The sequence below is a fragment of the Nelumbo lutea genome, chromosome 2 (genome assembly GCF_056320005.1).
Source record: "Nelumbo lutea isolate HS-2025 chromosome 2, American lotus-T2T, whole genome shotgun sequence".
Taxonomy (NCBI): domain Eukaryota; kingdom Viridiplantae; phylum Streptophyta; class Magnoliopsida; order Proteales; family Nelumbonaceae; genus Nelumbo; species Nelumbo lutea.
This window is the reverse complement of record NC_142685.1, coordinates 26055304-26108203: the sequence shown is the minus strand read 5'-3', so window position 1 is coordinate 26108203 and position 52900 is coordinate 26055304. Positions and strand designations below refer to the sequence as shown.

At 38.0% G+C, this 52900-nt stretch overlaps 4 protein-coding genes and 1 long non-coding RNA gene across 5 annotated transcripts; all 5 read right to left on the bottom strand.

The window, feature by feature from the left end:
* Positions 1 to 289: 289 nt before the first annotated feature.
* LOC148869347 (uncharacterized) lies at positions 290 to 1335 on the bottom strand. The gene is made up of 2 exons (XR_016108362.1): positions 990 to 1335; positions 290 to 876 (listed from the first exon to the last, which is right to left on the bottom strand). It is a non-coding gene; the product is annotated as an uncharacterized LOC148869347 (long non-coding RNA).
* A 913-nt stretch (positions 1336 to 2248) lies between these two features.
* LOC148869346 (early nodulin-93-like) lies at positions 2249 to 3388 on the bottom strand. Its single transcript, XM_088971395.1, has 4 exons — positions 2929 to 3388; positions 2744 to 2805; positions 2592 to 2667; positions 2249 to 2489 (listed from the first exon to the last, which is right to left on the bottom strand). The coding sequence occupies exons 1-4, from the start codon at positions 3017 to 3019 to the stop codon at positions 2407 to 2409; spliced, it is 312 nt and encodes a 103-aa protein (XP_088827521.1). The 5' UTR covers positions 3020 to 3388; the 3' UTR covers positions 2249 to 2406.
* A 10774-nt stretch (positions 3389 to 14162) lies between these two features.
* On the bottom strand, positions 14163 to 15229 carry LOC148869345 (early nodulin-93-like). The gene is made up of 4 exons (XM_088973262.1): positions 14984 to 15229; positions 14667 to 14728; positions 14507 to 14582; positions 14163 to 14421 (listed from the first exon to the last, which is right to left on the bottom strand). Exons 1-4 carry the CDS (start codon positions 15072 to 15074, stop codon positions 14327 to 14329), a joined length of 324 nt encoding a protein of 107 aa, XP_088829388.1. The 5' UTR covers positions 15075 to 15229; the 3' UTR covers positions 14163 to 14326.
* Positions 15230 to 20311: 5082 nt separating this feature from the next.
* Positions 20312 to 21722, bottom strand: LOC148869344 (early nodulin-93-like). The gene is made up of 4 exons (XM_088970191.1): positions 21251 to 21722; positions 20814 to 20875; positions 20651 to 20726; positions 20312 to 20571 (listed from the first exon to the last, which is right to left on the bottom strand). The coding sequence occupies exons 1-4, from the start codon at positions 21339 to 21341 to the stop codon at positions 20471 to 20473; spliced, it is 330 nt and encodes a 109-aa protein (XP_088826317.1). The 5' UTR covers positions 21342 to 21722; the 3' UTR covers positions 20312 to 20470.
* A 7087-nt stretch (positions 21723 to 28809) lies between these two features.
* LOC148869343 (protein kinase PINOID 2-like) lies at positions 28810 to 30590 on the bottom strand. The gene is made up of 2 exons (XM_088967856.1): positions 30002 to 30590; positions 28810 to 29872 (listed from the first exon to the last, which is right to left on the bottom strand). The coding sequence occupies exons 1-2, from the start codon at positions 30565 to 30567 to the stop codon at positions 29008 to 29010; spliced, it is 1431 nt and encodes a 476-aa protein (XP_088823982.1). The 5' UTR covers positions 30568 to 30590; the 3' UTR covers positions 28810 to 29007.
* Positions 30591 to 52900: the final 22310 nt, after the last annotated feature.

The following is a 52900-nucleotide window of genomic DNA, read 5'->3' as shown; positions in this document are numbered from 1 at the left end:
GGAATCCAGAAAACCCATTTAAAAGGTCGCCCATTTTGAAACAAATAAATTCGGATCAGCTGGACTTTGCCTGTTGGTTGTTAGTATCTCCTACCAACAAAATACATTCCAACAACCTATCAATTTGATCTGGCACTGCACATCTCACTATGAAACTGGGGCCATCATAAATATGAGATTTGTCATGTATGAATGTCTTATGATGTTGGAATGTGTTTTGTTGGTGGGTGATTTGGATTTGATCAGCAGGGCAGACTGGAACCTATGATATAAGACACTCTACACTAATGATAAAATTTAGAATTTGGATATGCTCCTCACAGATCATACCTCACACTGAAATTACAGCCACATTCCATCGTGTACAAGAAATATCTCCCCATGAATAATAAATACAAATATGAAAGATGTTTCCAATGTACAACAAAGACATACTATGTGGGATCTGCTCCTCGCACCAACCTCATAACCACATCCTAATGTGTATTAGAAATATCTCCTATGAATAATAAATATAAGGGGATTTTATAGTTCAGTCCACTGAATCCTGCCTGTCGATTAATGCCAAATTCATGAACAGGATGCGGTTTATATTAAATAAGGTAGATATTTCTTGCTGTGAGATTGGTGTGAGGCGATCGTGCGCAATTTAAGGAGGAGGAGATCCGTTCTCCACATTGAGAGGTTGAATAATTGTGGGCCCAATGTATTTTAAGTCTGGCGTACGTGGAATCTTTATCACTGGTTCCACAGCCTACCAAACCGTTAAATGTTCGAAAGACCCAACCTATAGTCTACAGAGCCGATTGACGAGAGCTTGAGCGGGGGGATTGAGGTGTTATCGCTAGCCCAAGGCAACATCCTCACGCTAGCAAGCTGCATGTCACCCAGAACAGAGTTGGTGATGTCTATAATCACCTTTCTAATATCAAACTCTCAACACATCTTCCAAATAACAAACTGATGATGATGGGGAGAGCAAGACTTACAGTAAGAACTGCAGAAGACGATAGCCGCTTTCGGCCCGGCGCCGACACCCCTCTGTTGTTACAGAATAAGAAACCAAATTGCTGATCAAAAAGGAACTGAAAAGCGAAGAAAAGAGAGCATATGCCATGGCCAAATCGCTTTGCCACGGCGAGTTTCTGGTTCAGTGAAGGCGATCCATTTCTCTCTCGAGGACTGAACGGATTTGTTGTTGGCGTTAGAGTTTGATGTTTTTCAATCAAAGGTCGGAGTCCGTTGTTTTACTTCCGTTACTGTTGCCGGAAATGTGTACTTGTGCCCGGTTCATCGTCGACGGCACCTGCCCCCATTTGGCTGAGACTGTAATGCTGCATAGAATAGCTTTTTTGAAACTACGGGCGGTGGGCCTTAGAAAACCAACGGCGGTTGTGTTATGACATACGATACCTCAGAGCATTGGTAGGGCCGTCACGTTAGTAAGCATAATCAAAGGCAAGGCACATTAATTAACTGGGACATGTGTCCCACTGCATCGAATTCGTTTTTAAGTTTTTGCCTTGAAACCTTGTGATATTTTCATTGGATTTCAAATACCATTTATCAATACAAGTTGATTGGGGCCCAGTCTACCAAGTTCACAAGATCAATTGCCATATTTTTATTTGTTAAATTCATTTATTAGTTTTAAACTAGGAAATATGTATATCAACAAACATAAATTAAAATTTAATGTTATAAAAATAATATTAAACATTAAATCGTCAAAGGGTTCAATGAGAAACTGGAGCATTTCAACGTGTTTAATTTTAATTTGCATATTTTGGATTTGAATTTGATGATCAGAAGAAACAGCACAAATACCCAGTTCAATTCAGCTTCTCAATAGTGCTTTTGAGGTTCTCCTGTTTCCCCTACAAATACGATCAGACCAATTTCATACCAAAATGATCATGGATAAATGGGCCAAGATCGTTAGTTTATAAGCTTTAATTTTCATAATAGTTTGTCCTGAGTTAAACCCAAGTTGGTTCAGGGTTGAACAATGATCACTGCAGCTCCAAGATTTCCATTAACCGATTTCATGAACATGTTCTATAAGTATTTAGTAACCATGTAAATTATTAACGTATTATTACCTTCTTAATTATTAGACCTTATTTTACTGAATCGATCATCATCATTAAAAACAATTAAAATAAAATTTGGGAACGGTTCTGGAGTTCTTGTAGACTGTAAGACCAATTACCTTGTCCATTGGAAATTGAGACAAAGTAGAGTAACATTTCTGTCATATATTTCCATTTGTTATATTGCATTAATTTTGGATATACTCATTTACACACTGCAAACCAAATTACAAGCAAAAATTAAGTGGGTAAGGAAGAAGAAGCAGAAGAACATCAGTCATCAGAGACTGGATTCTGCACCGGTGGTTAGAAGCTATTGCAATTCCTTGAAAGAATTCTTTCTCGCCGTTTTCAGAACAGTCTTATCTGCTACCACAAAGTATGCAGAACCAGCCACTGCCAACCAAGCAACAGATCAATTCATTAGCAAACACAGAAGCAAATATTGACAGAGATGAAGAAGAAGCCGCTGAGAACAAGATGATCATAAGGCCATACCCGTTGAGATGATGAGAGCCTGAGCAGTTGGGTTGAGGTTTGCTTTAGCCCATGGCAGCATCCTCACACTAGCAAGCTGCATGTCAAGCCGAATATCAAATTCTCTGTCATCTTATGTAATTAATGGAAAGTGATGGGAAAGCTAGACTTACGGTAGGAACTGCAGAAGCAACGGCAGCGACGACAGCCGCTTTGGCCCCAGCGACGACTCCCTCTGTTGTTTACAGAACAAGAAACCAAATCACGCGCTGATCTATATTTATATATACCCATAACAAGATGAGCATATAGCTTCGGGTAGAGCTGAAGAGCAAACAAAGGAGAAGAGAATAAATACCATGACCACATCGCTTTGCTAAGGCGAGTTTCTGGTCCAGTGAAGCCAATCCATTTCTGTCAATGGTGGACTGAACTACATTCCTTGCCATTCTTGACAACTGAGATGATGAAGGAAAAGAATTGATGAGGGAGAGAAGACTTATTGAAAGTTATACTTCAAGGCTCAAGACACTGAATGAAGTTGGGAGTTGAGGCTCGTTACTTATAGTGTGAGATCAGAGAAGGGGAGAGAATGGTGGGTCTAGCAGGGTTGGGTGGTTTTTGATGTATGGTTCCAAACCAAGATCGGATTCTCCTGTTTTTCCTTCGTTTACTTTTGTGGGTGTGGGGCAGACGTCCTCGGAGCTGATCCCAACGATGTCCCCCATTAATGGTCGCTTGGTTTTCTCAGACTAGGGGAGGGGGCCCTGTAAAACCAAGGGCGGTTCTGGAATGATATTACCATATTTATCCTCCCATTTCCTCGATATCTGTAGCATAAACTATAAAGTAATGTCGAGAGACAAAAGATGTCAATTGGTGACAATGATGGGAGGATCAATCAGAGATTAATTTTCTGAAATTAGTGGATAATGCAGCGTTAATCCAATCCCACTATCCATGTATCCCAACTTGTTGAAGTTGAATTAAATAATCCAATCAGTGAACAAGTTAGTACTGTGTATTAATAGTGGGAAGCTTTTCAAAAAGTCCGTCTGGTCCCACTTTTGGATTGCTTTAAAATTGGTTTGCCCGATTACTAAGTTTTGGATTTTTTTTTTTGTCTGACAAGCAAAATATAATAGAGTTAATTCAGTAATTTTGTTTAATCAGTAGGGATATAAAGAGCAAGTTTTTACGGCCAAACTACTAAGAATCATGGTTTTTAAAACCGGACCGGATTGGAAAAACCAGGAATCTGACCGATTCCGTTTTCTTCCAAAACTGTTAATTTTGATCAGTAAATCACTGAATCGACCGGTTAATCAGTCAAACTGTTCGAACGATTTTGACTATTTTTTATTTTTTATTTTTTTGTCAAAACAGATTGGCTGTTCGGATCAAACGATCAGACCATTCAAACCGTTAACGGATCCTGACCAATTCAATCACCAGTTCGTTTTTAAAAACCATGCTGAGAATAGGCTTTAGATAAAGGTTTGATCATCTTTTCTTTTCTTTTCTTTTTTCTTTTTGATAAATGCAACAGGTTCGTCATGAGTTATTGGGTTTTAATTATTTTCCATTTTGATTAGGTTTTCAATTCTCTGAATCACCGGATTTTGCCAAAGCAGAGGATAGCCATTTTGTTACTACAAAATCAAATTAAGGTGAAACAGAATTTAAATCCAGAACTTTGCTCTCCCTGGAGAAGGAGCACTAAAGACAAAACCGACCGATTGTATTGGTGGATGGTGAAACCGTTTGGTCCAGAAATTGGCCAGGGTATTGGTTCAATTTCAATCCTGAATCATTATTTTTCCTAAACCCGTTGAATTAGTTAGTAAACAGCTGATTCAGGTGATTGAACTGTTAATCTGTCCAATTTGGATATCAGTTTTTTTTTTTTGTCAATTTTATTTTAATTTGTTAAAGCATCATACACTGATCCATTAATTTGGACCAAGAGATCAAACCACTGACCAAAAAACTGATGATCAAAGCAGTTTTATTTTGGATCGATTTTCAAAACACTAATCAATCTATTACTGATAATGATAATGATGTTATGCTTAGGGGGTGCAACCTGATTAACTTGGATTGGACATTTGTTAAAACTTAAAAGGCCTGATTCAATGCGAGATGCGACATAAATTCATCAAATTGGATACCCAACTTGCATCTCTGATAGGAATCATTTACAGTTGATAGATTCACAGTGGTAAATTGACGAACTGCAACAAATTGTGATTCCAGTTTTGTCATGTAAATAGATCCCTCTTGACCATGTTGTTCAAGGATAACGCAGGAAGTAAAATGTTTCATAAAAGATTCAGGCTTGTTTGATGAACCTCCCATAATGGAGAGTAGTTTGTTTCCGTAGCAAAAACATAAAAACAATATACAAGTGGTGCCATTCAAATCCTTTCATATATTCATTTTTGTTGTTATTGAATAAGAATGATTTAAGGAATTGGAGTCACGCACACTCTCTTTCTCTCTCCTAGTTGCTGCTCTGCTCATGGTTTTGGTAGATCCATAGATCAATTTTGTAATAGATTGAATAAACTGTTTGCGGCCCCAGACTCGGAGGTTGGAGCAACCACACTAAAGAAATCAGTCATATCAGTGAAAACAGATGAAATGAATTATTTGGGTGATGGGGACAATCCTCCTAATCATGGAGATTTGAATAATGTTTAGAATAAATAAAAAAAGTATACAAGAGTTGAATAATGTCGATTTTGAGTCTACATCCATCCCAAGATCGCTTCAGGATCCTTTGAACTCATAAAGCACTACAGGGGCTTCAAGATAATGGAAATCCAAATCAAGTTTGCTGATTTTGATGAACTTTTGACTCTGGGCCGATTTCTTAATTCAAAATTTTTTGACTGAAGATTGTTTGTAGACACGATTAAACTCTTCTGTCCACGGTATGACTTCAGAGAATCATTCGATGAAGGTGATAGTCCAAGACCAGCAGCATGTCCTATATGGTATTTACCCATTCAAAGTCCCATCGGTGATCTTTTCAAAATTTCAATTGTGATTATTAGGGCTAATATTCTAGTCTATCTAAGGTTTAAAATACCAATATATATAGTTTTCGAATCGCCATTGATCCAGATGATTGGACTGTTTGGCCTAGGAAAAAACTATCTAAATAACCGGTTTCATTTTACTCCAAACTTAATCCTTGATCAAAACTGTTGAATCCGTCAATGATTCATTGGCCTGGGTAATCAAACCATTAATTTATTTAATGATTTTTGGTCTTTTTATTTTTAATTATTTTATTTTTAATTTTTATTATCAAAACAAATCATCCATTCGAACCAAACAATCAAGTCATTAACCCAAAAATCAATGGCCAGAATGACTCTCTTTACAGGTCGTTTTCTTGAACCATGTCAATATATGTAATATGCAAGAAATTGTTTCTTCCACAATTCAAAAGGGTGATACTTTTATATTATTTTAATTTTAATAATTGAAGCAAGATATCTGTAGTATATGGAACCGGATGAACTAGAGGCATTATCTCAACTGTTGGTATATGGAACCGGATGTTTCGAGTGAACACACCGGTGTTCTGTACACATGGGGCCCATCCTGAATCCATACCTTATATGTGATGTGTTCACTAGTGATAGGTTCCCAGTTCGGTGCCCACGTCAGGGTGACATGCGAGCCATGTCAGGCATGGCACGATTGTACAGGCTATGCTGGGCTAAGGGTTTTAAGTTAATGGGTTGCTTGCATGTTGGTACGATTTGTGAGCCCACAACACCCCCTCAAGGCTAGTCGTTGGAGCTTTGGAAGACCCCTCAAACAGCTAGTTTTAATTTTTTAGGGGTTTTTACAAAAACGCCCCCTCAATTTAATAGTTATAAGCCTATAAATAACTATATAGGGGGAGAAGAAAAAACAATAATACCCCTCCAAGAGCTATATCCTATATAAAGTTAGCTTAGGACATTGGGAGCATTTGAACAATATAATAAATGGTTTTACAATTACCAAAATATCCCTTATAACAATTAAAAATAATTGATTTTTAAAGTATTTTGGATAATTGAATTATTTTCAATTAATTCTCATAAACATCAATATTCTTCATCATTCTCATATCACCAATTTAACAATTTTTTTTAATGTACCCTATGTCAATATTAATACCTTAATCCTTGCTTACTCCTAGATAAACCTGTTCACTGAGCGAGGTTTAGGCTCGAATTTACACTTCCAAACATATATAGGCTTTCGGCTAGGCCTCGTTCAAATTTGGAACAAATCCCGACCTATAAACAGGTCTACTCGTAGATAGATAAGCCTCATCCTACTTACCTGACTGTCCCAACTCTATCTCATTTAAAGTGGAGGTCAATTCATCGGTGTTAAATATAAAAACAAATTATCAAATGCAATTAAACAAAAATTTATACTCAACCTTACCCATTTTCATGTATTTATACTTAGTACAAATGAAACTTGCACCAAGTATTTTGTTATTTGTATTTTTAGGAGCAAACAGCGGGAAAGACGTAGAAGAACCGAAAACCAGGTCAGAACGGTCGGTACAGTTAAAGTTAAAGCCCAGCATTTTACGAACTGGCCAGATGAAGAAGGTTGTAATTGAGTGGGGCCAAGACAAATCCGAAAATGGGTGGTTCTCCCTCCTCCGCATGAAGCATCTACTAGTTGATTACATGGTGTGTCAGATGGGCCTTGAATATGCAGCATGGGTTCAAGAAAAAATTCTCCAGCTTGGGTTCAAGGAAAAGTTCTCCAGCTTGGGTAGATGCTTCATGATCACCCCCCAAATCCCAACAATCCAACTCTCTCTTTCTTAAAAGGGGACCCGCTTATAGAAGACTCCTGTAACTGTACGGTTCTTTGGACTCCAGCTTGGGGAGTGGAGTTTGATGGTTTTAGTTCTGATTTAGAGGCAAGTGAAATGTATTTGTAGTTTTCGGTAGGCTTGGGGCATGGTTTTTAAAAACGAACCGATGATTGAGCCGGTCAGGGGTTTGATTATCGGTTCAAATGGTCTGATCATTCGATTCAAATGGTTGGTCCATTCTGACAAAAAAATTAAAATTTTAAAAAATGGTCAAAATTATTCGAATGATTTGAACGATTAATTGGCCGGTTCAACGGTTTACTGACCAAAATCAACGGTTTTAGAGGAAAAAGCGATTTTAGAGGAAAACAAAATCAATTAGGTAACCAGTTCCCAGTTTTTCTGGTCTGACCGTTCAGTCTGATCCGGTTTTGAAAATAGTGATTTGGGGAATCCTTCAACAATGGTAACATTGAACCTATCAAAGTATCAATGTTTTAAAAGACTCAGCCCGGATCGAACCATCGGACTGTAAAAACCAAAAACAGGCCAGGTGGCTTTCTTAGGTCACAGTTAAATGACGGTTTCGGTGGGTTGGACAGCAAACCGCCCAGTTAACCCGTAAACCGGGACCCAAAGAGCATCCCCGTTTTTGCTCCAATCGGAGTAAAACACTGAATACCACCATATTTAAGTTGTTGTCCACCAGTTGAGGTATTCTTATCTGAGAAAAAAATGATTCCCTAAAAATTAAAAGATGGAGTTGATTCCTTCATACCATATTTTGTTAGGACAAAGTCAAAAATCTATGATACAGAAAAAACCGTGATCAATGATACCCTACCGTTTGTTTCACAAATTAGTAATAAATGTTAAAGTATAGTGAAAATTCTCCATTGGTACTCTGTATTTTTGGCACTGTTATTTTGGTTTCTGAATTTTAAAATGCAATAATTCAGTATTCAAACTTTTAAAATGTGTCAATCCAGCGGTACCTGCCATTAATTAGTCCTTTAACTAACGGTTAAATGGCATTTGAAAAAACACAAATGTCCTTCAGGTGTTATCTAACTCTCTTTATCAACCATCCAAAAGTTGATAAAAAATAAACAGTCCCAAATCATTGGTTCTTCTATTCAAGAAAGTTGGGTTCGCCATAAAATGTTGAATAGAAAATGCAAGAATTTGGAATTGTTCATTTTTTGTCAATGTTTGGACAATTGATAAAGAGAATTAAATGACATTCGAAGGGTATTTGTGTATTTTCAAATGCCACTTAATGGCTGGTTAGTGGCAGGTACTGAATTGACATATTTTGAAAGTTCGGGTATTGAATTGTTGCATCTTAAAGTTTGAAGACCAAATGGCACTAAGCCCAAAATATAGGGTACTAATTGAGAATTTTTCCTAAAGTATATAAATGTGAAAGTACATTTTGTTATACCTGAATGGATAAAAAATAAGTTGTCATTGATTAAGATATAGATTTAAAATTTCAGCCAATATCATTAAATGTATCCTGGTGGAACTTCTTTTAATTTTAAGTAAATTAATGTGAGATGGTTCAGATCTATCTATTTATCTATCTATCTATATATATTAAAACAAACGGTCAAGATTTTTTCTCTTTTTTCTTGAATTTTTATTTTTTTATTCCATGTCATTTTCAAAACAACAAATGAGATGCACTTTCCTAATAATCTTAATAATCTCTACTCCTAAAATTTCTCCGAAACTATCTCTCCCACTATCCCCCACTTTCTTCAAAATCATCTCTAATTCCTTTTTATCTCCAAAATTATCTCTAATTTAATAGAGAGTTTCTCTCCTAAATTATCTATAATTCCTATTTATCTTTTTCCCTACTTTTTATCTATATCTATCTAAAGAAAATTTGGATTAAAAAATTTAAGAATTATTTAAATATTCTAACAAAATTATATAATAACTTTAAAATATTTATTAAATACACAAAAAATAATTTTATATTTTTGTAAAATATATCATAAAATTATGTACTAACAATTTAAATTATGTTTTTCCAGATTACCAATTTAAATGTTTTTCAAATATTTAATAATATGTAATAGTTTTAAATAAATAAAATTCCAATAATAAAAATGTTACTATTTTATAGATTATTTAAATATTTAAATAACTAAATAATTATCATAACTAGATTTTAAATAGTTAAAATAACAAAATTATGTAATAAATTTTAAACATTTCTTCAAAGTAGAACAGCAATTATAATATAATATTGAAACTAATAATAATTTAATATATTACAGAATTAATAATGAAATTATGTAATAATAGTATAAATTATGATTTTATGAATAGTTATATTCAATAAATAATTAATGTTTTAAAATTAAACATTTTACATATTATTTAAGTATTTAAATAACTAAATATATTAAATAACAATACATTTAACATAACTAGGTTTTAAATAGTTAAAATAAAGAAATTATGTAATAGATTTTAAAAAATCTAAAAAGTAGAAAAATAGTTATAACATAATATTGAAAGTAATAATAATTTAGTATTTCTAAATAATATTGTAAATAATTAATTTCATTATATCAAGTAATAATTCGTGAAAATAACTTTCAAAAAATTAATATTTATTAATATTAATTTTAAACTCTTAATCTGTATTTATTATACAATTATATATACTAAAATTAATATTTATTGTATTTAAGTATTTATTTATTATTTTTTTGTGATGAATGTATTTTCAATGATTATGTATAAATTTATTTTGTTTTTTTATTTAACAAAAAACTTTCAATAACTATTGGAGATTAAATTACTGTTATTGAATTTTTTAAATTTAAATTATTGTACTTATTGTATTCATTGTATTTTTGTTATAAGTTATTGATTAATATTTATTAGGGATTATACTATTTATTGACTAAGTTAATATATTTTTAGTACTTATTGTATTTTTGTAATTTATGTAATTATTGTATATTTCTTTATCAATATATTTTCAATAATTGTGTATTTTTGTTATAAATTATCAATAATTGTTGGAAATTAAACTATTGTTATTTATTAGAAATGAGACTATTAATTTAGCTGAAATTATGAGCGTTCATGAGTTGATTCGGTTCAGTCATCGGCTATTGGGCCAACTAAATAGGCTTGGTTAGGTTAGGGAGTTGGTCACCTGAAACCAACTAACCCTTTGTGAAAACTGACCCACTCAAGTTGTATCGGTTTGGGTTGGTTTTTCTGTTTGGTCAGTCGATTCAAAAGATTTAAACTTAAAAATTTAATTTAATTTTAAAAATTAAAAGTGCAAATATTAAAAATAAATTTAAAAATTAGATTTTTGATATAAGACATTTTAGACTAGGAAATATGGAAAATTTCCCACTTTTCCATATTAAAAATTATATTTAAAATATAATCATTCGATTTTGGTCAGTTTTCAAATGGCTAAAGTGAACTGATCCAACTTGGCCAATTTGGGAACTTTTTTAACCAAATCCAACCTAATAAACTAGAAAACCGACCAACTCGGGTCAAGTTAATTAGGTTGATCGGTTTCATCAATTTGATGAATAAACCTAACTGAATTTAATTATTGTTATTTTTGTATTATAAAAATTTTATTAAAAGTAGTATATCAAAGATGAATAATTATTAATTATTTAAAAGTTGAAAATATAAAACGATTGTATACTCTTATGTGTTTCTATTAGGGTCATTTATTAGAGCACACCTTAGGGATGACAATTTTCCTCATCCTCGACGGGGACCTGACTTCCCCAACCCAATGGGGCCAAGGATGGGGATTGAGGTCCCCGCCTTGCCCTTATATATATATATATATATATATATATATATATATATATATATATATATATATATATATATATATTAAATATACTATTATATTATTTATATTATATGTATCAAAATATATTTAAAACATTATTTATAATTAAAACTTTTTATTTATTTTAAAAAATACTATTATTTGAAAAAATTTTGGGGATTCAGGTCCCCACGGGGAACCCATCCCCTTTGGGGATGAGGATGGGGGTTAATTTTAAAATCGGGGTCAAGGACAAGGAATATGATCCTAGCCCTGAACCTACCCCGTTGCCATTCCTACACACCTTATAATTTTACATATTTACTTAAACCTACCTTATAATTTTCATTTTACTAAAACATCCCATATATTTTATAACTTATTTACTTAATCAACCTTTCAATAAGGAGTGTTTGTTTGGCCATTAGGCCCATGATTTTTCATTCCAAAAATACACTTAAAACCTTTTTTGTATAGAAAGTAAAATTGACCAAATATAGCCAATATAGTAATTGTCTGTGCCTTATTTAGGGCAAAAATGGTATTTGTATTTTTTTTATTAAATTTATTTAAATGAACATTAGGGTCAAGACTGTCATTTCCATTGTCATCTAATGGAAGATTGATTAAATCCATTGCAAATTATAAGTGGTGTTTTAGTAAAATGCTAACTATAGGATAGATTTTAATAAATCCATGAAACTATAAGGGGTATTTTAGTAATAACCATTTCTATCATTTAGCTTTGGATTAATAAATCCTATACATCGCACGGGTCCCCGCTAGTAAATAATTATAAGAAAGAAAAGAAAACAAAATTTTGGATCTAGTAATATAATTGCAAAGTGATTAAAAGATAATCCATTAAAATTTTACATGAAATAATTGAAATTAATCTAAATCCACTAAAAACTTTAGGGAAGTGCTAAAAAATCTCGAAAAATACATGGAGTAATTGAAAACAAAAAGAAAGAAAATAGTACAAACATAAATGATTATAACGATGATAAGAAATTCCAATGAAAATCTAAAGAATTGTAAATTTGGAATTTCTATCATCGAACAAATTAAAAATATCTTAAACACATCTGGTGCTGTAAGAAATGAGCTGGAGCTGAGGCAAACATGCTACTTTGGGGGAGATGCCTTTAAATAGCTAGGTGGCATGGTTCACTTGGACATGTCCCTCGCGGGGCTTAAGAGAGATGATCACTCGCCAAGGTCTTTGGTTAGCTTTGCTTTCACTTGTAGGGATGCTTATCGGTGAGATAAAAATCATGCTTCCTCCGAGGCTCTTGCTTGTTCTGCTGACCCTTGTGTGTGGTGTGTAGGGGTGTAAACGGATCAAATTTGAATTAGATCAGCCAATATCTAAATTCGAATCCAATTAAAAAAATCCGATATCCGAATTTGATTCAATATCCAACAGGTATCGAAAATTAATATCCAATTCGATTATTTAATTATATTTGATAAATAATAAATATATAAAATAAATATTTTATTGATATAAAGTATATAAATATATAAATTATTTATATAACTTAATTATTATATATAAATTATATAAAATATTTTATATATTATATATAAGAATTAAATAATCGGTTGAATTGGGATATTTATTGAATCGAATCAAGTCATATCCGAATTCAATTGATTAAATATTTGATTATCCGAATTCAATTCGATTATGTTGAATATCGACTTCGAAATCGGATTTTTAAATACCGGTGACACCTAGTGGTGTGCCGATCACTAACATGTCCCAAAGAGGTCGTCTAAGCACTGGATACAACAACATCCACGTGGTGGCTTCGATGCACAACCTTAACAACTTCAGAAATCATTAATTAAATTTAATAAAAATTTACAAAAATCATGGATTTCCCCTAAAACATTGAGAAATTTTCCAAAAAAAAAATGCTGAGGTTCTAATAACATTTTCATATGTTTAACATCTTAAAAATTTGCTTTTTAGAGGTGATGAGCATTTGAGATTACATCTATTTCTAACACCTAAAAAGAGAAAAAAAAAGTCTAAAATGGTAAGACCTAGTTTCATGTCATATTAGAATTAGATGCATTTCAAATGCAATGACGAAATGTCATTAATGCCTTCAATATTATCATTTATTTAATAATAATAATAATAATAATAATAATAATAATAATAATAATAATAATAATAGTAATTGATGCCATGAATTATTATTATTTCTATTATTATTATTATTATTTCAAATATTAAAAAATATTATTTTCATTTATTATTAATTGATAATAATAAATAAATTGTATTATAAATTAAATAATAAATAATTATTTATTTTAGCAAATCATAATATTTGTTTATTAATAGAATAATATTTTTAAATATTGTTTTTGTTATTTATAATATTATCAAACAATCTATTTCTAAAGTAAACTAGTAATTAGAGAGTTGCTCCAACTAAAACGAGAGCCTCTTAAAACTAAAAAATCATTTCTACTTCCTATTCAGATTTCAAACCTGAATAATAGTTTTTCGACTTTTGATACATCAAACTTATCAAACGCCACGCCCAAGAAAAAAATTTTGGAAATAATTAATGAGCTTTGATAATGGATAACAACTCAAGTAAACCGTTTATAATTTCCCTTTGGTCATGAACATTTCACTGATATTTTTTCCAAAAAAAACAAGAAAAGAAAAGAAAATCAACTTATAGTGATTAGGCTAATCGATGGCCAACTGTGGTCTCTTCTTTGTCATGACTCAAACACGGCCTTACTGATTTTACGTTTGTAGTCCTTAATGACTTTGGGGATTATTAACACAGAACGTGATTTTACTTTTATTTGTTAATTGGAGAATAAAATAGGATACTTGAAGGTCATGAGGAGCAAGGAACAGATAAAATGCGAATAGAGCCAAACACCAACTTAATTAATATATGGTCACATATACATATATAGAATTGGATTTACATAATACATACAACGTACAATACAATCCATTCCAGTACTCTAATAAGAATGAAGAAAATACAGGATCCATTTGGCGTCTGGTTCCAACTCTGGAGTAGCTAGTTAGACTTCAATGTCTGGGTAACCCTTGAATGAGTTCTTCCTTGCAGTGGCCAAAACTGTCTTGTCTGCCACTATGAAGTATGCGGAACCTGCCACTGCATTCCATCAAAGTTTCAAATTTCATTAAAAAGCACAACTTTTCAATTTATCAACAACAAGAAGAAGAAGATGGTAATTAACCTGTAGAGATGATGAGAGCCTGAGCTGTGGGGTTGAGGTTGGCTCTAGCCCAAGGCAGCATTCTTACACTAGCGAACTGCATGTGAAGCAGGATGTCAATATATAATTAATGACCCTTCAATTCTATTAGAACTGGTTATGACTTATGAGAAAGACTTACGGTAGGAATTGCAGTAGCAACGGTCGCAAGAAGAGCAGCTTTTGCCCCGGCCACGACGCCTTCTATTGTTTCAGAACAACACAATCGAGTTACGAGTCTAGTTACAGACTAAAGATGAACAGAGAGAGAGAGAGAGAGAGCTACTGCATGGGTCCCACAATAAAGGAAAGAAAGCATTATATATGACAGTTCACATGTACACTATGAAAGCTACTCTCGGAATCATTTTCTTTTCTAATAGACTAATTTCTACGAAATTAATCGATCTAAAGCTGATGAACAAAACAATAAAAGAGAATATAATTATAATTATATACCATGACCACATCTCTTTGCCAAGGCGAGCTTCTGATCCAGTGAAGCCAGCCCATTTCTGTCTAGGGAGGACTTAGGTACATTTTTCGCCATTATAGAGCTATTGAAACAAGGAGGGAAGGAAAATAATTAATGTTTAGAACTGATGGCTGATAAGAGAGGCACAAAGGTAAATAAGGTGATGATATATATATATATATATATAATAAATTTTAGAGATGAGTACTACTCTTTGATAGACCAGGAATGAGCTTGGGATGATGGGTGGTTGGTTATTTATAAGTAGAACTTTTAGGGGAGAAATGTGGAAGACATGGTCTGGGTAGTTGGGACTGGAGTTTGATGGTTTTGGTTGAATTCTAACGTCGGAGTCTACTGTTTTGTAATTCCCTGATATCCTCACTTTCCAAGCGAATCATCAGCTGGCCTGGGAAGTTGTTTGATTGATAAAACCAAGGGCGATTCTTACTCTCTTAGTTGAGTAAAGTAATGGTGGTTTTGACGTGAGGCCTAGGCGACTATTCGCATGAAAAATTCATTAGCTACAGTGCAAATTCTAGTTTACCATTGTTTTTTTATTTTATCAAGGATTCAGGCACGACACAACTATCTTACCAAACTATTTTACATTTAAAACTTTGGGATGGTTTATTGGATCTACGGGTGTCAATGCACCGGTTTTGGGTTGGAACGGATTCCACATACGAATAAGACACATACACATTGAATTAGACTAGTCTAATACAAAGTATTTATTGGATTGGATTGAACCTGATCCATCTGTAATAGATTTATATTGGATTGGATTGAACAGATATCTGTTCCATTGATAGAAGATAAGAATGCAGGTGTCAAGGATCAAGTTTGGATTGACATCAATCTAAATTAAAATCAATTTAAACAGATTAAATGGTCCAAAAATTGAATTGGACAGGTCCAGAATAGTCCAAAGTTTTCACTAGATTGGATTGGACCTGGTCCATTAGAAATGGATTCATATTAGACCATATCGAATTGGACCAAATCCGACCCCCTAGTCTATTCCATCCCTCTAATACTTATAAAATAAAAATATAAAAATAAATAAGTGATAAGTTATCATTGTTAATTATTTACAATGATGCCACTAAGTTTCTACCTTTTGTATATTTGTTAAAAACCGTCTTTATTTCTCATTTTATTTACAATCGGACTGTGTTCGGCCATGCCGTGTGGGCCATGTTTTCCTCCCCCAGGATACGTTCGGGGGTCGGCCCAGCACAACCCTTAGCTTGAGTCCACGTAGGCTTGTGTCATGTTGTGAATTGGGCTAATCCATGTTTTTTTAATTGAAAAAAATGAAAAAGCTAATATAAATTAAAAAAATAGATAAAAAAATAAAAAAGATCTTAAAATTTTATTTTATATGATTTTTAATGTATATAATTGTTTATATATGCAATTATAAAATGAAATATTATAATAAAACTAAAGATAAAATTATATATTATATAATTATTGTATATAATATACGGCCTGTGCCCTACCGTTGGCCAACTCTTAGGCCAAGCTGAGCCACGAACTAAGCTAAGCCATTTTTTTAATTAGAAAAATAATGAAAATTTTAATATAAATTAAAGTAAATAAAAATTTTAAAAAGGATCTTAAAATTTTATTTTATATGAATTTTCCCATTAGCTTCCTTGACTGGTGATGGACAAAGTATAACTGTAGATGATAAACCTCCTTCCCATTAGGCACAAGATCCTTGATTATAGATGGTGAGGGTTCAGCATAGCTTCCTTGACTAGTTTGGTTGAGACTGAGTCAGATTTGCCACTTGTATCATCCTTAATGCATGAGCTGCTGCATTTCCCATTGTCCCAAGCATCGAATGTTGCACCTTTATCTGACTGGAGTAAGCTTCAGCAGTGAAAGAGGAGGAACATTGAAAGAGTCAACAATTGCTTCTTCTTGCTTGAGTCAATGGAGTTTCAAGGAATATTGAAAGAGGAGGAAGAAAACAACAAAGAAAGAATAAGAAAATGACAGATTTTTCAGGATTACTCTATTTTTGAACCGATAGGGTTTGGATGAATGATCGAAATAGCTGTGTTTCTCATCTTCAAACGGTGCAGTTCAAGGATTAGAAAAGTATAATGAGGTTGAAGGGAGTTTTTTGGTCAATTTTCAAATGGGGTTTTTCAGTAAAAGTATATGTAAGCTAGTTTTCATCTGGGTCAGTGACGAAAGGGAGGTTTTTGTCAAATTCTTTAAAAGTATAGGAGAGGTTTTTGTTAAAGTTAAACTAAAGGGGAGGTTTTTATTATTGTCAGAAACTTTAAGGGAGGTTTTTGTATTTTACCCTTGTTTATATATGCAATAATAAAATGAAATAATATAATAAAATTATATATTATATAATTATTGTATATAATATATGGCCCAAGCCTCCGTGGGCCCATTCCGTGCCATGAACCGGGCTAAGTCATGTTTTTTAAAAATTTTGAGAAAAAAAAACAATGAAAAGTTTAACATAAATTAAAATAAAAAAAATCTTAAAATTTTATATTATATGAATTTTGATGTGTACAATTGTTTGTATATGCAATAGAAAATGAAATAATATAATAAAATTAAAAATAAAATTATATATATTAATATATTATATACTTATTGTATATAATATACGACCCGAGACCGCACGGGCCCGTGTCACACCATAATCTGGGCTGGTCCACGAGCCAAGTCTTAGGCCAGGCTGGGCCACGAACCAGTAGACCTATTCACGGGCCGGGCTTTGCCTCTTTATCAACAAAAAATGTCCAGGCCCGAGCCCGTGCCCAACCCGACTTTCAGGCCTAGATCTTGAGCCCGAGCCTTGCCCTTATTTAAGACCCGAAGCCCATTCTACACATAAAATGTCCTATTTTTGGTGCAATTTAATAAACTAATATTATATTAATTTGGTAATAAATTAATAAGTTAATTCATATTTCCTATATAGTAAATTAATATTTGATAATAACTTTATAAATGAATACATATAATAAATTTATTATATATAAATAATGTATATTTCTATTATATGTAATAGTATCGGGCCTGGCTTGGGCTCGGATTGGGCTGAAAGCCTAAGCCTGGCCCAAAAAATAGTTGGGTCTAGTATTTAAAGCCCAAGTCCAAGCCCATAGACCTGAAATTTTGTCCAAGCCCAAAAAATATTGGGCCGAGCTGGGTTGCCTGTTGGGCTACCCAACCCATGAACAGGTCTACAAACTCGGGCTAAGCCATGTTTAAAAAAAATGAAAATTTTAACATGAATTAAAAAATATACAAAAAATTTAAATAAGATCTTAAAATTTTATTTTAGCACGAGCCTGTGCCATGCCACGGGCCGGGCTGGTCTGCGAGACAAGTTTTGGACTAGGCCAGGCTACGAACTGGGCTAAGCCGGTTCATGAACTCTGTAGCCTAGTAGTTCACCCCGACCCATTAATAGTGCTAAATTAATTAATTAATTAATTAATTTGAGATAGCATTTACCAATCATTGTTGATAATATATAAAGTTTTTATTTACTTATTTTACTAAATTATTTAATTAGTTAATAATTTAATAATCTAACAAATTATTATTGCTAGAAAAGTAAGACATAGAATCGTGTATATATTTATATTACTCTCTTAGTTGGTTGTCTATTTATCTCATTTTTTTATAAATTTATTTATTTATTTATTTATTAAATTAATTATTTAAATATTTACAATTATTTCATTATATAAAACAAAAATACAATGATGAAAGTCATCTCTCCCTCTTTCACTCTATTGCCCGATGGACGTGATAATTTATTTGTTTATTTATTTTTATTTTATGAAATTAAATATATTATTATTCATAATTTTTTATTTATTTTAAATAGATCTTTTTTCCAATAAACTTTTAATTAAAAAATTTACTTTTCACAAAAATTTTTCCTATATAATAATTTACCTTTCACAAGCCACTTTCCATCATGTTTTGCGCTTGCAACACAGGGCCCTCGGTAAGTAAAATGATACTGTTTCAGCTTTATTAAGAATTTTTTTATAGGTCAGGTAGGAGAAAGGTGGTAATTTTTACATCTATTTTTGGGATTCGAAATTTGCATTATCAATATTCAATATGTAGAACAAGACAAACATGGTTAATAATTACTATTAATGGTTAATATTTTTATCATTTTATATTAATTTAGTAATGATATTTAATATTGAAACTGATCCAAATTATAATCCAAATATTAACATTATCAAATTTGGGTATTATAATCCAAATATTAACAGATCAAATTTGGGTCTCATATTCAATCAGTCCTTTTACAATCCTACATATGTCGTGCATTCGTGAATCAGACCATGTTAATTTATAGGGATTTTTGGACAGCAATCCCCCTCAAAAATCTAATTTGCTGCCCCCTAATTTATAACACAGAATTGACAGAGCAATACTTCCGACCAAATCCTTTGGGTTATCTCCCTTGGATTTGAAAATCACCCCATCAACGAAAATCTTGAGTGACCGTTTCCTCCACTTATTTTCGAGGAATTGATCAGCCTAAAAAATGAAAAATTTCAAGGTGAATTACCAAATCGGTTGGGAGGGTAAGACCGAAAGTGGTATTGGCAAATCAGTTTCTCTTATCATTTCTTCTCTCAAAAGCCATAAGATATAGCTGCTGTGGTTTTGGTTTTCTATGTATAAATAGATTTGGAATTAATATTGTCTGAGAGAATCAATAATGAAATCCTTTAGACAAACAACCCTTTAATTTTTCAAGTGATGGGAAACATCCATTTTGACAGAGGTCTCTAATCGAAATGGGTCGTCCAAGAACAAAAATCTCGTTGCATTTAAAATGGAATTGCATTCCCCATTTAAGGGATGACCATCCCTCCTCCATTGAGGATGAAATCCCATTCCAGTATTCTCATTCCCGTTTAGATTCATATCTGAATCAAGCAGACAGAAATAGACCATTCCAATTCTAATTCGGAAGGATTTCAATTCCATTCCGACTGTGACCCAAACAGATCCAACCTAGACCCCAGATAGGTTCCCTTAAATTGTAGCATCTGCTTTGCAGAATCTTAACTTACCACGCTAAACTAATTTCGGCCTGAGCTCTACTCTACACTGAGAAGTCATTTATAAGAAATTACCCATCTCTCATATCTACCCTTTTGCATTACTCTGGAAAATTATTCTTCCCTTCTATCATTCTATGTAAATAAAAAGTCATTATGTATCATTTGATCAAATTCCCATGCTATAATACCATCTAAAACCAGGAAATTGCGAAATTCTGATTCGATCGTAATTCGGAACCCAATTTCCTTACTTATAATCAGACATTTACATTGACAACCTTGGGCTTGCATACAACGGAACGGACCCTACTCCGGACGAAAGGGAAGGAGAGAAAAACAGAAAGACTCCAAGAGCCGATTCATGTCTGGAATTCCGATTTAAAAGTTAGCATCTGTGTCAGTGTGACCCTTGAATGAGTTCTTCCTTGCCGTAGCCAGCACTGTCTTGTCTGCAACTATAAAATATGCGGAACCAGCCACTGCCACCGGAGCATCAAATACATTAAGAAACAGAAATTTAATGAGAGAGAGAGAGAGAGAGAGAAAGAGAGAGCAGACCTGTAGAGATGATGAGAGCTTGAGCAGTGGGGTTGAGATTAGCTCTGGCCCAAGGCAGCATTCTAACACTTGCAAACTGCGTGAGACGAAGCACAGCAGAGTTGTGTTATCGATATGAAAATAAAGGGCTGTACTATCTCCTAACCATGTTACAGAAGCTTACAGTAGGAATTGCAGTAGCAATGGCCGCCAGAGCAGCCGCCTTTACCCCAGCCATTACGCCCTCTGTTGAAAATAAGAACAAAATTTTCAAAATCGTGATAGGAGAACTTGAAAATGAGACACAGAAGCAAGCGGAACTTTTTGCTAGATGGGTTTGCTTCAATCCTTCTGAAGAAAAGAGAGAAAGAGATCATCTGACAACCCATAAACCACAGCCTGCGTAATGCGATGATCTGTGGCATATGTGGATAGACAGGGTGCAGATGCGCACAAGGAATCTCAGAATGTTGGGCATTATGACAACCTAGGTACCATCAGCTCATCGAGCTTAAATGGATGGTGGATGAACTGAACAATAAATTGGGTTTTTTTGCTTTTGCACTGCAAACAAAAGTAAAGATTGAATGAACACGAAAACAGAAGAGAAGAATCATATACCATGAGAACATCGCTTTGCCATGGCTAGTTTCTGGTCAAATGAAGCCAACCCATTTCCCTCAAGAGGGGACTGAGCCACATTTTTGTCCATTTCTTCAGAAGATGAGTGTAAAGTCACTGAAGAAGTTGAATTGGATAATTGAGAAAAACGGGGAGATAAGAGAAAGAGTAAAAGCAAAAGTAAGCTTAAAGATTAGATTAGCTTCTAGAGACTGCAACTGCATGAATTTGGGAGATGGTAGGTTGGCCACATTTATAGGATGAGAAAAGTTTGGAGAGGGAAAGAGTGGTTTCAGGGTTTTGGGAGCGGAGTTTGATGGTTTTCAGCTTCCTTCCGACGTCCTTTCTTCACTATTTGTTCAGTACTTGCTCGGATCCTGTCCCCATACTACCCCTGCTTCTCTTTATTAGACTTCCAGTTCTAGCGGGGCATGAATTGACGATCTAGCCCTCTCATCAAGAAGTAAGATATACATGTTAGAGGGTATTATTGGCATTAGATTTTGCAGGGAAGGAGATCGCGAGTGTAAATAATGTGTACCACGGAGGGCATAAAGTTGTTGACGCGCATATTCTATCACGTCCTATATTTTTACCGTACACGGAGAAAAAGTAAATAATTGTGGCCATCGGTTTGGATGAAGCTGATCTCGGAAAACCGTGGGTGGTGACAAACCTGGCAATCGTCCTTCGTGCCTATCAAACTGTAAAGAATCCTACGATGACGCCACGTGTTCCACATCTAACGTCTCTCTCTCCTATTTAGTGGATAACCAGCAGTTTGACTGTCGTAGTGCACTCATGGACCTGTGTTTTCTTGCTTTTTGGTCACTGATCTGACCATTAATTCTTTCCTTTCTTATCCTTCAAAAATAAAGTTCTTTGCTCTCTCTTCTTTTTTAATAAAAAACTTAAAAAAACTTTTAGACAATTAAATTAGTTTGGAGCGATATACAATGAATGATCATGGTTTTGAAAAGCCGATCAGATTGGATGGTTGGACCATTTGATTTTAAAATCGGTTATAACTTTGGTTATTGAAACTATTTGATTAGGATTAGACGGGACAATTGAATTATTTGATTGGGAATCAATGGTTAAAATGGTTTTGTTTTTGAGTCGGTTTTTAAAGCTATATGAATGATAGAGTGAATAGATCATTTTAGGGTTTTTTTTAGTTTATAATCGGAATTAGAATTCTTATAATTTATTTGGTTCAGATAAGAATGGGAATGAAAATTAAAATCAGGAGAAGTGAGATTTCATTTCCAAAGAAGGGACAGGGTCCAATAAGAATAAGAATGGGATTCGGATTTTACACAACCAAACATTTGAACTCCGATTCCAATTTCAAACTCCTATTCCTGCAAACCAACGGGGCCTTAATGATTTTTTTTTTTCAAAATGACCCCAAAAAATTCACTTGGCATTTTTTTCAAATATGAAAATTGTCTTTTTATTTTTTTAAGCCAGTTCAAACTTGTCTTACATGCTTTGTTTCTATTATAAAATTATAAACCCTTTTGAGATACAAGTTTTAATTTAATATTAAAGAGATGTAATTACCAGAATACCTCGATGTAAAAAAAGACATTGATTTGTGTACTATATCTATTGCATCTGAATAAGCTTCAGGAGTTTGTGCTTTTAAAAGTGTTTTTTGGGCTTAAAAGTATTTTAACGTTAGACTAGGTGGACCCTCCAAATGATGGATGCTTGGGTTGCAAATGCTATAGATTGAATTTGATATACTTGGATCCATATTTAAATTTGATCCAATTTGAACAAATGTGAATATAGATTCAAATTTAAATTTGAATCGACAAATGTGGATACCATTTTTAACCTTAATCTTCCATCCAGCTCCGTGTCATTCATTCACACAAGTGTACTAAGGATAAGTATGAGCACCCAACCTGAGATTGAGAGGTTACCTAAAAAAGTGACCTCTATAGTTTAACTAAAAACAAAAAGAAAAATAAAAGTAAAGACGGTGTCCCTATCTTATTGATGGTTGTTTATCTTGACCTTTAAAATGGATGGTCCAACGTCCTTTGATCAATTGGGCTAGGGCTACTCCTTTCTTCTTTGCTTGATTGGGCCCATTCCTTTGGGCTTGGACTTAAAGTTCTTCGTCTTCTCATTAGTTTGTAGCCACTATAAGACAACTATCTATAAATCTTCATTTTAAAATCTGGACAAGGAAGAAAATTTATCTTTTAATGAATGCTAGATAGAGCCTTTCACATATTGAGATATATTGCAAGAAAAAAAAAAAAAAAAAACTCTTGTCATATTAACACTTATTTTAAATAGAAAAGATACAACGCTTGTTTGACATTATTTTTTGTTCTCTCAATGACTGAAAACCACGTGCTTTAATAAAATTTTTGAAAAAAAATCATACGCTACTCTTTCTCCATGCAGAACAGCATAATTATTTTTAAGATAAGGGTCCATTTGGTTCATCGGATTAAGATCTAGAATTGGAATGGCCATTCGGTTGGGCGGAATGAGACTCCAATTCCCATTCCTAGGAGGATAGCATTCCTCCTTTTGAAGAAATGACCATTCCGGCCTCTCCCCCTTTGTCCAGCCAACTGAAAAAAAAAAAAAAACCTTATAACCCCCCCCCCCCCCCCCCACCCCACCACACCACACTTTGTATGTATGTGTTTGGTTCCATGAGCCTTTATGGACAGGGCATTTATATGTAATATTTCACTTTAAACGTTTATTTATACTTTTTCACTTTAAATATGTTTTGCTTTAAACATTTTTTTTTGTTTAGTTGAATACTCATTAAAGTGTGTCACATTAGCATTTGGTTTCAATAAACAGTGAGGTATTTGGGGAAACATGAATTTAACGTTCCCCAAATGCTCCATGCATAAAAATCAAAGCACTCCAGTTTTCTATCATTTAATTGATAAACGGTGAAACCAAACAATTGTTTCATTTTACTTCATCTGCAATAAACGCCAATGCCTATGTGGCGCTAATGTAGTGGTAGTTTTTCAATAAACGCCAATGGAACCAAACATCCCCCTTATTTCTCTTTTCCTGATGGCAACACTCCTTGGGAATTGGCATAAAAAAGGCACCCTTGGGAATTATATATATTTTATGGAATCCAATTCCAATTACGATCAGAACCAAACAGGCAGGAGGAATAGACAATTTGATTTTGATTCTATAACATTTCAATTCCAATTCTGATAGCGAACCAAGCCCATCCAAAGTATCTATCAACAATTTTTCTTTTTCTTTTTTTTTTCTTATTTTACATCCTTAGCTATACTTCTCAACAGCTTTGAGGCGAGCAGAGAGCAAAAAAACGAGAGCTGTGTTTACACTAAATAGTATGTACTTTGTAAAGGAGTTGAGTCCTTTTGCAGGCGCTGGGGGTTCGAGTTCCATGTCTGAGACATCCGGGGACTCCGGACCTTATTGCTGGTTATCTTCAGGGGGTGTCTTTCCCACGTTGGCGGTGATCCTCATTCAATCCCTCCAAGTCATACAGAGACCAGGGTCATCTATGCCGTGTGGGCGAAGTGCTAGCACCTGATTTGGAATCGAGAGGCACATTGCTCGAATAAGGCCAATCTGTCATGCAGGTCGACAGGTCAGTAGGTCGGTACCCCAGAGGTCAGCTGGCTACCTATATCATTGATTGCTCGGGTTGGAGGAGGAGTGCAGGTCAGCCTTCGAGGTCCTTAGCTATCTTTCTCGAGGTGGAAAGTGCTGCCCTGTTGCGGGGTGCCCAGTTGGTCTCCTCAGGTTGGAATATGCATCCCGCATGGAATTGAGGTGTCATCACAGTTTGGCGTGCCACGTGTCACTTAATGACTGGATGGACCCTATAAAAAAAAAAGACTAACTGAAGCTTCCTCTGGTATCAAGTGGAATAACAATTTGTGTTCACTAAAACGTCTAGTGTTGAATGAGCAAAGCTGGCTTAGCTCGTTCATGAGCTTTGTCTTAATGGATCGAGCCTAATCAAAATTTTAGGGGGTGTGAGCCCACTTGATTGGAAGGAATCGAAATCCATTCCCATTTCTCGTCGAATGGCATTCTCCCATTTGACGAAGAGAATTCATTCCAACTGATTCCGGTTACCATCTGAATCAAACGAGTGGGAGAAAATAGATCATTCCAATTCCAATTACGATTAGATTCTGATTCCTACTGAAAACCAAATGGGCCCTGAGAAAATAGATCATTCCGATTTCGATTCCAATTTCAATTAGATTCTGATTCTTACTGTGAACCAAATGGGCACTGCGATTTTTAAAATATATTATATATATGCTTTATTAGATAGAATAACACGCGGTAACTTGGCAAGTTATTTTTATTTCACCTAACTTTACTCGAGCCCGTGGATTATGGGCCCATAACATGCTTTCAAGTTTTGGGCTTTAATGGACCTAATATTAACTATTGGAGACCCAAATCAAGCCAGAACTTGGTAGATACATGGCGGTCCAAGTCCAAACTCATCACTTTTGGATCATCATGAGCCACAGACAAGCGTGAGCCTAACTTTTTGTTTTCCCTGAGCCCAAGCTAAGCTTGGCAAACCGTCCCTATGGTAGGGCTGGAGTTGCATCTAAAAGTTCAGATCCATGATTGACGCTTGAAGATCTTTGTTGTTCTTATCATTTTAGAGATCATGTCTCTACATAAGAATAATAATACTCATTATTTCAATTGCTGCAATAAGAGGCAATATGCTAAATAATCAAATAACTTTTTCTACACTACATGATATGATAAAATGTTCAAAAGAATTGATTCTCTCTCTCTCTCTAAGCTTTCTAAGCTTTGGCCATTATAGTCTCTATAGAGTTCCCTTCATTTGGGAAGATAGTAGAACAGAGTGGATACATCACTAGGATTATATTTCAGACAGAAATCAACAGAAGACCTGATTGGATACATGTGTCTCTCTCCTCATTAGTGGGGCGCCTCTATCTCTATGAACTCAAGGAATGGTTTGGCCCCACAACAGATCCCCATCCAGAGATCTAGTTGTTTGCTAGGGAGACCCATTTATTATTTTACAGTGGACACACGCAAATGAGTGAATGACTACTAATAAACCCTAGGCCACATTCATTCAAGAGTATTTTGTTAAACTTAGCTTTCTAGGGCCCCTTCCAGTGCCTCTCATATGAACAATTATCAAAAGCAAAAAGCTGCTTCTCATGTCTCTCCAAATAAATATCCCTCGCCAAATCAGCTGACTTGGTGTGGGACATTTGTTTTGTGCTTGGTACATAGCTTTTCTCTTACATTGGATTTGTTCTTGCACATTTAGGCCGGCCGAGCCCCTGTGTAGTGCACATTTTGCCACGTTAAGTGCAAAAATGGCTCGCCAGGGACGCTGAAAGACAAAGCTGGAGAAGAAAAAGAGAAAAAAATGTAATAAATTGAAAATGGTGCTTGTCACGCATCCATGTCTAAGACATGAACGTGAATAGTAAATCAAAAAAGCCGGAAGTCATGGCGCATGATGGGTTGATGAGAAACGTGAAAACTAAAATGGGGCGGTGTTGTGCTGTTGCATCGATGTTGAAACTCTGAGAGCCTGAGCCTGAGGTCAGGACTCAGGTCAGATTATCAGCAATGCCGAGCGGTGACTACGCCAATGTTTTGGCTTTCGGTGGAACAATTTGTCGTTTCCTCCGTTCACGGGCTCATGTTCTTGGTGTCCTGGTGTGTTCCTTGGGCGGCTCCATTCATTCCCTCTTGGGCCATGGCTAAGTAAGCTCTCCGATTAGTTTTTTTTTTTTTTTTTTGGTAAAAAGAAGCTATACAAGATCGGAGTGGGGGTTAATTCGGCCCTAAAGCCCATTTATATATTGTATTGAAATTTAATTAATTATAATGGGGATAATGAGGATTCATATTGAAAAATCTTTCAATTTAAAGTGTTAAATAAAGTTTTGGTATAAGTTTTTATTTTCTAACACATTCGCTCAGTCGACAAATAAAATATACAGCCTATCCATACTTTATGCTAAAAGTTAATTAATTATAATAAGGATAATGAGAATTGAACACTATATCATCACTTAGTCAATAGGTTTTGCTAATTGAACTTAGAAGCTTTAAGTTGTTAGATAGTCTTCGGGAATAGGTTCTTTTTTCTTTATTCTCTAGCAATCCCTTACAAATCCAGGACTACTCAGCTATTTGGGTTACAAATGGTATTTGTTTATCCAAATTTGGTCCTGTTAAATGTTATCCAAATTCAATATTTTTATATAATTTTAGATTAAATATGGATTCATCCCTCTACAATCCAATATGATTCGATTAGATTCAATTTATTACTAGAGTCTGTCCAAGCTTCATGAAATTTACTTTCAATATATTTTGTTCATGAAATCAATTCTTATTTAATCCATGAATGCTGTACAATATCTTATTGCAATCCGAATTCAATTCAAAATTGCAAATCCAATATAAAATTCAATTCGAATCAGAACACTGATTCGCCCTACAAACTCTGAATGGCATTGGACATAATGGTCATTTCAGGTTTATGAGAAGGTTAGGTCCCTTCACCCCACAGCGAAGGTTACTAGGTTAGAACTAGAAGCCACAACACAAGGTCTCCATCTCTTTTAAAGGTTGTGGAGTGTGGACTTCTCGGACGGACCAGTCCTTGAAAACCAATACTCTATCTACTGAACTTACAATACCCACCCTCTCTGTCCCTGTCGAGAGACTCTGGCCGAGTGGGTCGTATTTCTCGCATAAAGAAAAGCCCAAAGCCCGCGTGCATCCATGAGCTGACGGTCAGTGACTCAGTTGAAAGACCATCAATAGGTTGGTCACGGCAGTCCTTAAAATGACGAAAACATCCCTTGAGCCTTGACCTTTTGCTAGTTTCTGGCTCAGTAGTCTTCAGTCGAAGCCATCATCATAAAAGGCTCCTCACTGAAAAGAAAAAAAAAGCAGTTAATTTCTCCCCATGATTCTTATCCAATAACAGACTAATAAAGTAAAACTAAACAAATGAGAAGATCAGCCCAATATCTTCAATCACTAGCAGTTGGAATATATTAGTGTCGATGAAATCTAATTAATTAATTCATCAATTATATTGGTTGCTTATGAGTTCTGATTGAAATTATGCTATCCAAAGGATATGCAAAGCTTGATGAACAGAGCATTCATGGAAAAGTTGCAGGTGATTATAATGGGTTTGTGTTCTTTTTTTAAATTGGCGAGCGATAGGGGGATTCATTTCAGTCCTGTGGAGTGTGGAGAGTTGGGTGCCCACAAGAAAATATATATATAATAAAGAAGATCACCAAATAAACTACAGATGGTTGATAGATGAGAGATGATACTAGCTTTTCTTTTTATTATTATTTTCATCATTGATGAAGAGCCATTATTGTCAGCACATGAGTTCCATGAGAAAAGAAAATTGGAACAATTATGGGTTCCATATTTTTTTTATCATCTTTTCCATATTGGGTCCTTGGGCATGCACTTATACAGGGAAAAGGGATCTAACAAGGAGGAGGAAATCAAAAGACTTTTCCAGAAAAGAACTCTTCCATTAATAGGAAACAAAAAAGAATTACAGGAACATCTTAATCATAATACCAGGTTTTAGCAGAGAGAGAGAAAGCAAAAAAACTCTTTCTTTCTCTACCAAAACCCAAGAAAAAGAAAAGACTCTTTCATTAGTATAACATGCTTTTTCATCTCTATCTATTTATATTTATTTACAATTAAAAGTAGTCAAAATGGTGATCAGCGAGCTGATATGCAGGTTTTCTTTCTTTCCTGCTGCTAAACTTTGATAAAGAAGCTTTGCTCTTGATCCTGCGCAAATCCTTGGGGACTTCAGGAGGCTTGGCTGATCTAATCAGAGCCCAGTTGACGCCCTTGAAGAATTCATGCCTCTTGATTTCAACGGAACCCTTCAAGCTCCCAATTCTCTTCTTTGGATTCTTCACCAGAAGCTTGCTTATGAGGTCCTGAACTTTGGCTATCTCTTCAAGTTCTTTGCTGGTACTAACACCAATCCTGGGGAAAGTTAATGGCTGCTTAATGATATTGATAAGAGTCTTCTCATTGCTTTCACCTTTGAAGGGTGTCTTCCCGTACAAGAGCTCATACAAGAACACCCCTAATGTCCACCAATCCACAGCACTTCCATGGCCCAACCCTGAGATCACCTCTGGTGCCAAGTACTCATGGGTACCTACAAATGACTTAGAACGAGCATTGATGGGTTCAGCCACCAGCTCTGGATCAACATTCTGTAAATCAACCTCTGGTGCCACTGCTCCCATGGCAGCTTCCTTCTTTTTCTTGCTACTCTTGGTAGACGCCAGAAAACATGAAAACACAGGTTGCATGGGTGCAGCACATGAAGGGGTTGAGCTCTTAACATTCCTGTATGTAGCAGCAGGGTTGGGTTTCGTCCTTAGGAGCTTGGGCACCACGTCGCATTTGAAGGAGAGATCGAAGTCGGAGAGCATAATGTGCCCATCTTCCCGAACTAGAACATTCTCTGGCTTAAGGTCTCTGTATACAATCCCCAGCATGTGAAGATACTCCAGAGCCAGAAGGATTTCAGCCGCATAAAACCTATAGTTTTTTTTTTTTTTTTCAAATCCATTAGTTAGCCTCAGTTCCATCTATGAACCATCACAGCTTTTATCTTAAGAGACCTGAAAACCAGCAAGAAATAGTGAAAAGAAAGAAGAGAAACTTTACTTGGCAGATGAGATGCTAAAACGCTTCCCGGGCTGGCGTTGCCGGACAGCATATAAATCGCCGCCGGGACAAAACTCCATCACTAGACATGAGTAGTGAGAGGTATCGAACTCGGCGTAGAGTGTTGGGAGGAAAGGATGATCAAGCATTCGCAGTATTTCCTTCTCCATCTCTGCCCTCTGAAGCTTCTTTCTAAATGCAAGAGCTTCTCTGTCAACCACCTTCATAGCATACAAGCACTCAGGCAATCCCACAACAGGATTCCGGAGCCGGCAGAGGTAGACATTTCCGATGTCTCCACTTCCAAGCCGGCGAAGCAAATGAAAGTGGTGAAGCCCAACTTGGCCATTCTCGCCTCGGAGGCGTTTCATGGCTTCCCAGGCAGCTTGGTTGGCCTTGTGTGGCTTTTGACCACAGGAGAGGGTGTGGTCACTGAAGGAACAGACTGAAACGGAGCTCCTGCTGCCAAAGCTGAAGTCGCTTATCCAGCTGTAGCGGGAGTCCGGCAGTGTGACCGAAGAACAGCTACTGTCGTAGTCGGATTCATCTCTGCTTGTTGTAGTCATGGCGGTGCGACCTGTATCAAAGTAACTTCTTCTCTAGTGCTGCAACGCCTATATTTATACATGGTCAATAAATTAAACTTCCTGCTTATGAAAAAGTTATAATTCCCATGTTTTAATTAATGAACTAATCTTCTCTCAGGGCTGGATTTATTTTGAATTTGAACACACGTGGCAAATATTTGGATGCCTTGAGGGTCCCCTTCACATGAGGAGGGAGATTGGAATCTACCCCACATCACACCCAATCTTGTACCATCATCTCATACCAATCCAATGGTTAGAAAGCAGCTAGACCTCATTGAAAAAACAAAAGAAAAGAAAAGATCATCTCTGTCTATCTTAATTGTGTGCTTGACATTTGTGATTGTAGACTAGTTAAAGGAAGTAGAGAGATTGGTGGGAGAAAGTTCGGGGGAGGTACATGCAGCACCCGTGTCACATTAAATTGCACCTCAAAATTTCTTATTGCTCCTTTTTAACTGTTTATAGCTATCTTGCTATGCATGTGACACCAACCCATATGTCGATGAGGGGACAAGTGGCAGGTGACGTGTACTAGTCAACCATTGTACACGTGGCACAAACATTTGAGTTGGAAGTATATAGGAATCTGGGACTGGGAAGACATATTTTTGTGAGACCCAGTTGAAACCGGACAACATCAGAGGCTCCCTTAATGGCCAATGATGGTGGTAGTTATAACTTACATATATGCATGGAAATTCATGGATGGCTTAAATTGGCATTCCCCATACGAAAGGAATCTCGGGGCTGTGTGGTCCGGTCCGCACGGCTCGCTCATAGTTGGTCCAAGATTAAGGTTCCGTTTGGAGGGCTGAGCTGAAGATTCAGCTTAAGCTGGTCCAGTAATCAAGTACTATGAAATACTATAATAAATATAGAATGTTAGATGTTTCCGGTGTGTGTGACTGAGATGTGTTGTGAGGATGGTAACGAGTAATAATACTACAAGAAGAGCAAATTCAGGCTGAAATAAATAGCCTTTTGATGACTGTGTTTTTTTTTTTGAGAGAATTTCTAATGACTGATGGATACTTGAGTTAGACTCTCTGTATTTTTAATAAAATATAGTTTATGAGCTATGTATGGGACCTGATGAAGGAAGATTTGTCCTGACCTCACAGTTATGCGACACGTGGCAAAGACAACAGCTCAGCACAAAAGCAAGCCTAAAGTGCGAACACCAAGGGGACACCAACGGACCGAACTCCCTACTGGGGAACCGAACTCACCCTTGGCCCCAAACCAGAAAGTAATTCGAGCTGGCCTACCTTGTAACAGTTTGGGATACACCTCGCCTAACTGGCCAATCTTGTAACAGTTCGGAATACACATCGCTAAACTGGCCAACCTTGTAACAGTTCGGGATATACCTCGCCGAACTAACCGACCTTGTAACAGTTCGGGATACACCTCGCCGATCTGGCCAACCTGGTAAACAGTTCGGGATACACACCGAATTGGCCTACCTTATCAGTTCAGGATATACCTTGCCGAACTGGCCAACCTTGTAGCAGTTCGGGATACACCTCGCCGAACTGGCCCGCCCTATACATACCTCCGAACTCAAGACTTTGCCTCGTTCACCACTCTGCATCACCATCTGGGCACCAAAACCAAACAAGTCGTACCATGCCTGACACTGAGGAAGTCCGTACCCGAAGGCGCCGCACCCGACTGACTTGGGATCTGACGCTTAACTGTCGCACTCTAAAACAGCCACCTGCCACCACCACCTAACACCGCCATCTCCAGTTAGAGAGATGGTTAGGCAGTGGCGGTTATGTCCCAGCAGAAAGGACGATGGCCGAATTGATGGACGCAAGAGTAATCATACCCGACCTGACAAGGGCCTCGGAGCGAGTGCGCGAAGTGATTATAAGAACCCCCTGCCCCCAACAAACAAGGTATGTGAAAGTTGCGCTATTTGGTCTACACTCTGCCTTTGAGAGATTACTAACTTGAGCTTCGGAGTTATCACACCGGGTTCCCCCCCGGAGCTCTCTTCTTTCCCGTTTCAGGCTCCCCGACGCTCCAGCTCAGAGGCGAGTTGGTTGACAGCTAAGACCGGTCGAATTGCGCTCCATCAATTGGCGCCGTCTGTGGGAAATAGCTTCTAAAAGCCTCCCTCTAAATCTCTTCTACCTACCCTCCTTTCAAAAACTCTAACACCCACTCCAACACTGAAATGGCCTTCTCCAGCAGTGCCGGATGTGGAACCGAAACAGCCACTACCAGAGAGCAACTTCATGCTCCGGCGGTGTGCATTGGGCAGTTCACCATCCCCCTTTCAGTGGATGGGATCCCAAGCTTGAATGTGTCACACGCGGTGGCACCTCTCCCACTACCCATCGAAACGAACTTCACGGAACCAACTGCTGTCCAACTGGCAGCCCGCCAAAACCAAATAGATGATCTGATGCAATGCATGCGGGCAATGCAGGCCCAAATGCAGTAGTTCCAGCAGCACCAACTCCAGCAACACCAGGTGTTGCACCACCTCTCCCAACACCATTATCAACAACAATTCCCTCAGCTACCCTTGAACTAGCCGCTCCCCCCCGGCACCCTGTTTCAAAGTCGGTCAAGGCCTCCCCCCAAGGTGGACGACCTCACCAAGGAGAGGCTTCCCGACCGAAAACCCCCCTAACAGTCAGGCCTCATCCCCGGGCCGAAAGCAAAGAAAGATCACCCCCGCCTCGCAACCCGCTGGTGGGTCAAGAACCTCGCCAACAAAGTCACCTCGGTGCTCCAAGCCCGAGTTCCCACTCACGGAGAACCGCTTCAGTGCCTTAGCAGCAGGCCAGCAACCCGGGCCCATCGAGCTCGGCAACACGGAGGCAAGCAACGCCAGCACCAGGCCCACTCAAAGAAGGTGCCGACGAAGTCGCCAAACTGCTACTCGTGTGCTACCCGAGCTCAAAGGCAAGGAAGAAACGAGCTCGGACGAGGTAAAAACCATCCCCATTCTCTCAGTTCCTTCCCCCCTTTCTGCAGAACTTTTGGCAGTCCCCTTGCCTAGAGATCTCAAACTCCCTTCTCTGGACAAGTATGATGGGTCCTTCAACCCCAACGACCACGTCGACGCGTTTCAGTCGCAAATGCACCTCGCTAGGGCAAGCGAGTCGTGCATGTGCGTGGCCTTCACCACCACCTTTAGAGGGGTGGTCCGCACCTGGTACCGGAACCTAGCTTTTGGGTCAATAAAAAGCTGGCCCCAGTTCGTGCAGATCTTCACTACGCACTTTGTCACCAGTAAAAGGTGTCCCAAAAACGAGGAAAGTATCTTCGGGGTAATCCAAAGAGAGGAAAAAAGAAAAAGAGAGGGCGAGCAGCCCTCCAACCCTGGCGACAGAAGAGGCAATAACCGAGAGGCAAAGCCGAGCCAGTCGTCCCGAGCTCCCTTAGCAGTTCGGATGGATTACACGCCATTGAACACAAAGTGGACCGAGATTCTGATGACGATCAAGGACGCGCCTTACGTAAAGTGGCCACCTCACCTGAAGAGCAACCCCAACGAGAGGAACAAAAATTTATATTGTAGTTTTCATAAAGATCACGGTCATAGCACCGAGCAATGTAATAATCTCCGCGACGAGAAAGAAGGACTCATCCGTCGCAGGTACTTAAGAAATTTTGTACACTATGACAATAGTAATAAAGCAGGTCGGCAAGGGAAACACGGGAAGGATGTCCCCGAGCCAAGCAACAGACCGGTCGAAGTCTTGCAGCGACCTCCCCTAGAAGAAAGGCCAGTCCGGGGATCCATCCACGTGATAGTGGGCGGTTCGGTGGTGGCAGGATGCACTTCGGCGGCAGCAAGGACGTCAGTTCGCGAAGCAGCCTGAGAGGAGCAGAACCCTCCCAAGAGGCCGAAGAAGGAAGAACCGATCTTTTTTATAGAAGACGACGCGCGAGGTGTTCACTACCCCCACGACGACGCGCTCATCATCAAGCTAAGGATCAACGACTTCGAAGTCCGGCGCGTGCTGATCGACTCAGGCAGTTCGGTGGACATACTATTCAAATCGGCGTTCGACCAATTGCAGTTGCAGAAAAGCGATTTGAAACCCGCTCACACTCCTCTGGTAGGCTTCAGCGGAGAGGAAGTCAGGCCATTGGGAAAATAACAGTACCTGTGGAAGTCAGCACATGGCCGTGCGTGGTAAGACTCAACCACGATTTCTTGGTGGTCGCAACCCCCTCCCCATACAACGCCATAATAGGGCAACCAATTACGCATATTCTGCATGCAGTGGTCTCCACCTATTATCTGGCAATGAAGTTCCCCACGGACTTCGGTGTGGGGGTAGCGCGGGGCGACCAACTCGAGTTCCGCAAATGCTATGTTGCCGCCCTAAAGGGAAAAAACAAGGCAGCCGACGACCTCAAACTAGAGCGACCTGCGAAGCAGGGCGAGGAACGAGCTTCGCCCACAGAGGAAACAGTCGCAGTCCTGACCTCGGCTACAGATTCGACGCGAACTCTACAGATCGGCGCCTCCGTCAAGGAGCCTTTGAAAACTGAACTGGTGAGTTTCTTACTCCAAAATTTAGATATTTTTGCATGGTCCACGGTAGATATGCCCGGTATTGACCCTGGCCTCATGACTCACAAGCTTAACACTGACCCTATAGTCAGACCTATTAGACAGAAGAAACGCAACTTAGCCTCGGAGCGCTGGAGGGCAGTCGACGACGAAGTCGAAAAGCTCCTCGCAGCGGACTTCATAAGGGAAGTTCATTACCCGAGCTGGGTAGCCAACCCATTGCTGGTGAAAAAAGCCAACGGCAAGTGCTGCATGTGCGTCGACTACACCGATCTGAACCGAGCTCGCCCAAAAGGCTGCTTCCCCCTACCCCGAATTGATTGCCTCGTGGACACGACCTCAAGACACGAGCTACTAAGCTTTCTGGACGCCTACTCAGGCTACAACCAGATTAAGATGGACCAGTCTGACCAAGAAAAAACCAGATTCATTACCGAGTTCGGCCTATACTGTTACAAGGTCATGCCCTTCGGGCTAAAGAATGCTGGTGCGACCTTTCAAAGACTTGTAAATAAACTTTTTCGGCCTTTAATTGGCACGAAAATCGAATGTTATGTAGACGACATGGTCGTCAAAACACAATTTTCGCGAGAATTAATAAGAGACTTGGATTCTGTCTTCCAAATTCTGCGTCAGTATAACATGAGACTAAACCCAAACAAGTGTGTATTTGGTGTCACCTCGGGTAAGTTCCTAGGGTACATTGTCAACCGGCGCGGCATTGAGGCCAACCCAGACAAAATAAAGGCAATCCTTGATATGAAACAACCTCGGAAAGTAAAAGAAGTTGAAAGGCTAAACGGCCGCATAGCCGCTCTGAGCCACTTCATGTCCAAGTCGGCAGACCGCTGCCTGCCTTTCTTCAAGGCAATCAAAGGCAAAGGGTTCAAATGGACCCGAGATTGCCAGCTCGCGTTCAACGAGCTAAAGACTTACCTCGCCACCGTACCAACCTTAGCCAGACCCGAGGAGGGCGAAGTCCTAGAACTGTACCTCTCGGTGAGCGACGAAGTGATCAGTTCGGTATTAGTAAAGCAAGTAGATCGGGTCCAGCGGCCCGTCTATTATGTCAGTAAAATTCTGCAGGGAGCAGAAACAAGGTACCTGCAGATAGAAAAAATTGCATACGCACTAGTGATGTCAGCTCGGAAACTCCGCCCATACTTCCAAGCTCACACCGTCGTCGTCTTAACCGACAAACACCTAAGACAAGTTTTGCTGAAACCCGAGGTCTCCGGTAGGCTGACGAAATGGGCCATCGAACTCAGCGAGTACGATCTCCAGTACAAACCCCGGACCGCAATTAAGGCCCAAGCTCTGGCAGATTTTATCGCCGAGTGCACTTTCGGCAACAAAGCCCTACAGGTCAAGCCCGAGGTCCCTAGTTCGGGCTAATCTAGAGCTCCCGAGCCAATAGAGTCTGAACCCCATGAAGTAGCAGCCAGTGTGGCATCTCTCCTGGTCAGGCGAAGCACGAACTGGGATGAGGAGCCCTGGATCCTTCACGTGGATGGCTCCTCGAACCAGCAAGGCAACGGGGCTGGAATAGTCTTATGCGGCCCGAGTGGCATAAAATTAGAATACGCACTACGCTTTGAGTTCACAGCATCCAACAACGAGGCAGAGTACAAAGCACTGATAGTTGGGCTGAACTTAGCGCGAAAGGTAAAGGCAAAGCACTTGGTCATCTGCAGCGATTCTCAGCTCGTAGTCAACCAAGTTACGGGCGAGTATGAAGCACGCGAGCTCTCCATAATCGCATATTTGGCAAAAGTAAAAGAGGCCCTACTCAACTTCCAGTCACACTTCATCAGGAAAATCCCGAGGTCAAAGAACACTGAGGCCGACGCTCTGTCCCAGTTAGCCAACACAAGTCACAACAACGTGAGAACCGTGTACATAGAGGATTTACCTCGGCCTAGTATTCTCGGGGGGGCAGAGGAGATCGCTCCCGTCATCGAAGCAGAGCCGAGCTGGATCGACCCACTCGCGAGCTTCCTGATAGACGGAACCCTCCCTGCAGAATGCAATGCGGCCAAGAGGGTGCAGCGCCAGGCAACCAAATACGTCATAATAGACGAACGGGTATACCGACGGTCCTACACGCTCCCCTACTTGTGTTGCCTGCGACCTGCCAAAGCCGAGTTCATACTCTGTGACACTCACGAAGGCCTGTGCGGCGGACACTTGAGGGGCAGAGCACTCACCCAAAAAGCACTTCGACAAGGATACTATTGGTCAACGATGAAGGCAAAAGCTGTCGAGCTCGTCAGAAAATGCGACAAGTGTCAGAAGCACGCCAATATCCACCATCAGCCTGCTTCCGACCTCAAATACCTCGCCAGCCCGTGGCCCTTTGCACAATGGGGCATCGACCTCCTGGGGTCATTCCCGCCAGCAACAGGTGGAAGAAAATTCCTAGTTGTCGCAGTAGATTACTTCACGAAGTGGATAGAAGCCGAACCTCTGGCAACTGTTACGGCCCGGAACATACAGAACTTCTTTTGGAAGAACATAGTATGTCGTTTCAGGTTACCTCAGGTACTAATTTCCGACAACGGCAAACAGCTCGAGGATATCAAGTTCCAAGAGTGGTGCCAGAACATGGGGATTCGACAAAACTTCACATCAGTCGCGCACCCGCAGGCAAATGGTTAGACGAAAGTAATGAACAGAGCCATCCTGCGCGGACTGAAAGCACGTCTGGATCGAGCTAAGGGACTGCGGGATGAAGAGCTACCAAGTGTCTTGTGGGCTCACCGAACTACAGAAAAAACCATCACGGGAGAAACCCCCTTCAACCTCACCTACGGCACTAAAGTAGTGATCCCGACGGAAATCGAAGTACCAACATTGCGACTAGAAACGTACGACAATCGGACAAACGGAGATGAGTTATGTACCAACCTTGACCTACTGGACGAGGTAAGGGACCTCGCACATATCCGGACAGCGGCCTACCAGCAGCAGGTAGCTCGCTACTACAATGCCAGAGTAAAGCAACGAAGCTTCCGAGTCGGTGACCTGGTCCTTCGTAAGATTATGGTGCCCGAACCCGGTGTGGGCAAACTTGGACCAAACTGGGAAGGGCCCTATAAAGTAAAGAGAGCACTCGGGGGTGCATACGAGCTCGAAACCTTGGAAGGCAAACAAGTACCTCGAGTGTGGAACATCGTGAACTTAAGGCGATACTACCTATAAACCGCCAAACGAAGTGGACGAAATCAGGTCATATGGGCAACGATGCAGAGCCAAGAGGAACATCGGCGTAAACAAGCAAAGAAAAGGGCATATTATCAGCTTGGAAAAAAATCAGTTCGCAGCAAAAGACTCGCGGCAAAACAGGTCACGGAAGTATAATAACCCGGACAAGTGGCATATTATCAACTCGACAAAGAAATAGTTCGGGAAAAAGGAACACGTGGGCAAAAAGATTATCTATTCCATTGCAAGAAACAGTACATTGGCCATCAGAAGGCACTTACAAAAAAAAATTAAAAAAAAATTGTTACATGCCTGGAGCTACTTCTTCGCCATCAGAAGGCACTTCAACAACACCCGAAGGCCCTGCCTCTCCTTTAGAGTCCGGCTCGCCATCGGCAACATTGGCCATCTCCTGAGTTATATGTGAAGTGGATATGGCACTAACATCAAGGTCGGGGTACGTGTTCCGGATCATCCACCGGCTCAGTTTGAACCCCCTCCTGTAAGAATCCACCATCAGATCGTCAAAACGCGGAGAGACAATGTAGTCTTCAACGGCCTTCTTCTTGGCGTCTTCAATGCCTTGGGAAAAAATCTACGTTTTCTCCCTGATGTCCTCCTGAAGATATTCGACTTGATGCTGCAAATCCAACTTCAAGTCTGCCATGTGCTTGACAACGACCCCCATGGCCTCGGCATCACACTAAGACCTCGCCTGCCTGGCCATTGCGACGCGAGCATCCTCTTCGGCAGCATAAGCGGCCGCCTCAGCAGCTCGGGTATTCGCCTCTACAGCACGGAAAGCCTCTTCAGCAGCATGAGCGGCATTCTCAGCAACTCGCGCCTGTCGTGAGCTCCTCTCCACTTGGGCTGCTAAGGCATGAATTGAAGAATTCACCTACCAAAAGAAACAAGTGAGCAATGACAGCAAAAGCGACAGAAAATGAAAAAGGCAGACGAAATCTGACTTACCACCATAGCATGAGTTACGGCGCAGCAGGCGACCTGGTTCAAAGGAAGATCAGTCCACACCGCGATCTCCTCAGGGAAAGCAGCCTCCCTACTCTTCTGAAGAGCGTAGTTTGGTGTCAACATGCTCCTGAACTCCCCTTGAGCTCCCGAACCCAAGGGCCCAACCCGCATATGAGCGGACCCAGAGTGAGCAGGAGCACTTGAGTATGTAGGAGCGCCTGTATAAGTGGTCTCAGCGTAAGACGCCCCAACAGCTTCATGCATCGGTGGAGTCACCTCGAGCTCCCTGGGCAGATCCGGCGTGTTGTCTGGAACTTGAGGCTCCTCTTCCGGGGGTAGCTCAGTACGAGTTCGCTTGGCGACCCGCTTCCTCCTCTTCATACCTTGGAACAGGCGCCCCCCACGAGTTCTCTCCGCGTCCATCACACCTGCAGAAATGAGTTCGACATCAGAAAAAATAAAGGAACAAAGCAACAAGAAACCGCGGAACTAGAAACCTACCCGAACTTAGGCCGGCCGCAATAAGCTTGGCCTCCGTTAAGTAGTAATGGCACTTCAAACCTAGTCGTGCCCATTGCCGGAGGCCCTTCACCGTCTCTTTGTCGAGAGTAACACCTGAATCAGGAGCGGCCTCACCCCACCCGGTCTGAAAGGGCCATCCTTGTGCACTTCGCACACCGAAGTAGTCCCGCTTCCATGCCAGGACTTTATTAGGAAGATCGTGCAGAAGCTTAAAGCCCGGGCGAGGAGAAAGGTAATACGCCCGTCTTCCCCCAGGAAGAGAACCCGCCTGTCTCTTGAGCATCAAGATGGAGGAGAATATCTCTAAGTCTAAAGGGAAACTCTGCTCGCAAAAAAGAGAGATTGTCCCCACCAGGTTCCGAATAGAGTTCGGATGAAGTTGGCCAATGGTGACACCAAAGTGGTTATGACTTCGATGAGAAGGGGGTGGAAAGGAAGTCGCAAGCCCGCAGCGAGCTGCTCTTGAAAAATCACGATCTCATCAGGATCGTGTTCCCAAGGAAAGCTACCCGAAGGAATAAAATATGTATACCCCCCAGGCAGATTGTAAGGCACAAGTATAGATTGAAGCCCCCCAGGCGTCATGGTCGAGGGACCAAACCTGTCTAGCATCCGACCTCGGCGAGAGGTAGACGCCAAACTGCCCGAAGCGGCTCGGCCTATTGGTTCATAGTCCTCGGGTTCCACCCCAGGATCACTGAGGCAGTCGGGGGATACGGCTCGGTTTGTAGAGCCTACGTCAGTCCTACTTGAAGAGTCATCTGAGCTATCAAAGCTAGACATTGAGGAAAGGAGGTGGATTTAGGAAAGTACTCACCGGAAGAAAGTTTTGAAGGCTCCGGAGACGGGAACAAGCCAAAAAACCTTGGAGGCTATGTAACCAGCCTAGACGCGAGCTGAAAAAACTTGGACGCGAGCTCAATAGGCAAACCGCAGAAGTGACAAATCGACTGGGGTCCCCCACTATTTATAGCTACAGTAACCAAGAACCGACCGTGCAGATCAAAGACGATCCGACGACCCACATTTATGCTGACCGCACGCCCCCTAAGGTCGAGACGTGATTGGCGCACGTCTTTCTGAAAAAAGTGAAACGTTAGCGCACGTCTTTTTGAAACCGACGTCACGCTGACGCACATCTTTCTGAAACTGACCGCGCCGCACGTCTCCCTGACAAATGCCAGGGCATGTCCAGTACTGGCGTGCCTTTTTCTGACCCGCTGTCACGTCCCAGCGGCGTGAATTTTTGAAATTCAAAACGCGCCGTCAGTTTCCCGCCTTCTCGAAACCGAAGAACCCTCGCAAAAGCAACTCGCGCAGTCAAGATTCAAAGGACAAGAAAAATCCACCTACCACCTCGCAAAACTCCCCGCACCAGGGCAAGACCCTTGGCACGAGGAGTGGGGGGCAATTGATGAAGGAAGATTTGGCCCGACCTCACAGTTATGCGACACGTGGCAAAGACAACAGCTTGGCACAAAAGCAAGTCTAAAGCGTGAACACCAAGGGGACACCAACGGGCCGAACTCCCTACTGGGGGCCCGAACTCACCCTTGGCCCCAAACCAGAAAGTAATCCGAGCTGGCCTACCTTGTAACAGTTCGGGATACACCTCGCCTAACTGGCCAATCTTGTAACATGTTCGGAATACACCTCACCGAACTGGCCAATCTTGTAACAGTTCGGGATATACCTCGCTGAACTGGCCGACCTTGTAACAGTTCGGGATACACCTCGCCGAACTGGCCAACCTGGTAAACAGTTCGGGATACACGCCGAACTGGCCTACCTTATCAATTCGGGATATACCTCGCCGAACTGGCCAACCTTGTAGCAGTTTGGGATACACCTCGCCGAACTGGCCCGCCCTATACATACCTCTGAACTCAAGACTTTGCCTCGTTCACCACTCTGCATCATCGTCTGGGCACCAAAACCAAACAAGTCGTACCATGCCTGACACTGAGGAAGTCTGTACCCGAGGGCGCCGCACCCGACTGACTTGGGATCTGACGCTTGACGGCCGCACTCTAAAACAACCACCTGCCACCGCCATCTCCAGTTAGAGAGAGTTAGGTAGTGGCGGTTCTGTCCCAGCAAAAAGGACGACGGTCGAATTGACGGACGCAAGAGTAATCATACCCGACCTGACAAGGGCCTCGGAGTGAGTGCGCGAAATGATTATAAGAACCCCCTGCCCCCAACAAACAAGGTATGTGAACTTTGCGCTGTCTGGTCTACACTCTGCCTTTGAAAGATTACTGACTTGAGCTTCGGAGTTATCACACCGGGTTCCCCCCGGAGCTCTCTTCTTTCCCGTTTCAGGCTCCCCGACGCTCCAGTTCAGAGGCGAGTTCGTTGACAGCTAAGACCGGCCAGATTGCGCTCCATCAGGACCCACCCTCGAAGTGTTAGAAGCAGCTACCCCTTTAACACTCTCGAACAGGCACTTAGGGCGCTTTCAAGATGCAGTTTATGAGGCTTTCGGAGTTGGCCTTACATAGAAACCCATGAAAATGTGTTTGGTGAAAATCTAGAAAGTCAACATAAACATTTGAAATGCCAGAATCACAACTGTAATGCGAAACTATTTTGAATAGCTTGTCCAAAACACTAAGGCTCCCTTTGATTTGTAGTTGGAACTGGAATGGCCTATTTTGAATAGTCTGTTTGGTTCAGACAGGAATGAAAATGAGAATTGGAATCAGTAGAAATTAGATTTTATTCCCAAGGGAGAGGCAATGAATGGTGATGGAAATGGGATTCCAATTCTACCCAACCAAACAACTGAAATCGGAATAGCCCATTCTAATTCCGATTCCAATTCCAAACCCTATTATTGCAAACCAAAACGGGCCAGGCCTTAGTGTTAAACCAAAACAAATCAATTAGTGCAACTCGCCACAAATGCAAAACTGTCCCAAACGCGGGCGGGGCCTAATTCTTTCAGCTTAGAAATAAGAAATAGGTCGTTAATTATATTTTTGAATGATCTACTTTTTTAATCTCATTGAAAACTGAAAAGGATGCGGCCCAGGCAAGAGACTGGATGATTTCAGGTAAACAAACAATTCGCTGGATTGTGATTGTGTCCAAATGATACACACCTATGCTCAAGCTTTCAATGATCAATGCCATGATGTATTAATGTTAATGGGTGGGTCCAAACAAATACCAATGCAGATTTACCACTTACATAAACGGAAAAGAACACAAGTAAGTAAACATTTATGGGATAAGTGAGTAGTTACCTGAAAACAAAGAGGTGCTTAATCTGAACCGCCGACACCCCTAATGTTAAGTTAAGCTATTTTTTATTAAGTTGTAACATTTGGTTCGGGAGATAGAAAATAGAAATGAGTAAGTCATGACCGATGTGGTGGATCGGATCGGCGTCGGCCTCTATGAAGACGTCCATTTCGTGTAGGTGCGATGTATACGGTTTCGGCTTTCGATGGTGTCTTTTAGTGCCTGATTGTTCAGTTACCCTATGTACGTACCCCTATCACCCAATTCCAATTGCTAGGGCTAGGGTTTGGTGCATTAATAACAGATAGGAACGGGGACCTAGCAGTTCTGAAGTTTGGGCCCACTTTCCTCTAATTTGTTTACTCTGTATAAAAGTAAAATTACACTGATGCAGTTGTACATCCATCCGTTTCAATTTGTAAATGACAAGTAAGATTATCGATGTAAATATTTACATCGCTTTTATGAAAATTGCATTTACATCCATTATCAAAGTAAAACACATTTTATATTAATTACATTCCATCCAAACTATAATAAAATTGGACCCGACTACTGGAGTGTTTGATTATTCCGTTTCGTATTTATACCGCAAATAAATACTGCCTTATATTCTCATTCTGTTTTCAAATTATATAGAATTAGTTACTTTAATATACCTTTTATTTTTACTAAATTAATTAAAATAGATATTCCATGGTTTTTAAAACTATTTAAGCATATCTAGATGGCCCTCCGTTAATTAATGTGAAAGTTATGTGATTTTGGCAGCACCACAACTACAGGTGTAAATCGGGTCAAAATGGCATAGCCCACGTGCAGCCCGTGTAAAGTGCAGGTCATGTTGTCCCAGTCAACGGATCGAGCCAGACCATGCTTCTTTTTCTTGGGATACTTTGGGGGTTGGTCTGGTACAACTCATGGTCTGAGCCCATACAAGCCCGTGTTTGGTTCGGTCGTTCCACAAGCCTAGGTCAGGTGGATTGTAGGCCATGCCATGGGCATGGATTGTCTTAGGCTGAGCTACGAGCTGAACCTTGGGCCTAGGCCAAACTAGTTTTAGTTTTGTTTTTTAACATTTTGATTTTTTTTTTTTTTGCTAAGTAAACGTTAAAACTAAAATATTTCACTTTCCTTCGAGCTTTGGGAAGAAATTGGAAAAATAAAAAATCTAAAATGAAAAAATACTTAAATACTTAACAAAATACAAAATGGACAATAAATTGAAAAAAAATAGGATTTTTTTTTCTTCAATTTAAACAATACAACGGTCAATGGATGTATGAAATATATAAAAATGGAATAAAATATAAAAAATATAATACAATAATTTTAAAAATTGAAAAAAAAAATACAATAATTGAAATATTGAGTATACAAAAAAATAAAAAATATTGACTTCACCACCATTTCTCTTCAAGTTCCACCTCCACCTGCATCTTTATCTAATCATTTCCTTGATTTTCATCATTTACTTCAGGTGAAACATCAGGTGTAATATCATGCTCTCATTTGTCTTGTAATCTATCCTTAGCATCCAACCAATCTTTAAGGCAAATGCACATCATCAAACTTTCATCATTCATGTAGCTTCTCTTGTCATCCAGCACCCTAGTACCTATACTAAAACAAGACTTTAATGGAACTGTAAACACTCGAGGGGTTAGTAGATCACGCTCCATAGAGGCAAGGATTGGATAGGTTTTTTTTTTTCATGTCCTCTCCACCAGGATAAAATATCAAAATTATCTCATTCTTCCAAATCGAAGGAATCAGCTAAAGTAGAAAAAACTTACTTATAAATAAAAATTAAGTTCAATAAATGAGCTTGTTGATGAAGTAGTAGTAGATTTCTGCCTCCTATTTATTAGAGACCAAATTCTGTCTTTTCCACTATTGGAACTAGCTATTTCATAAGTGGAACTTGCACCTGTACAAGATTTCCTATACCCTACCACTTGAAATTTATATAAACTATACATTTCAAATAATAAATTATTAATACATATTTATTTCCAATTTCAATATTCATATTTTCACAATATGATTCAAGTAAAACTTCCAAACCATCTTTCCTAATCTTAAGATCTAATCTTATAGCTATTTCAGAAGTGGAACTTGCACCTGTACAAAATTTCCTATGCCCTACCACTTGAAATTCATATAAACTATACATTTCAAATAATAAATTATCGATTTCCAATTTTAATATTCATATTTTCATAATATGATTCAAGTAAAACTTTTAAACCATCTTTCATAATCATAAGGTCTAATATTGTAGCTAAGCTATAAAGAGGAGAAATTTTCTCCCAATATTTTTTAAATTTATTCTCCATTATTTCAATAATACTTCCAAATTGTGGATGTTTCCTATATTTTGCAAAAAAAAAAATCACTAATCATAAATAATCAATTAACTCAAAGGCAACTAGTTGAGTAATAAACACCCAAAAATTCATTAGTTGCATCATAAAAAAATTGTAAAAAATCTTTTATACAAATTGTCATTTCCTAATCTTCCTCAAGTATAATATCATGTGGCATTTGTGCATTATAAAAATCAGTAAGAATTTGTTTCTAAGCATTACAACTTTCTAACATAGAATATGTAAAATTTCATGTATGTTAAACATCTAATACAAGATACTTATATTTTAAGTCATAATTTTGACATAAATATTTAAATTCTTGTTTTCTTGCTCTAGAACTTTTAATATATATATTATACAATTTCTAATTTTAGAAATATGATGAGAAATAATATTTAAAGCATTTTGAATACATAAATTTAATATGTAACATGCACATCTAATATTAAGTATTGTTTTAATTGAGATTTTAAAATATTTATTACTTAATCATTATTACAATCATTATCAAAACTAATAAAAAAATTATTCTCAATTCCATAAATATATAAAGTATTTAAAATACTTGCAGCAATAATTAGGCCAGCATGTGGCCATTCAAGCCTAGTAAAACTTAAAATTCTTTTATGTAAAAACCATTTTTCATCAATAAAATGACTAGTAACACAAATACAACTTATATTAAATCTAGATGTCCAAATATCAGAAAAAATTGCAGCTTTAGAATTAAAATTTGATAACATAGAAATTAATTTTTTGTATGAATAAAAAATTTTTAAAGCATTTGTTCTAATAGTATTTTTAGAAACTTTTTTAAATTGTGTATTTACAGACCTACATAAAAAAATTTTCAAGTTTAGTATCTCCAGCTAAAAGTATTTACAGACCTACATAAAAGTACCAAAATTTTCACTTCCTATTTGTGCTTGTGATGTTTCTTTCTCTTCTTCTTCTTTCATCATATAGCGTCTCAAATGTCTACCCAAGTGGATAGTACCCCCACTACTACTGTAGTTAAAGTCACACTTAAATTTTTTACAAACGGCTCTCTTTCCCTTCCCCTCAACCTTCTCTATTTTAAATATGGGGTGGGAACATTGGTAATATCAATAACATCCATTTTAGCGCTAACACTATCATACTGCAACTGAACATCGACATCGTCGACATTGATTATGTTGGAGAATTAGTGTCAAGAGTGAGAGGAGGAACCGACCATTTTTAACTATAAAAACATAAAAATTAATTTAATTGCACTTAGTCAAATTATTGGCTCGGAATCTCAACTTAATTTCAACGGTTGAAACCTCCAAGTCTCCCAAATTACTAACTTGAGATATCCGAGCAAGCCTTCTTCTTGTTGAAACTTGAATTGAGTTGAGAATTAGAGACTAGAGAAAGTATGAGAGTAGTATATGTGAGAGTATGATGTATGAGAGATTGAGATTTGAGAGAGTATAAGAGAATATGAGAATTGATGTAATGAGAATAGTGGAGGATAAGGCTATTTATATGAATTTAAAATAATTTAATTCCAAAAATACCCTAAAAACTAGTATTTTTTTTTATTTATTAAGAGGGGTATTTTGGTTATTATAAAATAATTTATCACTTTACCTAAATACCCCTCTAAATTAGTTGTTATATAGTTCTTAGGGGGCATTATTGTCATTTTATCTCTCCCCCAAAGCCAAAATACATAAATACCCACCTATATAGTTGTTGGAGGTATTTCTGTAAAAAAAATGGCCCAAAAAGTTGAAACTAGCCATTGGGGGGGGGGGTCTCCAATAACTAATTCTTTGGGCGGGCCGCACTCAGCCCACTACAGGCCTACAGGTTGGGTCATGCCGCATGCTAGGCCATGCAAGCCCATGGGCCGCACTATCATGTTGGCTCGATCTGATCCATAGACTTGAAACCCCAAGCCCGACATGGCCTATGAACCATCGTACCAGGCCACTAGTAGCATGACCCAATTTACACATCTAACCACAACCAATTATAGGTGCTCTGAAAGGCCTAGAGAAAAAGGCATTGAAAAAAGCAATATAAGAATATAATGGACACCTGCCTATATAACTTCTAGATGAATAACTTATCCCAAAACAATAAGTCATGAATTGTTTATTATTTTGGCTTTTGGTGGATCAAACTTATCCTGTAATGTAGTAATTAGGAGTATGGAGTTTATCCAATATCTACATTATGTAAAGTGAATATTTTTCTTGGTTTTGGTATAGATCATAAAATACCCATTAACCAAAATATCATAAAATATCCAATATCTATATTAGGCCCGATTTTTTTCCTAGATTTTGAAGGGGAAAATTGATCAATGGAAGTTCCCATTAACCAAAATACCCATGCTCATTTGTTAGATTCATGTAGGGTCCATAAAAAATTATTTTCCCTAAGCATCTCATCTCTCAAATTGCTAAGTAATTTTCCCACCTCAGGGAAAGTTGCCATTACATGATGGGACAAAATTACCCATTTTAATGATGATTTTTATAGCTAAATTTATCATTGTTTTATTTACTTGAAAAACAAGAGAACATAGGTTCACTTACCCAGGTAAAGAACCAAATGAAAAACGAATGGGCTTTAATAATAATCAAAGAAACAAATCAACAAGCCATTCAACTCAGCCAGTCCAGCCACCTTTTAGTTACTTGTTGAAAAATAAGTGCTTATCTTATATCCTAATAAGCGCTTATGAGTGCTTGGTGAAAAGCACTTCATTCACATTTAGTATAGGTATTTTGAAAATTACATTATTACATTATGGGTCAAAAAATAGGCCAAAAATGCAATAAGCACTTTTTCAAAAACTAGTAAATGTGCACGTGCATTGCATGTGACAATTTTAGATAACAAGAATTTTAATAACAATAATAACGATATCATGAGCTATATCCCATTTGACATAACACAAAACATGGGTTTATTTTTATGTAAATTTTAAAATTTGTACTCCATTTTCATTTTATAAATAAAACAATTCTTTTTTATACAATGTGATGAATGTATAATATCAAGGATGTCTTAATTTTTCTATGAACTTTTTCTGCTTTTTATAAATTTTAGTATTTCCATCTATTTTAAAATTTTTATTATTTAATTATAACATCATGTGTTAACCTACACTATTTAATTCCTGAACCATTCCTTGAATGGAAAGCATTTCCATTTTCAAGACAATTTTACTTTTTGTATTCCATTTCCACCATCAATAAAAATAACTCTTATTTATCACACTTCTTTTTTTCAATAATATGATGGTATATAATATTAGAGATGTGCCAAATTTTCTACTATTTTTGTATTTCTATGCTTTTTAAATTTTATTATTCAATCATAACAACATGGGCTGACCCATTTTACTTGGACAATTTATTCATTTGGTTTTAAATTTTTATTTCACTACACCATTAATAAAAGTAATTCTTGTTTATCACACTTATCTTTTTTAATATGAATTAATATATAATGTTAGAGATGTGTCTAGTTTCTATTTTATGTATTTTCTATAATCTTTTGTATTTTTCTAGTTTTAGAAAAATGTTATTTTACTATATGACATCATGGGTTGATCCATTGGTCTAAATGATTAAACCATTGACCCACCACTCAAGGAGGGAAATGGTTTCATTTGTTGATTATTTGTAAATATTGCATTCCATTTCCATTATTAATTAAAATACTTTTTTTTATCATACCTATTTTGTTTAATATGTCAAATATATAATATTAAAGATATGTCTAAATTTTTTTTCTAGTTTTTTATTTATGTATTTTTAATTTTTAGTATTTAATTATAGTATTTTTTATTTCTATATTTTTAAATTTATTATTCAATTATAATATCATGGGTTTGACCCATTGATGTGAATGGCTAAAACATTGACCCACCACTCAAGAAGTAAAATGGTTTCATTTATGGATCAGTTTTAGATATTGCATTCCATATACCTATTTTTGTTTAATATGTATGGCAAATATATAATATTAAAGATGTTACTAAAATTTTCTAATTTTTATTTATGCATTTTTATCTATTTTTAAATTTTTAGTGCTTAATTATGGTATAATTGGTTCACCTATTTGACCTAAACGGTATAACTACTTATTTGCTACCTAGAAAATGAGTTTCATTTTTAGTTGATTAAAATATGGGTTTTATATTATTAATACCAATGTTCATTGATTTAATTAATAGAATTTAATGATGATAGACAAAAATAACTTAAATATAGGATTCAATGAGAGAGAGTGGGATTTAATGAATGAATGAAATGTATTAAAAAGTAATATTCAAATTATATTTTCTACCCTCACAATAGAGAGAAACCAAATTCAAAAAATAAGGGTACTTTAGTCAAAAAAATTCTAGAAACCATGGGGAGCTATTGACAACTTTTATAGTAGTATAGATTAATTTTCTAAATATTGATTTTTATACTATTAAAATTAATGTTCTAGATTTAACTAGTAGAATTTAATGATGAGAAACAGATATACCTTAAATATAGGATTTAATAAGAGAATGAGAGTTAATAACTTATATATGGAACTTTAATGAGAGGGAATTGGAAAACGATTTTATTTCTAGTTGGTTTTAAATTCTATATTCCATTTTTGTCATTAATAAAAATATTTTTTATTTATCTTATATCTGCCCAAATTTTTGATATATTTTCTTTATTTTCTTTAGACATTTTTATTTATTTCTTAATCACCACCTAAACAAAATTATGGTTTTGTTTCCCGATAGACTTTTGTTATGTAATAATTAGTAGAATTGATGATAAAAATGAAATGGGATTAATGAAAAAATTAATCAGTAGAATTTAGTTATAAGAAATAAAAAATAAATATATAATTCAATGAAAGAGAATGGGAGCTAATGCCTTAAATGTGAGATTAATAAAAGGAAATTGAATGAACTTAATAATAGTATTTAAATTATATTTTCTACCCACACAATAAAGAGGGAACACATTTCAAAAGAGGAATATTTTAGTCAAAATAATTTTAAAAATACAAGACGGGTTCATACTTTTTATAATAATATAAATATAGATATAAGTTTCCCAAACACATAAAAGTGCTTATTAGTGTATTGACTGTAGTCCCGTTGTAAAATAAACACTCGCAAACGGGGGCTTAACAAACAACCGAAAGTCCGATCGCGGATTGGCGATAAGATGCCACAGTCGGATATCGGGTAATTTATCGGAGCGGTACCGAGTTAAATAGTTGGAACCCGAGCCCACCGCAAGGAAGATGCGATTCTTTGCAACCGCTAGTCCTAGGCTCCTAAGCCCTGGGCCAAGACGTACGTAGAGCTGACCAATTGGTAGTTTGGTAACCACAAAAATGCAGTACGAGTATTCGACGGTGGGTCCCAATCAACTTAACATGAGACAGGCATAGGTCCCGGTCTCACCTCACCTACAAGTCAGTGACCCGAAACCCAAGACGGTCCAATTACAAAACAACAACCACACCAAAAAAAAAAAAAAAAGGCGAAGTAGAAATACATGATGACCAGGTAGGTTCTCTGCATGTTTGGATCATTGGACCCTAACCCCAACACCTCAAGCTGTACGTCTGGCATACCAATTCACTGATAGAGACCCTTCATCTCTCTCTCTTCTCTCTTTCTTTCTCTCTCTTGTTTTCGAGGTATCTTCGTCGGTCTGGTTTCTGGGATTCCCATCCAAAACCAGAGCTGGTGGGTCGTCAAATGCAGCTGAAGTATGACACTTCTTAGTTCTTACCACTTGAAGCTAAAAAAACGAGGAAATATGGAGATGCTTGATCATTGAAATGTGGGGTGGTAAAAAAGATGGAATCCTCTCCCTTGTTTACAAGGATTTGTACTGCTCAGAGTACAGAAGAAGTTTATCTTATTTGAATATTTTATACAGTACAGTTTCTTACTGACCTCAGTTTTCACACTTTTCTTTTACTCTGCAGAATCTTATGATTCCTCCTTTTGGTTTCAATTCCAGGTAGCAAACCCAGCAAAAATTGCAGTACTGCACAGAAGCAAATGTATTGGAAAACTCAATCCTCCATTACTTGTCCATGGACACATCATCCCCCCACTAAAATCTCAAATACTTGCTCAAATCTTTTCATGTACATGCAACTGTTGTTCACGAGTGCATATACAATTCTAAATATTTATTTTTGGCAGCTTTGTTTTAGTTAGAAAGTACATTAGACAAAAAAATTTGAACTCCACTGATAAGTTAAACCACTCTGTTCAAATGGTGGATGACTACTGAATACTGACTGGGTCTGGGTGGTGCTAAGGCGTGGCAATTTTTAAATGTTCTGCCAAACAGAATTTGCTTTTCCCAGCTTCAGTTGGGCTTTTATCCGACTTGATTTTCAGTTGGGCATTTCTTCAACTCTCATTGTAACAGAGATTACAGAACAACCTAGCCCAGCCACCTGCTTCTTGCAATGTTTGGGTGAGTAATTTCAAACCTAGTGTAGATCTGGACAAGGCTCCGGTTGTGCCCCAACCCCCGAAATCCTTTTTCTTCTGGGCTAGAAGCCTAGAACCATTTTTGAAGCTGAAGATGAAGCACCAGTAAAACCCACAGAATGAATTCTGGAAAGAAAGACATTGATAGTTCAACTCAAACTAGTAGGAAACAGATATGAGGGAAATTTTCATCCTGAGAGCCATCCAAATTGCAGACTTCCATGGTTCAATCTTTCTATTATGTGTAAAGAAGACTAGACAAGCGTGGCCAAACTGACAACCCCATGACACAGAGGGAAAAGAATCATTTAACAGAAAATTCGTTTTTCCTACAATTACTAAAATCACAAGGCATGACATAGTGAAAAATGGACAAATTTCAAAAGGGCTTATGTTTAGTCGTCCAATTCATCATATGGAAAACCTTCTGACTCCTGAGAGGACATACAATCATGGAAAGAGGCAGCTCCAAGACATACATCTATTTTGTTTCATGTTATTCATCAGTAATTCAGTAATACATACTTTACATACATACAGAAAATTTATAAAACAGCTTACTAATGAAAGAGAAACTCTATTTTCATATAATTTATAGAAGAAACGCAACGTAGGTAAATATTTTATGGAGACAAACAGGAAAAAGCTAAGATTAAGAGGTATGGATGTAGGAATTAAGAAAGTTCATGTGGTGTAAAGACACATTTCCATCCATAAAACCATTTGAATATATCCAGATGCTCTCTCTCTCTCTCTCTCTCTCTCTCTCTCTCTCTCTCTCTCTCTCTCCCCCTCCATCTTTCCATGTTCTTGTCAGTACTCGGTACAGAGATTGGGTAGTGACCAGAAGGGCTGGACCACCCTCTAGGTCATGTCTGGGAAATCTCCAGGACAGACAAATTTGTCGAATGATATATCTCAATATAAGATCCATCACAT

What these genes read in the sequence shown, in the direction of transcription:
- LOC148869346 (XM_088971395.1), bottom strand. Translation starts at nt 3,019, where the DNA reads ATGGCAAGGAATGTAGTTCAGTCCACCATTGACAGAAATGGATTGGCT. An exon ending in AGCAAAGCGATGTGGTCATG is followed by an intron (nt 2,806 to 2,928) that starts GTATTTATTCTC and finishes TGTAAACAACAG; the next exon opens with AGGGAGTCGTCGCTGGGGCC. An exon ending in GGCTCTCATCATCTCAACGG is followed by an intron (nt 2,490 to 2,591) that starts GTATGGCCTTAT and finishes CTTGGTTGGCAG; the next exon opens with TGGCTGGTTCTGCATACTTT.
- LOC148869343 (XM_088967856.1), bottom strand. Translation starts at nt 30,567, where the DNA reads ATGACTACAACAAGCAGAGATGAATCCGACTACGACAGTAGCTGTTCT. An exon ending in TTTAGCATCTCATCTGCCAA is followed by an intron (nt 29,873 to 30,001) that starts GTAAAGTTTCTC and finishes AAAAAACTATAG; the next exon opens with GTTTTATGCGGCTGAAATCC.
- LOC148869344 (XM_088970191.1), bottom strand. Translation starts at nt 21,341, where the DNA reads ATGGACAAAAATGTGGCTCAGTCCCCTCTTGAGGGAAATGGGTTGGCT. An exon ending in GGCAAAGCGATGTTCTCATG is followed by an intron (nt 20,876 to 21,250) that starts GTATATGATTCT and finishes TATTTTCAACAG; the next exon opens with AGGGCGTAATGGCTGGGGTA. An exon ending in TTGCTACTGCAATTCCTACT is followed by an intron (nt 20,727 to 20,813) that starts GTAAGCTTCTGT and finishes CGTCTCACGCAG; the next exon opens with TTTGCAAGTGTTAGAATGCT.
- LOC148869345 (XM_088973262.1), bottom strand. Translation starts at nt 15,074, where the DNA reads ATGGCGAAAAATGTACCTAAGTCCTCCCTAGACAGAAATGGGCTGGCT. An exon ending in GGCAAAGAGATGTGGTCATG is followed by an intron (nt 14,729 to 14,983) that starts GTATATAATTAT and finishes CTGAAACAATAG; the next exon opens with AAGGCGTCGTGGCCGGGGCA. An exon ending in TTGCTACTGCAATTCCTACC is followed by an intron (nt 14,583 to 14,666) that starts GTAAGTCTTTCT and finishes CTTCACATGCAG; the next exon opens with TTCGCTAGTGTAAGAATGCT.